Genomic DNA, 72,089 nt, shown 5'->3' with positions numbered 1-72,089 from the left:
TCATCTCGCAAATAGTTCTGTGTCTCACTGGGAGTTAAAAACGTCAGATATCGTTAGTGTTGACAACGAATGAAAATACATTAAAAATCAAAATTATTATCCACCAGCAGATAGGTGTTCTCATGATAGAGCTTGATAATACATAATTAAATCTTTAGTGCCGGGCCAGGATTCGATCCCATTCACGCGTAATATGTGAAGGTGTTGAGGATTCTGCAGTTTTGAACAAACAACAAATTGTAGCCGAGCTGTTTTGCCACGAAGGGATCAAATTCAGCGTTAAGGGCGGTCTGAGTTGCATTCCCAGTTTAGAACCAATTTTATCGACATACAGAAGCTCAAATAAAAGATGGAATAAGTGTCCTGTGACCATACATAGCGTTTGTGTCGTCACTTGAAATAAATAACTGGTATAAGAAAGGTTACTGGTGACAGAGTTTCTACATGTCGCCACTCCAGACTTTATTGTGGTTCAACCTACCGTCTACTTGGTAAAGAAGGAATATCATCTTTAATGTGAATTTTCAGACCACGCAGCCATTATATCTCCTTCACTTGGTGTATCCAGGAAAGAATGGAATCTGTCTCTCCCTATCTAAAATCATTGACGGAAGTGGGAATCGAACCCAGACCATAGGTATAACAACCTACCATCCGTCCAACAGACCACGAAATCCTCTTCTCTGCGAGTCATTTTTCTATCGTAACGCAGTTGCGCCACACTGGATGAGAATTCTGACACACAGGCTCCCTGTAGTAATTTGCAGCATGTTCAGTAAATTCATTTCCTTGGTTGACCGAATCACCATGAACTAGCTGCCTCGGCTACCCAGTGCATACATTCGACTATTTTGTAATCACAGAAATAAAATCACGTAACTGCCACCTACACGCAACTGCCAACAGTGTAGGATGCAAAAGTTTAAATAGGAAGTGTTCCTTTCCACTTGAGCTATTCTATTGCGCTACCTGTTACTAGAAAATGTCGTTCAGTCCAAAAGAAAAGCTGTAACTGTTTGTCTCTCAGAAGTCAAGACCTGGCCATATGCATAATCTCACAGTGCTGTGGAATCCAAAAGTTCTGGAGGAATAGCTGCCGAGCTCTGGAGCTGCTGTAGCTACGTGTCAGCTTGTAGCATAGATAAGATGTCGCGAGTTCGAATACATTCAGTGCTACATTTTTTAAAACGCAATTCTGCTCTCTGCTGAAGGTATCAATCTAATGGAACTTTGAACATAATTCCCTTCACTTCTCAACCCAAAGTTGTCGCATGTGGAAAAAGGGCTAACTACTGTGACATTTTGTTCTATTCAGGTTTAATAGACAGCAGGCAGCAGATGCATCTCGAAGATGTGCAGGGAGAGCGCATCGTGCCATAATATGTCAGAAAAGTATTTTCTACATTAGCCATCGTGTGGTAGTGATATTTTATTCTTCTTCAAACTTTGTTTGACAGTTTTAACTCAGAACAAGTTTTCTACATGCATGTAATCAATAAACTGCATGTGCATTGTCAGACTGTCATAGGTAACAGCAGAGAATTCGCATATATCGTTGATGATTAATTTCTCTCTCATGTTTACTATTGTTTTAACAACACTAAAGGAAACCTTACGAAAATTGTGCACTGTATTATAAGAAATGAAATAAAACTAACCATGATAACCTTACGACGAAAGTATCTGTACACAAGCATGCCTCTATCGACACGAATTAGTAAAATACTACTCAGATTTTGATTGGGTCTGTGTTTAATTGGTATGCTGTGTCATACTCAAGAGGTATGCAAATGTGGCATTTCATAAATATAGTTACGTATTCCTAGAAACCCAAAATTCGCTTGTCAGCAGCGGAAAGAGGCCTTACCTGTTGTGCAGCATTGTAAGTTTTTCAACATTGCACAATGAGCTGAAAGCATTTTCTTGCGATTTCCTTATTGATGTTTGATCTGACTGCTTGTAGCTCTTTCACAGAAGGGATAAAAACGTTACAGTCAGTGAGACTGGAACTGCGAACCGTAACAGACGCTTTTTCACAGGTCAGCACGTTACCACAGAGCCGGCGAGGAGGTATGGGCCTTAGCTTCCTATTACGAGGGCAATAGTAACTAGAACTCGTAAACCGCTATTTGAAGGTCGAGATTAGTTGCGGTTTCCACCTGCAACGACTTTCCTGGGCTGAAAACCGTAAATTTTCAATCTTTTGTTACCCTTCAAGCGATAATAACTCAGATTATTCAATGGAAATGACAGGTAAAATAAGGTGAACTTTGAGGCTTAATTCCGTGCACACCAGGAAGTAACTCGTCGATCACAGAGTTGCCAAACATACGTTGCCTTGTTGCCAAATCTCAGTTACAGTACCAGCAGGAAGAAGACGAACCGATGTGATCCTACAGCGGTCTGGGAAGTGACCATAGCTGGTGTCTCCAAGTCGCGGCTGCTACGGCCTGGAATACGTAATGCGTCTGATTCGCTTTCTGTAACTAGGTTTAGGGACTGGAGCGTAGTTACTAATAATACTCAGAACTGACTGCAAACTGAGCATCATAAATCAGTAACTCTCATTGTTGTTTTTATATTTCTTTCGTAAGTGTACTCAAAACTAAGAAAGTCATTCACAGGCGTTTTCGTGCCTCGCCGATAGTCGAGCACAACATACAAATAAAAATAAAAAAGAATGTGTGTGTGTGTGTGTGTGTGTTTGTGTGAGAGAGAGAGAAAAATAAAAAGCAATGAGAGAGAGTGTAAAAAATTGTTGTAAAGAAATTGAATCATGGTATTTAAAGAAATCTTTCATTAAAATGACACGTTCCACATCATTACGAAATGTCGTATTCATGATCTATGGAACAAGAGTTAATCTAATGTAATCTAATCTAATCTAATCACATCATATTGATGATTAGCCATGAAGAGTCATGAATTACCGAAATTTTGGCCAATACCAGTAACCAAATCTAAACTTGAAAATAAAAGACGACAATTTTTGTAATAAACCGTGACTCCTATCAAGACCCTTTCGTCCCTTTTATCTAACCACGAAAGATGCCTGATATACCTCCATTCTGAAGTAACAAAGTGTGCATGCATTTAAAGATGAAGTGCATGATGTGAAGTTCTGTGACGGAGATACGAACCCAACACGTAATCCGATTGTTAACTAAGAAAAATCAAATGTTACATATCGGTTTTTCTTACGAGCCGCTAGGTGTCTGAATCTAAAATAAGGATACAAACTTTTGTGCCTAAGCGACAATCGAACTGCACACCTACCGTGCATCCACGAATATAGCTTAAGTATCAGTTGCTTACTCATGAACAGTAAGATGTGTGCGTGTTTGACCAGAAATAACGACACCTGTTGCGATTGTTGGAAACACATGAACAGACATTGAAATTGCGCGTTAATTTTCACTAGCAGGTGGGTGTGCACTTGATAAAGCTAGAAATGAAATTATGAATATTTTTGTACTGGATCAGGTTTCAGACCCACATACTTACCTTTGGAGGAGACCTAGAGAAGATTGCAGTCTTGGGAAAAGGAACGAAATGACTGAACTATACTGTTCCGAGAGATTCAGTTCCTCGAAAGAGGAGATACGAATTCGAATCACAGTCCAGCACCAAATTTTTAAACGTCTCTAGTTCAATCAAGTACAAGTAAAATAAGAGCCCTGTCCCTTTAAATGGCTATCGGTTCATCAAATAAAATAAAATTTTCTAATGTAAGTAAGCTTACTGGCGACTGTATTTCTGTTTACCATGACTTCCGCTGTGTCATTTCCCAACGTAAACCGGCTCTGCCCAGTTGGTAATGAAGGAACGTGATGTTTAATGCGGATTCTGGATTATAACGTGTTCTCTTGAGGTTACCAGAGGTAAAATAAATCTGTTTGTGCCTCTTAAAAGTAAATGCCTGGACCCACGCATTGCACCTGTGATAGCTCGTTCCACCATACCATTGTGGCCACATTACCCAGCCCCAAGAGTGTGCTGTAACGGATGATGTGCTTAGATTACAAAATTAGTCACGGTGGAAAAAATGCGAGTCTATTAAATGGTCAAGTAGAAGCAAGCTTCTGACGCAGAGATTATGCTATTCTCATGTCAGCAGGATGTAAAGACTCTTCTAGGCATCATAGGCTGGATGTGAAGCCATTGTGATTTTTCACAAATTCAGCAAATTTCTTAGTTCGAGAAAATCCACTGTGAAGTGTGAAGTTGCCGGATAATTCGATTATTACTGTTATTATTAATATCATTTTATTCATACCGCTGCTGTAACACAAGTGCTTGAACATCATTTAATGCCTTTTGGTCACTATAGATGTAGTTTCCCAAGAACAGGTTCTTTCCCTGTCTACGGAATCCTTTTCATGTTAATATCAAACACCAGCAATTACTCGTAGATTACTTTAAAACTAAAGTAATTGACGAAGACGTTACTTGGTAATATAAACGCACTGCCTTTCTTCATTTACTTTCGCCTAGAAATGGCTATCGAGTACTGACAAACCAAAAGGCAAGAGATCTTACTGCCTTCCGATATACGTTGCTGTTAGTTCTTCCACATGATTTGGTCGACATGACCTGTTTCAAGTTGTGTATGACAGACAGTGTTTTAGAAAATCTATTGTTTCCCTTTGAAATAAACAGAAGTATTTTCATTCTAAGCTGTCCAAGTACAAAATTTTAGCAATATTAGTTCAAATTTAATATTCGCTTCTATAATGTAGGAAAGTATTTCACAGTCGCAAAACTCGCATCCGAAACGTTGACCTTACACTTAGTCGCTGACCATAAATTCTAGCTCAGAGTGACACCAGTTTAAATAACCTAATGTAGCGAAGACTGTTTGCCAGTGCTCCTTCTCACCGGAAAATACGCAATTCACTCATTTGGCTCAATAAGTACACTGTAACAGTAATTTCTGTGTGAAATTTGTCCGTAAACTTTTGCCTTCCAACCGGCAAAATACGGCAGAGTACGGCCGGTAAACAATTCACAAACCACGATTTAGTGCCAATAAGACGATTTCTTTAAACATTGTCGAAGCTGAGGGAATTTAGTTTCTGCTTAAATCGTCTTAAGCAGCAACGTTCACAGATATCTCAAATAGGAAAAAGCTGAATATCCAGGTACGAAGGTTGTAAAACAAACTTCCCACAGTTTGTGTCAGATTGATCTTTTCGTCTGATAACACTGCTTAAGTATTTTGTCTAAGAGGTATCACAAGTAGTGTTCCTGTAGCTGTGGGAATCATTGGTTGAAAACGAGTTTAACACCAATGGGTACAGTGCTGCTAAATTTTCACAATTATTATCAACCTAAGTCTGAGTTCATCCACAAACTGAGGCGTATTTATAATATTGGAGCTAGACTGTGTATCCTTGTCTTTCTTGAGTGGTCATTGGAAGGCGTTTACACACACGTATACAATACTATGAATACTTCGAACGCTATGGTTAACGTTGCTCTCATAAACTACTTTTTTTTTTAATTCTTCTGGGTCTTCAGCGTGCAATATGTGTTCTAGATACAGTCTCAGACCAAAAAATTGACCGCCGAGTCGTTCACGTAAGGTGGACAATACAGTCGTGCTCCTCTCAGAATTCTATGTCTGGCAATATGCTCGATCTAGCAACATGTAGACTGCGGCATTTCCCAGAGGAAGTCTTGACTCCAGTCTTAGTACATTACTCTTGACTACGACCGTAGTCGTGAGGTAAAACGCGGGACCAGCTAATATGATATTGTAGATTCGCTTGAATTACACTCATAGCTTCAGCACCGAGAGGACAGGGGCGATAAAAATGTTGTCGATATGTGCTTTCGGTCGCCAGACGTCATATTAGCTGGTCTCGCGTTTTACCTGAAGACTACGGTCGTGTTCCAGCAGCGGTATGAATAAAATGATAGTAATAATAACAGTAATAATCGAATTATCCGGCAACTTCACACTTCACAGTGGATTTTCTTGAACTAAGAAATGTGCTGAATTTGTGAAAAATCACAATGGCTTCACATCCAGCCTATGATGCCTAGAAGAGTCTTTACATCCTGCTGACATGAGAATAGCATAATCTCTGCGTCAGAAACTTGCTTCTACTTGACCATTTAATAGACTCGCATTTTTTCCACCGTGACTAATTTTGTAATCTAAGCACATCATCCGTTACAGCACACTCTTGGGGCTGGGTAATGTGGCCACAATGGTATGGTGGAACGAGCTATCACAGGTGCAATGCGTGGGTTCAGGCATTTACTTTTAAGAGGCACAAACAGATTTATTTTACCTCTGGTAACCTCAAGAGAACACGTTATAATCCAGAATCCGCATTAAACATCACGTTCCTTCATTACCAACTGGGCAGAGCCGGTTTACGTTGGGAAATGACACAGCGGAAGTCATGGTAAACAGAAATACAGTCGCCAGTAAGCTTACTTACATTAGAAAATTTTATTTTATTTGATGAACCGATAGCCATTTAAAGGGACAGGGCTCTTATTTTACTTGTACTTGATTGAACTAGAGACGTTTAAAAATTTGGTGCTGGACTGTGATTCGAATTCGTATCTCTTCTTTCGAGGATCTGAATCTCTCGGAACAGTATAGTTCAGTCATTTCGTTCCTTTTCCCAAGACTGCAATCTTCTCTAGGTCTCCTCCAAAGGTAAGTATGCGGGTCTGAAACCTGATCCAGTACAAAAATATTCATAATTTCATTTCTAGCTTTATCAAGTGCACACCCACCTGCTAGTGAAAATTAACGCGCAATTTCAATGTCTGTTCATGTGTTTCCAACAATCGCAACAGGTGTCGTTATTTCTGGTTAAACACGCACACATCTTACTGTTCATGAGTAAGCAACTGATACTTAAGCTATATTCGTGGATGCACGGTAGGTGTGCAGTTCGATTGTCGCTTAGGCACAAAAGTTTGTATCCTTATTTTAGATTCAGACACCTAGCGGCTCGTAAGAAAAAGCGATACGTAATATTTGATTTTCCTTAGTTAACAATCGGATTACGTGTTGGGTTCGTATCTCCGTCACAGAACTTCACATCATGCACTTCATCTTTAAATGCATGCACACTTTGTTACTTCAGAATGGAGGTATATCAGGCATCTTTCGTGGTTAGATAACAGGGACGAAAGGGTCTTGATAGGAGTCACGGTTTATTACAAAAATTGTCGTCTTTTATTTTCAAGTTTAGATTTGGTTACTGGTATTGGCCAAAATTTCGGTAATTCATGACTCTTCATGGCTAATCATCAATATGATGTGATTAGATTAGATTAAATTACATTAGATTAACTCTTGTTCCATAGATCATGAATACGACATTTCGTAATGATGTGGAACGTGTCATTTTAATGAAAGATTTCTTTAAATACCATGATTCAATTTCTTTACAACAATTTTTTACACTCTCTCTCATTGCTTTTTATTTATCTCCCTCTCTCTCTCTCCCACTCACTCTCTCTCTCTCTCACTAACACACACACACACACACACACATTCTTTTTTATTTTTATTTGTATGTTGTGCTCGACTATCGGCGAGGCACGAAAACGCCTGTGAATGACTTTCTTAGTTTTGAGTACACTTACGAAAGAAATATAAAAACAACAATGAGAGTTACTGATTTATGATGCTCAGTTTGCAGTCAGTTCTGAGTATTATTAGTAACTACGCTCCAGTCCCTAAACCTAGTTACAGAAAGCGAATCAGACGCATTACGTATTCCAGGCCGTAGCAGCCGCGACTTGGAGACACCAGCTATGGTCACTTCCCAGACCGCTGTAGGATCACATCGGTTCGTCTTCTTCCTGCTGGTACTGTAACTGAGATTTGGCAACAAGGCAACGTATGTTTGGCAACTCTGTGATCGACGAGTTACTTCCTGGTGTGCACGGAATTAAGCCTCAAAGTTCACCTTATTTTACCTGTCATTTCCATTGAATAATCTGAGTTATTATCGCTTGAAGGGTAACAAAAGATTGAAAATTTACGGTTTTCAGCCCAGGAAAGTCGTTGCAGGTGGAAACCGCAACTAATCTCGACCTTCAAATAGCGGTTTACGAGTTCTAGTTACTATTGCCCTCGTAATAGGAAGCTAAGGCCCATACCTCCTCGCCGGCTCTGTGGTAACGTGCTGACCTGTGAAAAAGCGTCTGTTACGGTTCGCAGTTCCAGTCTCACTGACTGTAACGTTTTTATCCCTTCTGTGAAAGAGCTACAAGCAGTCAGATCAAACATCAATAAGGAAATCGCAAGAAAATGCTTTCAGCTCATTGTGCAATGTTGAAAAACTTACAATGCTGCACAACAGGTAAGGCCTCTTTCCGCTGCTGACAAGCGAATTTTGGGTTTCTAGGAATACGTAACTATATTTATGAAATGCCACATTTGCATACCTCTTGAGTATGACACAGCATACCAATTAAACACAGACCCAATCAAAATCTGAGTAGTATTTTACTAATTCGTGTCGATAGAGGCATGCTTGTGTACAGATACTTTCGTCGTAAGGTTATCATGGTTAGTTTTATTTCATTTCTTATAATACAGTGCACAATTTTCGTAAGGTTTCCTTTAGTGTTGTTAAAACAATAGTAAACATGAGAGAGAAATTAATCATCAACGATATATGCGAATTCTCTGCTGTTACCTATGACAGTCTGACAATGCACATGCAGTTTATTGATTACATGCATGTAGAAAACATGTTCTGAGTTAAAGCTGTCAAACAAAGTTTGAAGAAGAATAAAATATCACTACCACACGACGGCTAATGTAGAAAATACTTTTCTGACATATTATGGCACGATGCGCTCTCCCTGCACATCTTCGAGATGCATCTGCTGCCTGCTGTCTATTAAACCTGAATAGAACAAAATGTCACAGTAGTTAGCCCTTTTTCCACATGCGACTACTTTGGGTTGAGAAGTGAAGGGAATTATGTTCAAAGTTCCATTAGATTGATACCTTCAGCAGAGAGCAGAATTGCGTTTTAAAAAATGTAGCACTGAATGTATTCGAACTCGCGACATCTTATCTATGCTACAAGCTGCCACGAAGCTACAGCAGCTCCAGAGCTCGGCAACTATTCCTCCAGAACTTTTGGATTCCACAGCACTGTGAGATTATGCATATGGCCAGGTCTTGACTTCTGAGAGACAAACAGTTAAAGCTTTTCTTTTGGACTGAACGACATTTTCTAGTAACAGGTAGCGCAATAGAATAGCTCAAGTGGAAAGGAACACTTCCTATTTAAACTTTTGCATCCTACACTGTTGGCAGTTGCGTGTAGGTGGCAGTTACATGTTTTTATTTCTGTGATTACAAAATAGTCGAATGTATGCACTGGGTAGCCGAGGCAGCTAGTTCATGGTGATTCGGTCAACCAAGGAAATGAATTTACTGAACATGCTGCAAATTACTACAGGGAGCCTGTGTGTCAGAATTCTCATCCAGTGTGGCGCAACTGCGTTACGATAGAAAAATGACTCGCAGAGAAGAGGATTTCGTGGTCTGTTGGACGGATGGTAGGTTGTTATACCTATGGTCTGGGTTCGATTCCCACTTCCGTCAATGATTTTAGATAGGGAGAGACAGATTCCATTCTCTCCTGGATACACCAAGTGAAGGAGATATAATGGCTGCGTGGTCTGAAAATTCACATTAAAGATGATATTCCTTCTTTACCAAGTAGACGGTAGGTTGAACCACAATAAAGTCTGGAGTGGCGACATGTAGAAACTCTGTCACCAGTAACCTTTCTTATACCAGTTATTTATTTCAAGTGACGACACAAACGCTATGTATGGTCACAGGACACTTATTCCATCTTTTATTTGAGCTTCTGTATGTCGATAAAATTGGTTCTAAACTGGGAATGCAACTCAGACCGCCCTTAACGCTGAATTTGATCCCTTCGTGGCAAAACAGCTCGGCTACAATTTGTTGTTTGTTCAAAACTGCAGAATCCTCAACACCTTCACATATTACGCGTGAATGGGATCGAATCCTGGCCCGGCACTAAAGATTTAATTATGTATTATCAAGCTCTATCATGAGAACACCTATCTGCTGGTGGATAATAATTTTGATTTTTAATGTATTTTCATTCGTTGTCAACACTAACGATATCTGACGTTTTTAACTCCCAGTGAGACACAGAACTATATGCTAGATGACTGTAAGTTCAAGATGCTATTCTGAGCAGCTGGTGGAGAAAAATTCGGTAGCTGACGTCTCTTTGTGTGTAGTCAACAACGATATGTGTGGGGCTCTATTCCCAGTGAGCGCTGAACTCTTCGTCATATTATTTCAGTTCGTCGTGTCATTTAATGTTCATACATATTCTCAACTAGCTGCTCGTGAATAACTTTAATTTTTGATGTCATATTGCGTTAAATAGTTCAAATGGTTCAAATGGCTCTGAGCACTATGGGACTTAACTTCTAAGGTCATCAGTCCCCTAGAACTTAGAACTACTTAAACCTAACTAACCTAAGGACATCACTCACATCCATGCCCGAGGCAGGATTCGAAAATGCGATCGTAGCGGTCTCGCGGTTCCAGACTGAAGCGCCTAGAACCGCACGGCCACACCGGCCGGCCCCCACCATCTGGTATCAATGCATTACCCTATCATCCATTATATATAATCATTTTCATAGTACACTTGATATTATAGATGAGTAGGACACAAGACAGGACATAGATAATGTCCGTTTGACGTCAACAGTGTGTAACATTTTACTTTTTTCGAATAGGACAATGTTCCTCTCCAATAATTTTTAGATTAGTTACAATAAGCTTACGCTGCAAGAGAATTCGCTTGTATTTTTCAATATGTGGTCTGTTGTCGGTTTGAAGGCCTTCCATAACATCGGCAACGTAGTGCAACTCCACCGAGGGCTGTCTGGGGTAGGGTGGAGATAGCAATGTGAAAGTTGCGAGCTGTCGAAGACGATCTTCATATTCCTAATGCGATTAGGGCATCGTATACTCTTGACGACGTTTAGCACCAGTGCAGTCAGTCACCCAATTTCAGACTTCGAGTAATCCTGCTAAATTCCCAAAATATTGTCTTTTTATATTGATGAGTAATATGGATAGTCGTCACGTTCATGTGCCGTCTACAACGCAAATTTAATGTTACTATCCTAGGAACTAACCTGCAATACGTTTTGTATTTCATAATCGGAACTATCTGCATTAACCGTCATCAGAGCAATGTCAGGGAACAGAATGCAGCAGTGCCTTGCTACCTACTTGAGGACCTGCTTGAGTCGTGTTCTAAGGAAAGGGTAGTTGCTGGTTCACATTATATTACACTAGCGAGAAGTACCGACTTTTCCTTTTCTCTGCAAACATCCAGAACTAAATTCAGTAACTAAATGCTAAGAATATATTTGCATTGTGCCAACTCAAAGATCAATAGATTGGATATAGATATAGATACAGATTTTTATATTTAAAGCCATTCTCGTTCTGCGTTGGAATAAACATCATTCATTATTTGCTTGTTCTTGTTACGATTGTTATTGTCATTCTCTCACTCGCAAGAGTTTTCGCATTCCTATTTGGTATCGATGCACATGAAGAGTGGCTATGAAAGAAGGGAATACTGAATGTAACGTCATGCAGAACACACTCATTTACTTCGGCTCCTCGTGATCTACGCTACAGGAGAAGTGAGATACATAAAGTTGACAGTGTGAGGACAGACCTGGTAGCACAACTGTGCAACTACACAGTGTTACCAGATAAAATGGTGCTGCGGAATCGAAAGTGTAGTACGGACTTTGCCACAGTAGCAGACAGCTGGTAATTTAGGACCATGACCGTGGATTACACTTTGGTCAGTGCTGGTTAGACTGCTGCAACTGTAAATGGAAGGCTTTGTTTGATAGTCTTATGCTGATGCTGTCTGAATAAATTATGCCATTGGATACAAAGCGGTTTAGTTTTGAGACCTAACCCACGAGGGGGGAAGGCACAGTGGTCTGCTTCAGGAATTCCAAGCAATAAAACACAAAAACAACCCAGGAAGGGAGACATGCATTTGGAATCTGTTCATCGTTACGGGGTCAAACAAGAGGGTAACATTACTGAAACAATGATCGGGCTACTTAGTATATAATAGAGCATACAGATTTCAAGGAGGAAACGTATGAAGACGCAGACTTCCTCGTTATCAATATGTGCGGCATATCTTTCGTGTTAACGAAAGTAAATTCCCGCTTTACCTCTTCTTACGTGTCAAATGAAATGAATGCCATGAGGAATAGAATATTTGTTGACTGCGTCTCTTCTTGCTTCCATCCTTACCAACATATTTCTTCATTCTCGTGGTAATCATGACATTCTATGTGTATGCTGCAAAAGATTGCAAGTGTACAAATTCGACATCGAGGTGCAAAGCGTTATATTCAATTCGAATAAGCTTCCGGTGTATTTTTACTTCGTTTGTATTTTTAGATGATTATGAACGTTACGGAAAATTATCTCACATGCTTTATGTTGAATGAGAAACATTGAATGATCCGTTTTGCTTTCCCTACGTTGAAATGATATAATGTCGGCGTCAACAGCCTTCTTCCACGCCGGAAGCTGAAACTTGTATCATTCTGGATTAATGATAATTGAATGTCTCATATGTATACATAGCCCACAAGGCGACGTCAGAAACCATCAGGGGAGAACGCCGCATAAAAACCAAACGTGCGCGCGCGTCTCCACTCTGAAGAACCGTATCGGAGAATTACGGCAAGCATTTCGCTGAAGTGCTGCCTCGTCAGAGAGCCTAGAAATGGCAGCGTCGTAGCAAGTATTTGTCAACACTTTGATAGTGCATTTACTTCCGGGTGTAGGTCGGCGTTACCTCGCTAAATTCACTTGACATTCGTTTTCCACATCGAAGACTCGTACGATATAATCCACTGCAAGATGACACAATTAGAAAGTATATTTAATTTCTGGACTCCAAGAACGGCGTTCTTCACATAAGTAACACCTGTTTGTGTGTGCATTCGGGAGGACGACGGTGCAATCCCGCGCCCGGCCATCCTGATTTAGGTTTTCAATGATTTCCCTAAATCGCTTCAGGCAAATGCAGGGATGGTTCCTTAGGAAGGGCACGGCCGATTTCCTTCCCCATCCTTCCCTAATCCCAGCTTGTGCTCCGTCTCTAATGACATCGTTGTCGACGGGACGTTAAAACAGTAATCTCCACCTCCTCTGTTCGTGTGTTTAAGGTTGCGTTTTGAGGCTCAGGCAACATCGCAGTGACTATATTCCGCCTCTGGCCGCCAGTGTGTCGTTAGCTCAGAGGTTCCCTTGTGCGTTGCAGTGCTTGTACTATAAGACATAGCAGTTCGAATCACGGTAGAAGCCGCTGACTACAACCTTTTATTTTCCATTTTAATTAATGGAGTTGCAAACTGCTAGTAAAAATTTCTTATGCGAAATCTGAAGAATGCCTTTAAACATCAATCTTCGTCCGATTTCGACTTAGTAAATTAAGTTAATATCATGGATTTCTGCTTTGCAAATTCCAAGGTGCTTCACTGTAAAATAGACCCTGAAAAGATTCAAACCGACTGTCAACGATATAAATTTGAGCTTTGTTCGTCATATAGGTCTAACATGTCAGAAGGTTGTTTATGAAGTGCACATGTTCATTAATATAGTTCCCTTCTTCTAAATTTTTGCAATAGCATTTGACTGTAGACGTTTTCTAACACCGGCGTTAGCAATTCCTTTCCGTTCTCTGAAACCTTCAAAACGACAAATTTTTCTGGTTTAAATCTGATGACCTTAACTATCACTTCCGATCAACAATAAATACTTCATGAACCCATACATGGAACTCCAAATGTGCAGTGTTCCTGCACTGCTACAGAGCATGCATTGCAAGGTATTCACACAGTTTATCGCATAGACTTATCATAAGGAATGAAACAAGAACTGTAATACACTTTTCACCACAGACGCTCACTCTGGCTTGACGAAAACATCCAAACATTGACCAAAAGTTGCATAAATAATTGAGTTTGAAAGGAAAAGAAACGAGGTATGAAGCATTTATAAATTCATCGAATGTAGTGAGGTGGTTTAATTTCGTCCCAGTCTATAAAATTAATTTCGGGCCATACTCAGCTCTTGCCGATTAATGTAATATAATACCCGCCTACTAATCAGGGCGTCTGTCTCCGTTGCTTTTGAGCGTGAATGGAAATTGTAGAAATTTTCTGTGGAGCAACATTTAATAATAAAGCGTTTTAAATCATCAAAAGCGATGAGCGGTAGCAGGCGCTTTCGATAAAGAACGGGGGAGTGCAGCGCCGCTGCTGTCGCCACGGCCGCTGCCAGTAGCCAGCAAATGGATCCCGGAGCTTTGCCGCATACGGCGTCCAGAGGAGGACAGTCTGCAGGAAATCTGCCGCAAAATCGTTACTGGATAAAATTTTGATATCGGTGTGTCACAAAGCGAAATAGATTGAATCTGCGCTACCATTACATTCACGTCTTCAGCATTCAGACAGAAGAGGCTATAAAAATATTTTTTGCCAGCTGCTCTCGATCCACTGACATTATGAACAGAAACAACGCACGCTACCGCTAGACCACAGGCGTAATCAGCCTAAAGTTTCTCTATCATGGGACAAGTTTTCCTCCAGGAAGTGCCGCAGTCTACAGTGTTGCCAGATTGTGCAGATAACCGGACTTAGAGAATTAGCGAGTTGGCCAGTTTTTTTGTCCCATGTCGCGATCGGCGCGGACTTAGCCTCTGATGCGGTCGGCCGCCGGTCAAGTTTTATGTCAAAGAGGGTACGTCGAATTATGTACGCAAATTTAACGCATGTCAACAGCTACAAAGCAATCTGGTTGCTTGTATTCTAGCTATTGACGTATGCTAATGTCATGCGTACACAAGCTGGCGCGAAGACTCGCATTTTTCGCATATGACATATACAAATTATGTCATTGAGGAATTCAGCCAAAAACTAGAATAGAGGGCCTGACGATGGCGTATCACATCGCCGAAACTGGCAGCGTATAAAATAAACTGTAGATGAACTTACACCTGACGGTGTTTTATTATAATTATTACATGTATATGGCTACTGTCCTGCCACCCAGCATAGCGAAAATGGATGTACCTAACATTCTCGTGAATTGCTTTCAAAACAAACAACCACCATGTGTCTCCGGTCCGTCTAAAATGCAGGTCCTTCCAAAAGCTAAAGAAACTGCTCTGTAGGACAAAAAGCACTAATGGTTCGACTTTGACCTGTTTCATGTCAAAGCCTAACGATGATTCCTTCAGTCCGTGGACCAATCGTACTCATATTGTGTGACATCGCATTTAGCCTTGATAACAGCCGCAGTTCGGCGAGGAAGAGACTCCACAAGTCTTTTCAAATACAGCATATCCATTCGAGGCTAGTCATCAATAATTATACCTCACAGAGATACCGAATTCCTACTTTTCACTCCCCGTTCCCAATTGTACCAGACAATTTCTGCAAGAAGAGCGGTTTAGCGGTCCAATCGAGATGTGATAGAATGCCGGAGTGATCGCCAAATCAGGAACGTACGACTGAAAGTTTAGCGCTGTGTCTTTGCAAGCACATAACGCACGTAGGCGAGGCTACAGCATCCATGCAGACTAGTCCACACCACAAAGGAAGAGAGAGTAATAAAATTAATCGTTTAATTGTGATCACAGAGTCGAACTGCCAATAAAATTCCGAGTGAATTCCTACCATACTCAGGCTGATCAACTAATTAGCTGAAAATCCATCAGTTTTGACTACTCATTTAATATTACTAAATTAATTTTCCCAGGTCCGCAGATATTACCGAGATATTGTCTACATATATGATCATAGATTGACGGGGGTAGCACAATTTTGGCAATCTCGTTTATTTAATACAGAAAAGTCCAAAATCGTCAAGTCTATCTTGTCTTTATGATCGTTATTTCGAATCGTTGTTGAAGCCGCGCGGTGGCTTAAGCAAACAAAGTCTCTCTCTTTCTGGGAATCGTGCCAGGTCGGACCACCAGAATCGAAGGCAGGAACTTCGCTTCGCTAGTCGGCCAGAAGACCACGAACGGTTACATCTCGAACTTCTGTTATGTTGGCTACAAGGATCTTTCCGTATACGGCAGAGGTGCACTGAATGTCGTCGACCGAGTCTTGAAGTACCCAGGAGAGCAGTTCTCCACCCCATTCCGTTGCAGTTTCTAAGGGTGCCTACGTCGCGAGGTTCATCGTACAGCAATCATAGTCATTTTGTGGCAAGTATTGTTTCACATTATCCCGGGAGCCGCAATGCGTGAACTATCCGCGAGCTACTCGTGATGTTTAGAATTTCGAAGCACGCTGCACCTTCGATAGTTGCGTCTGTGCTGTGGTTACGTTTGCATCTCGATAAACCGGTGCTGCAAATCGACATGTAGTGTGGTAAGCTCTATTGTCCGACTCGTGTTACTGTGCTCGCTTTCTTGACAAACAGCTAGCTTCTTCCACAATAAATATTCTTGTTAATTCATTTTACACTCTCGCTAGGGACTGGTCTTTATACTGAGGACGTTACTTTCTGTGTAAAGTTTTGTGCCCTTGACTTGTTCTACCCCAAGTTCACTGTTCGCCCACCAGCATTGCCAGATTATACAGACTCATTAATCTGTAGCTTCCCTGCTGTCCCTTCAATCAGTTCTTTACTAAACGATGAAACACCTGTTTTAAGAAACACCTGCTGTAAGAAACGAGGCCTGGACCAGAAGATCTGCAGGTGAGTAATCTGCTAGAGAATAGTGATTGTTGCTACATCGCCGGAGGCCGTTTCTTCCATCTTTCGGTAATCTATATTAATACAGATTCTTAAGAGGAGATACGACAAAGACCCAGCCACAGCTACAGCTATTCAGTCAACCTGGAAGCGCACGCTACACGAGCTTATGAATAGGCTTGTTGTCATTTTGGAAGATTGAATGTCCATGTTACACACGTTATGAATATGTAGAAGAGATGGTAATATTTGGCCCACGAAAATGTTAAAATAAAATTCCTCTTTAATGTTCACGGTAATGTGGAAGATTAGACGCAAGTGGCTGCAAGAAGAAGGAAACAAACCCCAGAACAATATCCGACCTGAACTGTACCCTCCACGTGCAGCAGATTAGACCTTCTGCACCATTCGAAAGACCGAAAATCGCTACACGTACGACTACAACACATACCTTCAGTCAGTTACTTTCCAGCTTCACCGTTATCTCACTTACTGCAGAGCTCAAGCTTGAAGTGCTGCAGTAAGCAATGAGTTTGTGCAACGTATCCGGCTCCAAATTTTCATGAGATGTGATTTCCTTTGCGATGTGCTCTCGGAAACTGGTTGAGATTGACCTACATTCACTTAGAGTAGAAATTCCAGCGGGGTCTAAACTCGATTGCATAGCCAAAGAATGACAATCAGCTCCGGTCCTTATCAGTTATGATCTTTTTATGGCTATTTTTAGGCCGCTACAGTTGGCATCGAGTGGTACACCACTGTTGTAGACACGTTGGACAGTCGGCGCTAATACACCACAAAATCGAACAACTTCGCTGTGTGGTCATGGGAACTTCCAAACACGACAGCAGTTTTCTTCGGTCTGTCACGTCTCAACTTCGACCCATCTTACTGCGTCGACGCTGTACAACCTACTCGGACAGACACACTCCAAGAGCCCGGCCGTGACCCTCGACTTAAGTTGTCACTGTAAAACCTGATGTAGTCAAGATTTTCTGGAATCAGAACGCTCCACATATGTGTTATTTACCGTATGGGAAAGCAACTTTATACGAATCAGGTACTCACTATTTGCTGCAGGATTTGAATTGTTAGTAGTGTCAGTGTTATGACTTGCCGTTAGGCGCTGTACTGATGCCGAAAACATAGGGCTGAAACACAGGCAATAGTGTGCATTACACTGCAGACAGTTAACATGGGTTTGCACAAGGGAAGCAAAGCTTTACAGGCTGCTCTTCGCGAGTACGACGAGTTAAAATAATACAGAGAGTTCCTCTTTCCACACCGGGGTTGAAGAATATCATACGGGACTTCCAATAAGCTGATGGACTGGAAACTGCTGCTGGGGGAGACTGACGGCCAATTGCGCCAGACACTGCTGAAGAAGTTACTGTTGCCACGACTGAGAGTGCTGGATGCAATGCGCAGTCATCAAGCAGGGCACGAGCTTTGTCACAACGGATGACAATTCCGTGGCCCACATTTCGAAAAGTGAAAACTTATATAACTTACCAGCTTTTGCCACGTGATGTAGACATTCAGGTAGACTGTGCTCTTACGTTCCTTGCAAATGCTGTAGTTGGCGATGGGTGGCATTTGAACATTTTGGGAGTGATGAAGCACACCTTTAGATCACTGGAGAAGTGAATACTCACAACTGTAGCATTTGGGAATCCTCACCGCCAACGAAAGTTCAGGAAGTTCCCCTGCACTATATTGTGTGGCTTCGCTTCACAGTTCGTGATTAGTCCGTTTTTCTTTGAGGAACTAGGTCCCTCAAGGACATGTAGCGCGAACGGAAAACGTTATTGTGATCTGCTTCTTCAACATGTGATCCCTTCTCTGCGGTGTAGAAGTCCTTTGACAGACGACGGAGCTGTACACTGAGAGGTCACTCGATCACTCCGTAACACATTTGGAGAAAACTGAATCATTGACCGATGGTTCCAACACCAAGATCTGGTGATCTTCGTGTTGGATTGAAACCCTGGTGATTTCTGCCTGAAGGACTGGGTATTCCAACGGGACATTAACACACATAGGAGGCTTAAGACGAGCACAGCAAATGAGGTAGCCTACATCTCACCCGCGGTGTTTCGGTCAGCAGTAGAGCAATCTCTAGACGGTGCTATGTCGTCGTCGATAGAGATAGTCGTCACAGTGAGTAACGTTTGTAACCTAGAACGTAATCATGGTACGCAATTAACAAATGTTACACTATTCTGGAAATAAAACTTGTTTTTTTCAACTGTTTTTTCATTATTTCTCTTAAGCGTATACTTGCAAATGTTTCACAGAATTTCACTGTCCTGTGGCCACTCGGTTTTCATGGAGCGGAGGGGAGGGGGAGGGGTGGGGGGACGGTTGCTCTCAAGCAGCGAAACGTTAATTGTAATCACCCTGTACTTCATAACAGTCAATTCACTGATGGCTCTGAGCACTATGGGACTTAACAGCTATGGTCATCAGTCCCCTAAAACTTAGAACTACTTAAACCTAACTAACCTAAGGACAACACACAACATCCAGTCATCACGAGGCAGAGAAAATCCCTGACCCCGCCGGGAATCGAACCCGGGACCCCGTGTTCGGGAAGCGAGAACGCTACCGCGAGACCACGAGCTGCGGACTCAATTCACTGATCAGATGTTTTAAGTGGGAGAGAGAGATTCGCAGAACATGTGAAAGCCTCCATATCGAGGTACAACAGGAAGCATGGGCAACAGGATTTCATGTGTTCTCTTGCTGACAGATAATATCTTAGAGACCTAGAAGATAGGACACAGTGCCAGTCTTATTTAGAAATGTGATGTCTCGCAACCAAATTTTCGGCTACGTGAACCGGAGGTGACCCTGTCGTGTGCTCTGTGGTTTCACATACCATCACGCCACGAGTTGGGCCCCTATCACGGAGACGAATTCAAGGCTTGTTTTCCTCTGAGCGGGTGAAAAAAGGTCCATCGTGATACTGAACACAGATTCGGGACTTTCCCGAATACACAACGTGGTGCTACTCCTGTGTCTAGTGGTGCACTGGTGCGCCATTTTCTGTTGCCGTATCACTGGAAGCTCCTTAACTGTTGCCATGGTGACAAGCTGTGGTGCTGCACACGTTGTCCTACTCTTGGTACAGACACTGACCTTGTTCCAGACAAGCCCATTCCTGACTTACGATACCTGACGTGGCTACCATTCTGCATGACCGAGCGATCAGTGAGCCTGCTCTCTCGAGCGCTAGTTGCGTGGAGCGAACGAGATGCGAAGTGTGGCCCTCCTGAACCCACAGACTCCATATTCGCAAGCTAGTCGTGGGACCCTGAGCGAATCGAGCAGAATTTTGCGGAACAATAAACTAGTATTGACAGGGCACCATTCTACCGCAGTTGACTTCTGACTCTAATGCTGATATGAGATTTTTCCTTATTACACGGGGAAAAGGACGACCTTATCGCAAACAATCAACAGCCAGATGTGATTCCAGGATGATAAAACAGCTGTGTAATCTTTTGATGTACGCAGGACGTAAACGGCATTCCTGATACCTCGTAGTTCCTTTTCTGTTCATGTAGTTCAAATCAGTTTGACGTTTGTTGCATGTCGTCGTCATGGTACTGAAATTTTAATATTCAGTAGCGTACTTTGTATTCCTCTGCATCATCTCTTAACTGTCAACACTAATGACACAGCCACACTATAAGAATTCAATACTGCTCAATGAATTCTGAAAGCTCGTCCTTCACATTAGTGAATCGAGATATCCCAACGGGAATGTGAATCCCGTCTCAATACGAGCTCTGTTTTTATTTTTTTATTTTTATATGACGTGTTTATTATTTCGTCAGTCCCACATCATACTGCAAAATACTGAGTGAATGTGTGTAATATATGTTAGACCTTTCAAGACACTGAAAAAGTTGCAACACCGAAGGTTGAAGTATTTGAATGGTTATTACTTGGAATCTTTTCATTTCGCCACAGTAAATGAAGATTACATTCTTAAACTGAACTAAGTATTTTTAACTGTGTTCGGGACCTTTCAGATATGAGACTATTGTACACTTGTTAAGTAATACCTTGAGCAGAACAGGGAATGTGAAAGTGAAATCCTCTAGGACAGTCAAGTTTCCCTTGTAAACACCGTATACATGTGAAAATCACCTGGAGTTGCTAATTTATGTGCTTGTATTCAGTTCAGTTCCCACCTATATTCGCAGAATTTTTCTCTGTAGACAAAAAATTGAGAATTATTATCCTAGAACGATATGAAAATTATATTTATTATGTATAATGTAAAACGGTGGTAACGGTAACCAACTTGTATGAAGTTCTCACTGTTAATACCGTCGTATCAGGTAAACGGGAATAAACTGAACTGTTTACCAGGTGCCCCTTGCTACTCGTCTGACATGTACGCAAATCGCTGCTATTACACTCCTTACGTACTTTCTGTTGATAACAGAACACACTGCTAAATAAAACCTGTTCTCTTTAATTAACAGCTTTGGGATCTTCATGAACAAGATGCATACGTTCTTACAAACACCGACACTCAGACCATACACCAAAAATACAAAGTACAGAATAAGAAATGCAATAATAATAATTAATCGAGTGACTGGTGAGGGTTGTGGATAGTGTTTGTGTACAATTTGAAGTGGAAACACGGAACATTAGAGTCATTATATAAATATTCTAACACGAAGCTACAATGCCGAACCTGTTAATAATCTTCCAATGTTTACAACCAATTTAAACGTAACTAATTTTATGTACACGTAAGATGTATGAGCAGATAACTGAGAAAGTAAGTGCGATCGCTGTTTCCTCAAAAACAGTTATGTAGTTTACTGATTTCTCGAACTTAAGATCCATGGTCCTTGTAGTAAATGTCAATTTAACGTTCATTCGTTATTTTCTTACTGTAACAAATAGCTCTGACACGCCATTAATTCAAGGAACTGCATCAACGTATAATGTAGTACATCCAATGTAGATGCTTGAATATACTGATTCCAAACAAGTAAATTTGCGACCTTCCTCCTTAAGTTCGATGATAGTTGGCGGTGGATGGTTGATGTAACCTCTGGTCTGCTTCGATGCTTCTGGACTAAGATGGCGGCAACATGGTGTCGGCGCCATCTTCGGTTTTAAGAATTGTAATTCGATAAATCAACTTGTTGGTTAGAAACACTGCAAATCCTCCGGGGAAAACTTTTGAATGGGATTTTGGTAATGTAGTACGCGAAGCACAAACTGTTTATGGCAACAGTGCACTCACACAATAAATATATTTGACGTACGAAGGGCACATTTGTATAGAAGTTCCACACACACACACGTCCACACACACACACACACACACACACACACACACACACACACACACACTAGTCCTTTCTAAATAATGTGTTACTAATGAAAGTCCATAAAACATTCACAGATAACGCTAAACACAACACACTTCGTAAGTCTCTAAGTCTGCATTGTCAGCATGTCGGTAACTAATTAGTTTCAAGGACATAATTTTCAGTGTATATATATTCGCGAACCGCTAAACAAATATTAGTCACCTTCTGCTAGTCAGATGCAAGTAAGAGTCCAATTAGTTACCAAATTATTGACAATGCCCCATGTGTACCATCCTTCACTAAACGATTATTGATTCTTCCTCCCTTCTATTCTCGTCCCCGCTCTCTTTTCCTTTCTGATTTGCTTTCACAATTTCGGTTTACTTCATATGATGACTGTTCAGTCACAAGCTCACCAACGCGGTCCACCAAGAATCCATTACTCACTCTCTGACAACACTTCTCATTAAGTTCTTAAAAAAGCTTTGTTTTAACTTTTCCTGACGGTACTACCCCCGTCGCACAATTCTCCACACATTTCAGTCTGAATGTTGGTTCAAAATAAATCTACTTTCATCATTACATGAACCTACTTTCACGAACGCGTATCTTTCTGTCAACTGTGTTCTTCATTGAATAACAAATCTACAAATTTTGTCCTAAAGGTCATAGTATTTCATTTATCTCAATCATAAAGTTTTCCAAATATTACGTGAAACCACAATAACAGCGCACATTGGCAAATACAGTTTGAAATATTCAAAAATTCGCACTTTATATTTGGCATTAATAAAAATCAGCACTAAAACATAAAATAATACAATGAAAGCGAAAATAGCTAACAGCAACTTACAACACAGCTAACTGGATACAGTTTACTGGTCTTGTATTTTGTGTTAGGCCTACGTCTTTCAACATACAAGGCCAGAAGCACCAAAATATTGCATTGCATGCCTCGATAACACATAATTCTAAAGAATCCATTGCTCTTCAAATCTGTTGTAATGAGATACGTATTTTACCATCAACTGCTCTGAGTTAAAGTTTCAATCACATCTCCTCTATGACCAGTGTTTATATTATGAGAGCCTCTGAAGCCACTAACGAAAGAATTAGAGGTTACAAAAAATTTCTTGCAGACAGCAGACGCCAGTTAAACAAACAGTTCTGATATCAAAACTCTCACAGTTCTTGTATAAAACATATTCTTGTTTAAAAGACAATAATCTGTGCTGACCTCCGTCATACAATACACAAAAAATGCTTAATCTATGTTAAATGTTTTATGTCTTCGTCTTCTAGTGCGGAATACTGAATGTTATTTACATGGCTATTGCATGAGTATTAAACAGAACTGCAAAACTCATATCCATAAATGAAAGATCGTCAGGGCACTATCCAGTGGTGGAATGGATGCGGAGGGGGTCACAGGGGTTCTGAGGACAGAACGTTGATGACTGACGTCATACGAAATACTCGACGGCCAGCTCACGGGAGTCTAATGTAATTACTAGGAAGACACATACGCAAAGGTGAATGGAGGTTTAGGGTTAATAGAGGCCACCGTAATTGTTGCCCACCGAACACATTCAGACACACCATTACTGTTTCTAATACACAAGGATTCGCCACGAATATTTACATCGTTTTTAAATTAAGGTGTTCCGGAGAGTTGGAATGGATTATATTAGCAATGTTATTTATTAAGGGAAGTACTTACTGTATTCGACGTTCTGTGCTTCCATTAAGCGATAATTTTCCGTTTTGCTTTCGGTTATCCGTCAGCTGCCTGCTATAAATTTATCCTATTAATTGAAGGACGCTTCCTCGTTCTCACTCAATATTATGTTCAAACTATTTTCTTCTTACTCTTCTTCTTCTTGGCTTCCTATTCCACATTCGTCATTGGCGTTTTCCTCTTCCACCCTTATCAATTTTCTACATAAATTCGCCTGTTTCTTTACACCTTGTCCAAGTCGTTTAAATTCTTAATTTTATATAAGGATAGTAACTGGCTTATATTTCATCCACAAAAATGAGCAACCTCTGGTCAGCAATTCCATTGATAGACTTTCTAGTTTCTTCTCTCCTAATTTACGACAGTTACACATTTTTTAGTTCTATGTAATAACTTCCTCAATGGTGTATCATGTGTATCTATCTTGCTGTTCCTACTAATGATTTTTCTTCGCAGACCATTCAGCTGTTGCATAGCCTTTGCGTAATTCGACATTCTTAACTCATGTGTACATTAAGTACACATTCAGGGTATTTATTTTCCTTACTGTTGCTGCCTATGTTTTATTCAACATTTAAAACTCATTCGTCATATCCAGCCATCAAACATCTTTTCTTTCAAAAAATAATTTCCAAAACCTATTGCCCAAGTTGGTGTTCAAGTTTCTGTGACGTCTAACTGAAGACCTCGATTGTGCAATATGGTAAGGGACAGTTAATGAGCAGCAGAGTTATTGCAGATAAAACGTGGTACGCGATGTATTTTACTCATATTAGTTGGCAACTCTACAGTAAATCGAGAAATAACGGTTCCAATTTCAGTAACATTGTTAGTAGGTGTGAAAGTAATCAGCCGTAAGTGCCAAAAACATCTCTGCGAATAGCAGTAACGTCTGTAGTGTTCTTTGCAGGAAAATACTTCAGGGATGATTTGTGCAAATCCGAGGATGATGTGGACAACAGCTACTCAGATAGAGATCCTAAATATGTTCCTGAATGGAAATGCGTTTAAAAAGTTGTTGCTACTCAGATAAAAGCGAAATGTGTCCCTTACTACAGATTACGTGAATCTACAGTATGTGTTCAAAATTAACCGGACACCCCCAAAAACAAACGTTTTTCATATTAGGTGCATTGTGCTGCCACCTACTAGCAGGTACTCCATATTAGCAACCTCACTAGTCATTAGACATCGTGGGAGAGCAGAATAGGACGCTCCGCGGAACTCACGGACTTCGAACTTAGTCGGGTGATTGGGTGTCACTTGTGTCATACGTCTGTATGCGAGATTTCCACACTCCTAAGTATCCCTAGGTCCACTGTTTTCGATGTGATAGTGAAGTGGAAACGTGAAAGGACACGTACAGCACAAAAGCGTACGGGCTGGCATCGTCTGTTGACTGACAGAGATCGTCGACAGTTGAAAAGTGTCGTAATATGTAATAAGCAGACATCCACGCAGACCATCACACTCGAATTCCTAACTGCATCAGGGTCCACTGAAAGTACTATGACAGTTATGCGGGAGGTGAGAAAACTTGAATTTCATGGTTGAGCGGCTGATCATAAGCCATACATCACACCGGTAAATGCCAAACGACGCCTCTCTTGGTGTATGGAGCGTAAACATTGGACGACTGAACAGTGGAAAAACGTTGTATGGAGTGACGAATCACAGGACACAATGTGGCGGCCCAAGGTAGGGTGTGGGTATGGCGAATGCCCGGTGAACGTCATCTGCTAGCGTGTGTAGCTGCAACAGTAAAATTCGGAGGCGGTGGTGTTACGGTGCGGTCGTGTTTTCATGGAGGGGCTTGCACCCCTTGTTGATTTGTGTGGCACCTTCTTGCTTCCCAATGTTGAAGAGCAATTCGGGGATGGCGATTGCATTTTTCAACAGGAACGAGCACCTGCTCATAATGCTCGGCCTGTCGCGGAGTGGTTACACGACAATAAAATCACTATAATGGACTGGCCTGCACGGAGTCCTGACCTGAAACCTTTGGGATGTTTTGGAAAGCCGACTTCGTGCTAGACCTCACCGACCGACATCGATACCTCTTCTCAGCGCAGCACTCCGTGAAGAATGGGCTGCCATACCCCAAGAAACCATCCACCACCTGATTGAAGGTATGCCTGCGGGAGTGGAAGCTGTCATCAAGGCTAAGGGTGGGTCAATTTAATGGCATCCGTCCATCCTTGAGGGATGATGGTGTAGCATGTTTGGTTCAGAGTCTGCAGCGTCTGCTGTGGCTAAAAAGTCCCACTCGAGAGTGGCAGTCCCTACTGCAGTTTGGACATGTGAAAGAAGCCGCTCTGTCTCTTCGCTTTGTCCTCTTCCTGATTTGTTCCTGTGTGCGTTCGTCCTCTGAGAGCTTGACGCCGTTGCGCACAGTTACTCGCCACTTGACACGGTCATCTGCAATGCTTTTCCAGCGACTTGGATTGATTCTGGTCTTGGTCAGGTCTCTCTTGCAGACATCCTTGAAACGAAGATGCGGTCGTCCCACTGGCCTAACACCTTCCTGAAGTTCGCCGTACAGCAGCTGTTTCGGTATCCGCTCAGGATCCATGCGCCTGACATGTCCCAACCATCTTAGACGTCGATGACTCAGGAGTGCAAAGATGCTGGTTGTGCTTGCACGATGAAAGACTTCGGTGTTGGGTACTCTCTCTCTCCAAGAGATCTGAAGGATCTTCCGGAGACAGCGGAGATTGAAGCTGTTGAGTCGAGATTCATGCCTAGAAAGAGTTGTCCATGTCTCACAGCTTTAGAGAAGGGTGCTTATAACACAAGCGTTGTAGACTTTTAATTTAGTTTTTGTGGTAAGCAATCCGTTGTTCCATACTCTGTTTTTCAGTCTAGCCATGACAGATGATGCCTTTGCGATTCTGTTAGTAAGTTCAGTGTCCATGGACAAGTTGCTACATATTGTGGATCCCATGTAGGTAAAGTCATCAACTATCTGGAGAGGATTGCCATCAATGCTAATGGATGGAAGGTTGGTAGTGCTCTGCGCCATGATCTTAGTCTTTTGAAGGCTGATGAGTAGACCAAACTTTTCACAGGCATTTGATAATTTGTTGATTATATACTGCAGCTCATCTTCTGTGTTCGCCACTAGAGCTGCATCGTCCGCATATAACAACTCATGTATAACAACTGTATTTACTTTGGTCTTGGCCTTGAGGCGAGCAATGTTGAAAAGATTTCAATCAGACCTCGTATGTAGATACACTCCCTCCTCACAGTCTTCAAAGGCAAATCTGAGCAGAAGGGAAAAGAAAATCCCAAACAATGTAGGAGCTAACACACACCCCTGTTTCACACCGCTATTTAACAGGGAATGCTTCTGATGTTTTACCGTTGAAGCAAATTGTTGCTTGTGTTTTCTCATGGAAAGAGACAATTATCTGAAGTAGTTTAGGTGGGCATCCAATCTTCTGCAAGAGTTTGAAAAGCCCATTTCTGCTCACTAAATCAAACGCTTTAACAAGGTCAATGAAAGCAATATAAAGTGGCCTCTGCTGCTCACGACATTTCTCTTGTAGCTGTCTTAAGGAGAAGATCATATCTACGGTTGATCGGCCGGGCCTGAAGCCACACTGAGATTCTGGGTAGATTCTGGAAGCTAAGATCTGTAATCGCATTAGGATGACTCTTGCATAAGCTTTCCCGGCTACACTTAGTAATGAAATGCCTCGGTAATTGTTACAGTCACTTCTGTTCCCTTTCTGTTTATATGGAGTAACCATCCTCGAATTCCGCATACTCATCGGGACATAACCTTCTTCCCAGCTGGTTGTGATAAGTGAATATAAATGTTTGAGAAGAACAGACTTGTTATACTTAATAACCTCTGCAGGGATCCCATCTTCACCTGGGGCCTTTCCGTTAGCAAGAGAATCTATTTCTCTACTAAGTTCTTCCATAGTAGGCATTGCATCTAGATCTTCCATAACTGGCATTTGTTTGATGACGTCACATGCATCCTTGCTAACTTCATTCTCGACTGCATACAACTCGAGGTAGTGTTCAACACAGCGTTCCATTTGTTTGCCTTCATCAGTAATGACTTCACCCGTCTTGGACTTCAGAGGAGCTGTTTTTCTGACAGTTGGTCCAATTGCTTTCTTAATACCATCGTACATTGCCTCAGCATTCCCAGAGTCGGCCGCTTTCTGTATACCTACACATAAATTGAGCCAGTAGTTATTTGCGCATATCCTGGATGTTTGCTGTGCCCTGTTCTTTGCTTTTCGTAGGCCATCTCGAGTTCTTTCATTTGGGTTTCTTTTGTAAGCAAGCAGGGCTTTCCGTTTAGCCTCAGTGACTGGTTCCATTTCTTCCAAATTTTGCTCGTACCAGTCCTTATTTCTTTTTCCTTTTATTCCATATGCCAATACTGCTGAGTTGTAGATTGCACCCGAGAGTTTTGCCCATTTCTTATCAACATTCCTTTCTGCTTGCACGTTTCCTGGGAAAGCACTTTCAAAATTACTGGCAAAATCCTGCTTTCTTTGTGTGTCATGAACATGATCTGTGTTGATTCGGGGATGACCTCTCGGTTTAGCATGGTGACATTTCTTAGGGGTGAGCCTCAATGTGCACGCCACTAGGGCGTGGTCTGTGTTGCAATCAGCACTATGATAACTTCGTGTCAGTAGCACATTTTTGAGACCAGTACGCCTAGCTATGACTAAGTCAAGTTGATGCCAGTGATGAGAGCGCGGGTGTCTCCAAGACACCTTGTGCTGATCATTAAGCTGGAAATATGTGTTTGTGATACAGAGTCCATAAAAGCAGCAAACGTGAAGCAGTCTCTGGCCATTTTCATTCATTTTTCCCACCCCATGATGTCCCAGGCAATTCGGCCATATGTCGTTATCTGATCCAACTCTAGCATTAAAGTCCCCTAGAATATACAGTATCTCGGTGCTAGGTACCTTGGCTATTCTGTCACTGAGTAAGTCATAAAACAGATCCTTCTCTTCCATGCTGGATGATAAGGTAGGAGCGTACACATTTAGGATGTTGACAGTGCCACTTGAGGAGCATATTTTCAAATCAATAATTCGCTCTGTTCCACCGGATGGTGGCAAAGTACAGTCCAGGAGGGCGTTTTTAACAGCAAATCCTACGCCATGAAGTCTTGGCTCGTCTTGAGACTTCCCCTGCCAGAAGAATGTGTAATTATCCTCCCTGATAGAGACCGCATCTGGAAGCCGCGTCTCCTGCAGTCCCGCAATGTCTACATTCAAACGATGGAGCTCTCTGTCAATTACGGCAGTCTTACGGATGAAATCAACTTCTTTGGCATCGTCAATGTACCTTGGACACATTGTCCTAACATTCCAGATGGCAATACGAAATAGTGATTTCTTTATTATTTCATTTTTGTTGTTGGTAGGTGTACTATACCAACCCACTTGTCGAAGATTACTTCTAAGCTTCACACACCCCGTGAAGCAGGCGGATAGTGGCGGGACAGCACCTTATTGGCTGGGGGCTGCCCAGCTTGAGGCGGGCGGTAGCTGTCCAATGAGATGCGATGATCTCTCGGCGGGTTAATACCGCATTGAATTCCAGCATTACCGATGGAGGGCGCCACTAGCTTGTGAGTCATTTTCGGCCAGGTGTCCGGATACTCTTGATCACATAGCTTAAGTGTCAGCGTGGTGCCAAAAATGCTAAGGGCCTCCCTTAACATTCTTTGCTTGCTGTAGTAAGGCGACAATAAATTTTATATTGTGCTCAATCTTAGATTAATTATTGAGGTTTTTTTATTTTATTATTGCAATAATTGGTGTTGAAAATAAACTAGATCGATTTGGAACTTTTTGAATTTGTGTTTTTGAGAAGTTTCACATTAGGGTAGGTGGGAGGGAGGGTGAATCCCTGCTATTTTCAGTATTTCTCTTATTGTAGTCAGTGAGGGGTAGATTTTCCGACGTTTTAAAATTGAAGACATAGCTTGCTTTCTTACCTATAATTCATTCAAATTTCAGCTCTGTCTGATTATAAATTACAAACAAATTTACTATTTAGTTACAACAATAATTGCGGAGTTTTACCTCGCAAAAGGGGATAAGGCCGCGCAGTGCGGGTCTTTGCCCCATTTGAGATCATCATGGATAAAAATAGATGACTGTATAATAAAAACACTTGAAATTACCAATATTTTTATATTGTAGACAACTTATCCAGCACAAAATTGAAACGAAATGTCTCATACAGTAAACTTATTAATATAATATTTAAAGAGCCAGGAACAAAAATAATACTTTCTTTTCCAGGGAAAGAGGATTAGTACGATAACCTGAAAGAGTTCAACTACTGAGGCTAAGCTATCTAGAAATCCAGTAAATAGTGTACTTTGTCAGGTCCTCTGATTCTTCAAGAGGACGCTGACTCTTATTGCTCTTTGGCTACTTCTTAGCCAAACAGCAAGTCCATATCCATATCTGAACCATTGACATGATTTGAGAAGTCTATATCTGACTCTGAAGGAGAATTAGCTGGCTGTTTGATCTATTTTCATCCTTTTTTGGCACTCACGTAATGAAATATAGCTTACGTCATGTTGCTTCTACAGCACGCCCTTTTCGTTCTTTTCCTTCTCGACATAACTCTTCTTTTCCCGTGCGTTCTTCTTCCAACATTTCATTAGTGAATGTCGTCTTTATAAGCACAGATGAACGTCTTGCCAGAAAGTTTCCCCTAAAAGTTTATTTTAGAGAGAGGGATTAGGCGAGACAATCTCACGCAGTGTATGTAGAATGTCATTTTCTGCGGAGATTATCTCTGAAGAATTGTCGTCACTTTGTTAGGGCTGCGAGGCTTAACCCAAAACGCCTGCGTGGATTTTCCCCACTTCGCCATTTGCTGACAAACGCGCCAGTGATGATTTTCGAACCAGCTGGAACATTTATTTCTACGTGAAAGTGAAGCATTAATGCAGCAGTGTCAACGGCTAATTCATTGATTCTTTTCAAACTAAACATTATACAATGTTGAAGTAAAACATCAGAAAAGTTACATGTAATTAATAAATAAGAGACTTATCTTATTTTCTCAATTGTGGAGCGACTTACCTCCACAAACTTTCATGAACAGTAAGTTACAAAAAGACAAACCTGTCACCTAGCGATCAACTCCTGAACCGGTGACACTCAATTAAAAAAATCTGTGCGGGTTTTTATCCCACTTTGGCTTCACCTACCCTAATTTTTCCGTATCGTAACGAGTTATTCATTCGCCCTGGAGGTACAAAGCGATAAGTCAGTGTTAACACTTGTTAAGTAAACTCTTCCTGCTAGTAAACAATGTTTAAGTACCCATTTATGTGTCTTAAGAATAAAATTCACGATTTATAAAATAGGTCGTTACTCTAGAGATATCTGAGAACTAATGAGTTACCTGAATAAAAACACAATGGATTTACTTAGAATATAGGATTTATGAGATTTTATTGAAGCTTTACTGTGCATTTTCTCAAAAGAACCAATTCGTTCCTTAATGTTGTTTACTGCCAAAGTCTTGAATTAGCTTTGTTAGAATTACCATTTACTGTCTTAATAGATAAAAAAAAGGTCGTGGAAGTAAGAGCTATATGGTTGGATGCATGCTGCGTGCCATTTCCTTGTCAATTTTTCTGAGGGTGTAAGAGATTTGAAGCTTAAGCTGATTTGGGAAGAATAGCTACTTTATTTAAACTGTTTCATTGTATCCAGTGTGGTTGGTTGTTATGGGGAAGGAGACCAGACAGCGAGGTCATCGGTCACATCGGATTGGGGAAGGACGGGGAAGGAAGTCGGCCGTGCCCTTTGAAAGGAACTATCCCGGCATTTGCCTGGAGCGATTTAGGGAAATCACGGAAAACCTAAATCAGGATGGCCGGACGCGGGATTGAACCGTCGTCCTCCCGAATGTAACCAGTGTGACAGGGTGACGTAGCCCAATAGCATTGGTGACTGGCTTTTGGTATAAAGCCTCGGAATGGTAAGAAGACCAGGTCAGTTTAATGTCCGCGGTACAGGAAAGCGTATGTGGAAGGAACGTTGTGGAAAAATTGTTGACTCGATTTGAAGTCATAGTGAGACGGATCTACACTACTGGCCATTTAAGTTGCTACACCAAAAAGAAATGCAGATGATAAACGGGTATTCATTGGACAAATATATTATACTAGAACTGACATGTGATTACATTTTCACGCAATTTGGGTGGATAGATCCTGAGAAATCAGTACCCAGAACAACCACCTCTGGCCGTAATAACGGCCTTGATACGCCTGGACATTGAGTCAAACAGAGCTTGGATGGCGTGTACAGGTACAGCTGCCCATGCAGCTTCAACACGATACCACAGTTCATCAAGAGCAGTGACTGGCGTATTGTGACGAGCCAGTTGCTCAGCCACCATTGACCAAACGTTTTCAATTGGTGAGAGATCTGGAGAATGTGCTGGCCAGGGCAGCAGTCAAACATTTTCTGTATCCAGAAAGGCCCGTACAGGACCTGCAACATGCGGTCGTGTATTATCCTGCTGAAATGTAGGGTTTCGCAGGGATTGAATGAAGGGTAGAACCACGGGTCATAACACATCTGAAATATAACATCCACTGTTCAAAGTGCCGTAATGCGAAGAAGAAGTGATCGAGACGTGTAACGAATGGCACCCCATACCATCACGCCGGGTGATGACGATACTCGCTTCCAATGTGCGTTCACCGCGATGTCGCCAAACACGGATGCGACCATCATGATGCTGTAAACAGAACCTGGATTCATCCGAAAAAATGACGTTTTGCTATTCGTGCACCCAGGTTCGTCGTTGAGTACACCATCGCAGGCGCTCCTGTCTGTTCAAATGGTTCAAATGGCTCTGAGCACTATGGGACTCAACTGCTGTGGTCATAAGTCCCCTAGAACTTAGAACTACTTAAACCTAACTAACCTAAGGACAGCACACAACACCCAGCCATCACGAGGCAGAGAAAATCTCTGACCCCGCCGGGAATCGAACCCGGGAACCCGGGCGTGGGAAGCGAGAACGCTACCGCACGACCACGAGATGCGGGCGCTCCTGTCTGTGATGCAGCGTTAAGGGTAACCGCATCCATGGTCTCCGAGCTGATAGTCCATGCTGCTGGAAACGTCGTCGAACTGTTCGTGCAGATGGTTGTTGTCTTGAAAACGTCCTAAACCCACCGATTCCATATTCTGCTAACAGTCATTGGATCTCGACCAACGCGAGCAGCAATGTCGCGACACGATAAGCCGCTATCGCGATAGGCTACAATCCGACCTTTATCAAAGTCGGAAACGTGATGGTACGTATTTCTCCTTCTTACACGATGCATCACAACAACATTTCACCAGTCCACGCTGGTCAACTGCTGTTTGTGTATGAGAAATCGGTAGGAAACTTTCCTCATGTCAGAAAGTTGTAGGTGTCGCCACCGGCGCCAACCTTGTGTGAATGCTCTGAAAAGCTAATCATTTGCACATCACAGCATCTTCTTCCCGTCTGTTAAATTTCACGTCTGTAGCACATCACCTTCGTGGTGTAGTAATTTTAATGGCCAGTAGTGTTGTTGGTGCATTGGAGTGTAACCCACATTATCGGATGTTGATGCTTCGTTCTGGAATAAAATAGGTTATCGGAACAAAGGGCTCTAGCAACTGTCGTCACCGGTCGAGTAAATTTTACTGCAATAGAACTGTGGGAGCACATCGGCTATCATTACGCGTGAATGTCTAGGTAAGTTAAAGCGGTAGTCCAGGCATGGAGCAGCAGGTACCATTCAGAGAAGAGCGTCACCGTTTGTTGAGATGAAAAGTTTTGATTGAGCTTCTATTCACCGAAATGTTTGACGTCAAAGCGTTTTGTTTAGTTTATTGGGAGAAGAAAAATTTTGGTTAAAGGCAACTAGAGAATGCCCTGGTATGACTGTACTTAGAACCACCAAAACTACAGAACTGCTCTTGGTCTTGAAAACTGTGGTTATGACAAGCATACTTTTCTTGCACGTTAAAGTGTGACAGGTATGACGCTCATTCATTCAAAAAAATTCAGTTTGTCTCTCATTATTCAGCTTAGTCACCTCGAACTGTTGTACTCGACGAGGGAAAAAAAGAGTCTTTCCCTACGAATTACTTTCTGTTTACTACGTTCTTTGTCTGTTATGTGTGCTGTTACGTAGAATGTCCTCCAAAAGCACAATATGTGTAAAGAAGGATCCGTGAAGATAGTAACAGGCTGTTACTGGCGATAATGTACGAGATGCCAAAGACGTCTACGACAGCAGGAAACGAGAAAATGACTGCTTTGTTTCAGAACCACGTTCCAGCACAGTCTCCTGTTGGCGAGCATCATTGTACAGTGTTATAAAAGCCTTTCTCGAGCGTGACATTCAGCGGCGTTCACTGTATAGATTGCTGATTGCCTGTAATGCACGCTGCGTCAAGCGAGATCGGCTCTATCGGACGGCGGACAATGAACGCGCTTATGCGCAAACTAACCTTGAACTTGACCCTCTCACAGGGCGCTGGTTCATATACCGGCTCGTTTCCTCTTTAGCACTTTCTTGTTGACTTATCGCACAAGCAAGCGCTCACAGAGATAGAGCAGGGCACCCTTATTCATGAAGCTTCGCTCGCCTCGACGGGAACACTTGCTTGAAGGCAGACAAAATACGTACACACACGCCCGCACCGTGTACAAATACACACACACACACACACACACACACACACACACACACACAAACACACACACATACAAGCACGCACGCGCGCGTGAGGCGAGTCGAGGTGGGAACGACAGAGAGAGCAGTCTCAGGTCGAAAAAGGCGTCGAAGCTATGCTTGTTAGTGGAAGATGTATGGTAGACTGTAGTCACCAGAACTTATTTACTTGACAGAGCACCTGTGAGGTCAGATGTAAATAGCTGCGCAGATATGTAACAGGCGCAATAAAAAAGGATTTAAATCAATAATGGCTCTAAATTTTACTGAAGAGTGCTTATTGCCTGACAGTTTTCAAGGCCTGGGTAACACCTCACTGTTGTCTAACCTCTGACAACAGTTTCTGTGCTAAAATGATATCCTGTAAATCTGTATCTAAGAACAATTTCGTTAATGATTAGCCGCTGCAGGGGTGATTGAATCGCAGGTAGCCGCTTGTAATTCACAGAGTGTCAGTTCACAGATGGGAAACTCCAGCTTCTGGTTGCTCAGCTTTAGTCGAGTCTCGATATTTATATTGAACGTGGTAAACTGACTCTAATGTATTGGTAAAGTAGTCTGTAGTTCTCTGCAAACACAATCATTCGATTACTCATAGACAAGGAAATCTCTCAAGACTGTCACTTCTCAACTGATCCAGTAATAACCAGCGTTTCCTACGTGAAGTTGTCAGCAATTATTGCTTGCATGATATGCCACAGGAGAAATGGTTCAAATGGCTCTGAGCACTATGGGACTTAACATCTATGGTCATCAGTCCCCTAGAACTTAGAACTACTTAAACCTAACTAACCTAAGGACATCACACAACACCCAGCCATCACGAGGCAGAGAAAATCCCTGACCCCGCCGGGAATCGAACCCGGGAACCCGGGCGTGGGAAGCGAGAACGCTACCGCACGACCACGAGATGCGGGCGCCACAGGAGAGCAGAGTAGAAACACACGTCGTTACTACAGTCTTATGCGTTCCTCATCTGCCGGGTATGAATATCAGAGAGTGGTATATTGGGCTCAGATACACTGCCATTTTCTTGCATTTTAAATTCTGAAACAAGATGAATCGCAGATAGCTACGAATAAAATGGTGTTCTCCTTATCCACTTTCAACACCACAGTCTGTCAGTATGGCATGTCGATTGACAAATGTCAGAAAGTTTTTCGAAATAAATTTGCTGAAAGCGAATGTCTTGGCATCAGCTGTATTAGGTGTAGATGTACTGCCTGTTAGTAGCACATGGAGATTTATACCGGACCGGCACTCGAACTCAGATTACCAACTTATCGCTCACAGTCACCTTAAACACTTAGGCGTTCTTTTTTCTTTCGTCACGACTAGGTTAAAAAGAAGACAGACAAATCCGAAGTCCGACATTGATTTGATCCCACGACCTTACTGTTGATAGGCACGTGCTTTATCGCTTTTTTAGATCGATCCTGAAACTTATCGGTTCCTAGTCAAACGCTCTACCACTTTCTTTCTTTTTCTTATCAAAGCGTCAGCCGGCGACGCTAACCACTACGTCACACCTTTTCTTAATTAACTTCGGTAATCCAACAAAATCCCACGCAAACACACGCGTCATTTCACCACACCATCCCTTAAATGCCATATATACGAAACAATATAACGAATGTTGAGAATATATGAACATTCAAAAAAGAGCGGGTTTCGATACGGCGATCCACCAACCACTGAGCCTCAAAGCTAACCTGTATTTTTTTTTATTTTGTCCGTTGTATATAACATAACGCAAACGGCGAAACAGCTTTCCAAAGACGGAAACGTGAAATGGTAAGGGTCAAATACACCGATAGGACTACACCCGCTGACAACTTTAACCAACACCCTGTCTCATAAATGTGAAATTTAGCGTGTTTGTAAAATTGTCGCGATATCGGGGCAATTGCGAGGGGCGTCCCAGTACACAAAAAGCATGTAGAGCTGAAACGTAAAAAGATCATCCCCCAAACAGCAACAAATTAAAAATTAAAAACATCATGGAATTAGTCTTCGACTTCGGATAAAGGGAGGAATCCGGCGTTAGGATAATGTCGGTGCCGTAAGCAGTGAGGGAAGTCCTGGTGAGGAAAGCAAGGTGATTCTGCACCCAGAGCCAGCTCGCCAGGTGACCACTGCACGCAAATCTATCCAGAAGCTTGTCCAAGGACCCACATCGACCACACGTACCCTTGTCACTAAGTCCAATTCGATGTGGACGTTCATTAGTAGGTAATAAGTTATTAATTACTCTGTACGAAGAGGAAGCTACTTCCATAGTGTGAATCGGCAGACTGACGTTGGTCCGTACAACCTTCCAAGGAAGACTCTGTGGTAACAGTTCAGCGGGATTGGAGCAGCCCACCCCGTCCCTCCGAGCAAGCAGGAATTGTGTTGTACAACTTGCCGCCTCAAGATGTCCTCCCAGATAGCTCACCGAAATATAAAATTCTCGAACGTGCCGCGGTTTGAAATGAACGCGACCTCTGTCAACAGGCGAAGCAAGACTCACTGGCTGTACGAGAATGAAGAGTGGTGACGTTATACTATGCAATTCACGTATAGCAGTTAGCATCTTGCGTCAGATATACAACGCAGATACCTTGCGTGTGATATCTGAGACAGACAAGCGTATGCGGCTTCGTCAGAATCTCGTAACGTAGTTTCAATATATGGTCTTCCCATATAAATTGGCCAGACAGTTCCCGCAATTTTTTCCCTAACATTTTGGGAATGGGGAAGATCTGTGCGATATACCCTACACGAAATATATTTATCAAATATATTTGTACTTTCTGCAGAACGGTAAGCGTGCATCATTTATGTTTTGGTACGGCATCCTGAATTTTATCGGTAACAGATTTCCAATTTAAGCCAGCATCAACAGTGGGAAACGACCAACGGCAACTCCCTAAGGTGTATGCCGATCCACAAAACGTGCTCAAGAAAGATCAACGTTTTCGAAGCCGCGTATGTTGAGGAATTTGCGTTTATCTTCGTTTAAGTTGGACATAAAGTAAGACAAAAATCACTTGCTCTTTTCGACGTAGAGGCCGGACTGCCCTGAGGCACTCCAAAACAGAGAATAAGCAGCGGTGTCAGCCGTCCATCGACCTCCACTGACGCTGCAGGAGAGGTGAAGACACTGATCTCCAACAGGCGATCGAGATGCGGGTAAGTAAAATATTCAAATGCCTTAGAAAAATCAAAAACGGCAAAAGCACAATGAACAGATGCAATAACTGCCACCGAAACCACATTCCTGTTGAAACGGTTTGGTGCTGGCTCCATCTCGAGTACGACAGCTTGATTTGATTTTACGTACGCTTTCATTCGCCTAAGGCTGGCAGGGGCCGCTCTGGTGGCGCCGAAGTGAGTTTTGGAGAGTTTCTTTTATAGCGGCGAGCTAAAACGTTCGCGACGGAGTTGGCCCCATTCCTGTGACCTGCTGTCGGCATCAGTCAGTGTTTATCTGTGGAGTTATGCGCTGAGTCTGTAAGGAGTGTAGACGGAGCCGTGGTAACACCGATGTCCAAGTCCGCCAGGTGAAAGGGGCAAACCTCATTCTCATTCAGTTATGGTCAGCCTGCGTATGCTCCTGCCCGGCATCACTTGTGATTCACATGATGCGGTTGTGTCTTGGGAGAGCTGAGTCATTTGTGGAACGACGAATACAGTAGATTATTTTGAGACAAGATGTGACCTGGTATACTCTGTAGTATGGTGGTCGCAAATGAGGGGGTTGTTTGCGGAAGTTGTTGAACCAAACTGCTGGACTCGTCGTTTGGCAGGGTACTGTTTGCAAAATGTGAGCATCGCGTATGTTCGATTTATGAGCTATACCCTTGAGAACGAGCTGTTTGCCTGCGCCACTTTGTCCCCGTGTTATTGTCATAAGAATTCACTTTGAATACCACTTGCATATTTTATCGTCGTTTTAATTATCAGTTTGTGATGGTCATTTTCTCTCTGTTTGACTTCTAAGCTGTTGAACACTAATCTTACCACGAACTGTAAGTTGTGCAACTCAAATTTCTTGTTCACCTCACCGTGAACCGTTGTGCACTGTCACAAGTACTAAGCTGTACGCTACAAATAATTTGTCTGTTGTGTTGCACCAACAGAGTTAATGAATTTGTTGTAAAGCTTAGCTTAGGTAAATTCAAGAACTTTTCCAGTAAGTCACTGTCATTTAAATGTTCTTAAAGAGTTCAATTCCTACAGTTAGGATCATAAGTTTTAAATTTAACTTATTGTTTAGTTTTTTTTAAAACGGGTCCTTGTTTTAAAGTTTTTTTGCTATCTAGAGTTAAAGGTTTCAGTTGTTAACAGGAGTACTTGAAATTTCACTATCTAGGTTACTTGTGACCGATTCTGGTTGACCTTAAGATTTTATGTTTTGCATGCAGTCAGTGTTTATCTGTGGAGTTATGCGCTGAGTCTGTAAGGAGTGTACGTTGTCTCTGTTTTATTTGTGCCTTAAATGTACAAGCGGAAAACCTGAGAATCCGCACGCTATGGGGCGAAATTACGTGACTGAATAACTAAATTTGAAGTTTTCTTCTTGTTTTGAATTGATGAATGTGGTAATGAAATGTTGCCATCTTTATTCAGGGATCAACTTGTGCAGGGTGTATTAAATATTCTCAGCGATCAATAAAGAGACATCTTCATTTGTTAAATATTTTTTGTGGCCTAGATGCTTACTGCTCAACCTAAATTCTCGCTCCATACCGCGTATAATCTACCACTGGAGTCAAAGTTGTACGGCCAAGGAGACAACATCGATATTTACCAATCACATAATCAGGTAATAAAGACAATATGCTCGTGTAACAGTGTAACAGTTTTGTAATCGAAACTGAGTAGCGTGAGGGGATGAAAATCAGCCACTGTTAAACGGCCATGAAGCTTCTGAGCGAGAATAGTTTCCCCCATCTTAAAGCTCAAAGGCGCAGCTCAACCCCAAAAAATCTAGTTTAAAGCGGAAGTAACAACAGAACCCAAGAGTTGCCAAAAATGTAGATAAATTTTTTTCCGAAGGCCGTCCGGACCGGGGGATTTGTGAGAGGGGGAATTAGCAATTAGCACTTCATCCTCTTGAAAATCAGATAAATATTCAACATCCTTGTCAGGCGTAATCATCAAAGAGGGTTACAAAACTAGCATCAGAAGAGGGGTCCACAGTGTCATCCGCTGCATACAACTATACGTAGTATTGTGTTAGCTTTGAGTCACCTCATCTTGAATAGTTAATTGACGGCCGTCATGTGCGGTGAGGGAGGTAATAAGAGAGCGACGAGGTAGCAGATGATACAAGCATGTCTCCTCCTTGCCAACGAGAGAATCTGGCTTAGATTACACCCTCTACCTTCCACCTGTTGCTTCTTACTAATCACCAACTTAGCCTTCGTCCGTCGAACGTAAGTGTTCCTCAGAGGAGCATCAGCAGCTACGAAGAATGATATATTAAAATTCATACGTGTTCCGAAAGTCTCTAACTCTTTCAGCAGAATAACATATTAGCATTTTTCGGATTCGCTGCCTTGAATACTGAGGTCATCGTCCCAAAAAGGATCGGTGCGGAGCGGAGGCAAAATTCTCATTCAGTACCAGTCACGGCATGAACAGACTCATCAGCTTGATGGGCAACTTCGAGCATCCAACGAGCACGACTTTCTGGAGTTACCTTAAAAAAAACGGTCTGAAACCCGGGTAGAGTAGAGGTGGTAAACAATGTCTCTTGCAATAACAGAATGTCTTCACATAAATAAATTGACAGAGAGCAGCAATACGTCAGGTTCAATGCGAAAGACATTCAAAGTAACAAGGGTGTATGACTGAGTCATCTGCCAAAGTAGGACAAAAGTAAAGCCCGTCTGTGCTACATTCCGACCGGTAATCCATTGTCCCATGCCCTGCAGAACGCTTACTGTGTGATTTCTTCCACGAGACAGCGCGATCCGACTGTACATGCTGTGTACACCGCTTTGAGGCAAAATCGCCACAGCAGCCGGAAAAGAAGGGGGCTCAAGCACAAGGTCTTAATCTGCCTGCGCTGGTGACTAGGAAAAAGGACAGAGGAACAGGTGCAGCAGGCGACAAGACTGGAAAAACCTGGGGTGACTCCTGCACTAGAGGGTTAATTGGTGGAAGCTCCGGAGGTTGCGTAAGCGAAGGGCTGTCGGTGGCGGTCGATAAGAAGAGAGGGATGCGTCGCTGTTCATCAGACTGCGATATCTTGGAAGGGGGGGGGGCAGAAGGAAGGGGGATGGACGGTGGTTAGGAGACAAATCAAACACGCCCGCTCCCTGACGCAACTCCATGACATCCACGCCAGAGGCCGAACGAACCTTCGAATACGCCGCCCCACAGCCTCAGTAGGAGGACAGGAGGCCACTACGCAGTTTGTATCACCAAAAGAGACACTTAACACAGGAGGGGTTAACACAGGATAGTCCACATTGGAAACATCTGCATCCCGGGTACAACGACGCTTATGTTGCAGTACCTAAGCTCTGGCACGTCTTCGGTTTTAACGGCGGAAAATATTCACGGATAAACTCAAACCGGGCTGCGGATTGCCACTAAAATCCACACCAGGTGGAACGAGATCTGCAACCATGAAAATTTATGTTTCTGTTGAAGAGAATAAAAACCTGCTTCGGACAACTGAGACATTGCTACCAACTCCCATTATATAAGAAGCAAGCTCCAACCTGGCCACTATCAATAACATGGATCCGAAGATGTAACTATAGCATTGAATGCGGAATTCACAAGGTTCCAAGCGAGTTACCTTAATATCAACATATTCTTAAGATATTGATCACTACTTCCGGCGGCAAGTTGAAAACCTGTACAGTGGTATATTCAACATCAGCGTTGGCTGGGAGTACAACACTAACTGACCCATCTCTATGATCGAAAGAAACCTGACTGCATGTTTAAGTAACAACCTATCACTTGTAAGAGGTTCACGAATTTCGCAAAAGAAACAAAGCCCACTGTCAAAATACGCGGTGTGAACCTGACCTGAAGTAGCATATATTTCCACTAACCAGTCAAGAATTACGACGGAACATTGCTGCACATGAGAATAGACTTGTGAAAAGCAAAACTAATAGCATCTTTATGTTGGATCGATTTGGACGACATGTTGTCAACGAAGCGGTCGGAACCACTACCACGAACATCCTTACATTAACACAAAGGCCGATAGAAGAACGGTCACCACTCACAACAGTCTCAACACGCAACGCAGACTACAAACTGCTAACATTCGAAACGGAGCGGAAGAGTAAATATGTCCGGTCTGTGCGGCGCTCCAAGAAGAAATGGTCTACCCACGAACGCCTCCCGGCCTGATCCAAACTTCCCTATGTTACGCTGTCTGCATCCCTATACTATAGTCTCCTACATTCATCACTTAATGGTCGCAGCATTACTCTGTACTCCAGCACCAGTGAGAAAGAAATTTTGAGGCATCGAGACCCACGATATTATCGACGTTATACGTTGCTGCAGTCTTACGTCGGAAGACTGGTTTGATGCAGCCCTCCGCCCTACTCAATCCTGTGCAAGCTTCTTCATCTCCGAATACATCATTTTCTTACTCCAATACTAAGCTGTGATGCCTCGATATCTCCGAATTTGTCCTATCAACCGATCTCTTCTTTTAGCCAAGCTATGCCATAAATTTCCTTTCTCCCTAGCTTTATTCAGTACCCCCTCATTGGTTACATGATATACCCACGTAATCTACAGCATTCTTTTGCAGCGTCACATTCCAAAAGCTTCTATTCTCTTCTTGTCTCACCTGTTTATCATCTGTGCCATTTCCCATAAAAGGCTATACTCTAGAGGAATACTCGTATCTTTAGAAAATGCTTCCTAACACTTTAATCTAGTCGACGATAACAAATTTCTCTTCTTCCTAAACGATCTTCTTGCCACTGCCAATCAATATTTTATATCCTCTCTGCTTTATCCATCATCATTTATTTTAATGCCAAAACAGAAAATTTCCTCTACTACTTTCAGTGTCTCGTTTCCTGATCCAATTCCGTCAACAGCGCCTGATATAATCTGAGTACATTTCATTATCTTTGTTTGGCTTTTGCTGATGATCATCTCATATTCTCCGTTAAAGACACTGTCCATTCCGTTCAGCTGCTTTTCCAAGTCGTTTGCTATCTCTGACAGAATTAGTGTGTTATCAGCAAATATAAAAGTCTTTATTTTTTCTAGCTGAAGTTCAATTCCATCTCAAAATTTTCCTTTCATGTCTACTGCCTGCAGAATACACAAAATGAGTAACATCAGGGATAGGTTACAATCCGTTTCAATCCCCTCTGAACCATTGCTTCCCTTTCGTGCCCCTCGGCTCTTGTAACTGCTGTCTGGTTTATCACAAATTGTAAATACCCTGTGTTTTAACCTTGCTACCTTTGGAATTTAAAGAGTGTATTTAAGTCAACACTGTCAGAAGATTGCTCCAAATATACAAAAGCTTTACAGCTTTATCTAGGTTTACCTTTCCTTAGCCTATCTTCTAAGACAAATTTTCAGGGTCAGTACTGCTTCGCATGCTCTAGCATTTCTCCAGAATCAAAACTGATCTTCCTCAAGATCTTCTTCAACAAGGTTTTCCATTTTCTTAGATAATTCGTCTGTGTTTTACAACCATGACTTACTAAACTAATAGTTCTATAACATTCACACTTGTCACGTCCTGCTTTGTTTGGAATTACTACATTCTTCTTCACCTGTCTCACACATCTCACACACCAGGTGGAATAGCTTTGTCATGGGTGACTCTTCCAAGGATGCCAGTAATTTTGATGGAACGTCGTCTGTCGTCTACTTCAGAGGTCTTGCTTCGACTTAGATCTCTCAGTGATTTGTGAAATTCTTCTCATTGTATCGTATCTCCTGTCTCATCTTGCTCTTCCCTTTCTACAATAATGCCTTCATTTCTTTTGTACAATTCCTCTATATACTCGTACTACTACCATCTTTCAGCTTTCCCTTCCGTGCTCAGTACTGGTTTTAAATTTGAGCTCTTGATATCCATACAGCTGCTTTTCTTTTAGCGAAAGATCTCTTTAATTTTCCTATATATATGTTTATACCAGTGGAAAAATGCTTCTTGTTGTTGTGGTCTTCAGTCCTGAGACTGGTTTGATGCAGCTCTCCATGCTACTCTATCCTGTGCAAGCTTCTTCATCTCCCAGTACCTACTGCAACCTACATCCTTCTGAATCTGCTTAGTGTATTGATCTCTTGGTCTCCCTCTACGATTTTTACCCTCCACGCTGCCCTCCAATGCTAAATTTGTGATCCCTTGATGCCTCAAAACATGTCCTACCAACGGATCCCTTCTTCTAGTCAAGTTGTGCCACAAACTTCTCTTCTCCCCAATCCTATTCAATACCTCCTCATTAGTTCCGTGATCTACCCACCTTATCTTCAGCATTCTTCTGTAGCACCACATTTCGAAAGCTTCTATTCTCTTCTTGTCCAAACTGGTTATCGTCCATGTTTCACTTCCATACATGGCTACACTCCATACAAATACTTTCAGAAACGACTTCCTGACACTTAAATCTATACTCGATGTTAACAAATTTCTCTTCTTCAGAAACGATTTCCTTGCCATTGCCAGTCTACATTTTATATCCTCTCTACTTCGACCATCATCAGATATTTTACTCCCTAAATAGCAAAACTCCTTTACTACTTTAAGAGTCTCATTTCCTAATCTAATCCCCTCAGCATCACCCGATTTGACTACATTCCATTATCCTCGTTTTGCTTTTGTTGATGTTCATCTTATATCCTTCTTTCAAGACACTGTCCATTCCGTTCAACTGCTCTTCCAAGTCCTTTGCTGTCTCTGACAGAATTTCAATGTCATCGGCGAACCTCAAAGTTTTTACTTCTTCTCCATGAATTTTAATACCTACTCCGAATTTTTCTTTTGTTTCCTTTACTGCTTGCTCAATATACAGATTGAATAATATCGGGGAGAGGCTACAAGCCTTTCTCACTCCTTTCCCAACCACTGCTTCCCTTTCATGCCCCTCGACTCTTAAGGAAAACAAGGCGAATATGCTCCTGTTTGAAAAGACCGACTGAAAAGTGGAGTTCCAGCTGGTGCATTCTACCTGTCTGAGGAATATTAAAATTTTCCCAAAGCTTTCGACATGGGAACGTGTCGTATGTCCGACATTTGTATCTGCACAGTGAGTATACTAATGTGTGCAAACTTAGCTTACCACTTAGCGGGCAAATGGACAAAACCTCTGAACTGTCTTCTCACGCCCAAGGTGTCAAACAGACATTCTAAATAAATATGTCCCTGGCCCTGTAAGGCAGCTAATATATGATGTGGATTGTAACAAAAATAATTAGAAATGCTGCTGTCAAGTACCTAGAATGCATGAATTAAAAAAAGTGAAGGTTTGGGATCTATTGTAGAAAGACAAAACAGCTATTCCCTGTTTTATTCAACATATAATTTATCAACTGTTCCTTTCAGGGCTCAAGTGATACACGACAAACATGTTCAATTACTTTTGATAGTCAATAACAATATATTTATATCTTGGACATATTGAAATGACGATTGTTAAAATCGTTATCTCTGTACATGAAAATTTTTATCACAGGAAAGAATGAATATTAAAAATCCTCATCAGCTAATTTAAATTTACGTTGTCGTAGCTGGTTAATGCACTGAGTTGGTGGAGAATAAATTTACTTTTTGAACCAATGAAAAACTCTCATGTATTCAATGTGAGGTTAGATTAATGGCCTAGCTTTTGATATTCAATGGTCAAAGTGTATGCCATTTGGATGACCGAAATCTAGACTCATTATTTACTATGGCCTCATGCGCAATGGTACTTTACCAAGTGGCATCTGCAATGACATTGTCTCCGTGCTGGATCTGAAACGCTAATTCCCTACTCTGTCCTTGACTGAATTCATTCAGTCGCAACTTTCCTGCATTCTGTAGAACGTTAATCTTTCTCTAGTCTAAATAATGGCCACTGCACACTCGCTATGGGTTTGCAGTGATGTGCACAATTTCCTTTCCCACAAAAATTCCCGCAGGAATATTTAACTACTGCTTTGCTATCTGTCGCCACGATACATGAAGCGTATCGTCCTCACTTCACAGAAAACAAACTCTTGACGCCTTCGCGTATTTCCACACACTTGTGCAGCCCACCATGAGACGAGAGAGAGAGAGAGAGAGAGAGAGCCTTAATTTTAGGTCTCAAAATGCTTTTATGTAATGGGGTTCTCCCCACAGGGTCGTATGTGCATCGCCAAATATGGCTTCAGCCAATCACCGTCTCGCTAGAGGTGAATAAACATTTATATTTTACCTTCTGGGTCGCGGCCTAGCCCTGTTAATGAGGTGCAGCCACTTACCCTCTGTCCCAAACTTACTTACACTAAAAGAAATTATGTATTGTTCTGGCCTTATCCCTTTCTGAAGCTCGCCGCTCTCTTGCTAATGGGAGTTTTACGATATTATTAGCCACCTGCTCTGTACATCTCGGAAACGCGTTTCGCTTTAACTTGTTTGTTTCATGCCACTGTCCATATATTGGTAGATTTTTTTTCGTTAGTTTTTGGGTAATGAGATTAACTAAAATTGCCTTTTGTTGATATAATGTAATTATTATTGTCTGAGGATCTATACTGTATCATACTGTCGTTATGGATAAAGTTATGTAAGGTCCGTTAAATACGGATGCTTTACAAACGTTTTCGCGCTCTTTTTAACAGCAACTCACCTCTCTCTCCAGAAGCTCCCCCAACTGTAATTCGTTCACACCCAATAACCCATCTCTGTGAGTCGCTCACACTCATCCACTCCCAATTAGCCATTCCCAGTCATTCATTCAGCCCAGCTAATTCTCACTACGCCAGTCTCCTTCATTCTGTCCTGCTACTTGGGTCACCTGTCACTGACACTGTCTGCCTATTGCTCTCTCATACTGCTACTATCTCATTCATTCCTTCATACTACTGTCTCTTCTCATAGTAATTGTCTCTCTCTTCCTCGTGGTCAATATCACAGACTCTGTCTCTCATTATCACTGCCTGTCACCAACTTCCACTTTATTCTTCTCTTTATTCCTCTCTCATAGGCACTGTCTCCATTCTGCTGTGTCACTTCCTTGCTCTCACACTTCCATTGTCTCCTTCGCTCTTTCTTGCCCACATCCACTGTCTATCATTTTCAATAATTTATTAACTTCCCGTGTTTTCCCACAGCCACTCTCTCCTTCTCTATCAGCTTATAATGGGCAAGAGTATGTTTGCAAGCCAAAAAATTTGGGAATACATTTAAAGGTGCTGAGGAAAGTAGAACGAGCTAGTAGGTACCCCACCCTTCAGTCAGACTTTTAAACAGAAGCATATTCTCCTTTTTTGTGCTCTGTTAGGACCATTTTCCCGCTGTTTCCCATCTCTTCCCTCCTACAACAGGGCATGTCAATCATAGAGTGTGACAAATTATTGAACTATATTTTTAGAAACGTAAATTAGTTACAAACTTCTGTGTGCACACTTTATTCAACACGTAAATGTCACTACAGATATTCGGATTTAGGCTGTGACATATTCGATATGCCTGTCACCGTTATCGATGATGTGGTGCAGACGAATAGCGAAATTCTGCATGACCCGCTGAAGTGTCGGAACATTGACACTGTCGATGACCTCCAGAATGCTTGTTTTCTGCTCGACATTGATTTTGGGGTTATTGCTGTACACCTTGTCTTTAATATAGACCCACAAAATGGAGTCACATGTGTTCAGATCTGGAGGAAATGGCGGCCAGTCGAGGCACATGCCAGTGGCCTCTGAGTCAGAGAAATACTCTCCTGCCTCGATGGGGTCGAGCTCCGTCTTGCATTAATCACATCTTGTCGGAATCAGGGTCACTTTAGATAATGGGGACGAAATCATCTTGAAGAATCTTCACGTAACATTCGGTAATCACCATGCCACCAAGGATTTTTTTGTTTTGTTTTGGGTCATCAGTCTTCTGATTGGTTCGACGAAGCCAGTCACGAATCCCTCTCCTGTGCCAGCCTCTTCATCTGAAATTAGCACTTGCAACACACTTCCTCAATTTTTTGCTGGATGTATTCCAATCTCTGTCTTCATCTGCAGTTTTTGCCCTCTACAGCTCCCTCTAGTACCATGGAAGTCATTTGATGATGTCTTAACACATGTCCTATCATCCTGTTCGTTCTCCTTGTCAGTGTTACCCACATATTCCTTTCCTCTCCGATTCTGTCAGAACTTCTTCCTTCCGTATCTTATCAGTCCACCAAGTCTTCAACAGTTTTCTGTAGCCCCACATCTCAAATGCTTCGATTCTCTTCTGTTCCGGTTTTCCCACAGTCCATGTTTCACTACCATACACTACTGCACTCCAAACGTACATTCTCAGAAATTTCTTCCTCAAATTATGGCCTGTGTTTGATACTAGCAGACTTCTCTTGGCCAGTGCTAGTCTGCTTTCTATGTCCTCCTTGCTCCGTCCGCAATTAATTATTTTGCTGCTTCGATATCAGAACTCCTTAACTTCATCTAGCTCATGATCATCAATCCTGAAGTTAAGTTTCTCGCTGTTTTCATTACTTTCGCGTTTCTTCGATTTACTCTCAATCCATATTCCGTACTCATTCGACTGTGTATTCCATTCAGCAGATCCTGTAATTCTTCTTCACTTTCATTGAAAATAACAATGTCATTAGCAAATCGTATCACTGAGATCCTTTAACCTTGAATTTTAATCCCACTCCTGAGCCTTTCTTTTATTTCCATCATTGCTTCCTCGATGTACATATTGAACAGCAGGGGTGAAAGACTGCATCCTTGTCTTACACCCATTTTGACCTGAGCACTTCCTTCTTAGTCGCCCAATCTTATTATTCCCTCTTGGCTCTTGTACATATTGTATATGACCCGTCTCTCCCTATAGCTTACTCCTACTTTTCTCAGAATATCGAAGATCTTGTACCATTTTACATTGTCGAACGCTTTTTCCGGGTCGACAAATCCTACAAACGCTTCTTTATTTTTCTTTAATCTTGCTTCTATTATCGACCGCAACGTCACAGTTGTCTCCGTGGTGCCTTTACCTCTCCTGAAGCTAAACTGGTCGTCATCTAACACATCCTCAATTTTCTTTTCCATTCTTCTGTATATTATTCTTGTCAGCGACTTGGATGCATGAGCGTTTAAGCTGATTGTGAGATAATTCTCACACTTGTCAGCTCTTACAGTCTTCGGAATTGTGTGGATGATGTTTTACCGAAAGACTCATACATTTGACACACCAACGTGAATAGTCGATTTATTGCCACTTCCCCCAATGATTTTAGAAATTCTGATGGAATGTTATCTATACCTTCTGCGTTGTTTGCTCTTATGTCCTCCGAAGCTGTATTAAATTCTGATTCTAGTTCTGGATCTCCTATCTCTTGTAAATCGACTCCTGTTTCTTCTTCTGTCACATCAGACAAACCTTCCCCCTCATAGAGGTTCAAAATGGCTCTGAGCACTATGCGAGTTAACTTCTGTGGTCATCAGTCGCCTAGAACGTAGAACTAATTAAACCTTACTAACCTAAGGACATCACACACATCCATGCCCGAGGCAGGATTCGAACCTGCGACCGGAGCGGTCGCTCGGCTCCAGACTGTAGCGCCTATAACCGCACGGCCACTCCGGCCGGCCCCTCATAGAGGCTTTAAGTGTATTCTTTACACCTATCCACTCTCTGTTCTGCATTTAACAGTGGAATTCCGTTTGCACTCTTAATGTTACCACCTTTGGTTTTAATGTCACCTAAGGTTGTTTTGACTTTCCTGTATGCTGAGTAAGTCATTCCGAGAATTATTTCTTTTTCGATTTTTTTCACATTTTCCTTCCAGCCACTTTGTCTTAATTCCCCTAACTTCCTATTTATTTCATTCCTCAGCGACTTGAATTTCTGTATTCCTGAATTTCTCTGAACATTTTTGTACTTCCTTCTTTCATAGGTCAACTGAAGCATTTCTAGTGTTATCCATGGTTTTTGGCAATTACATTCTTTGTACCTATGTTTTCCTTTCCAACTTATGTGACTACCCTTTTTAGAGATGTTCATTCCTCTTCGACTACACCTTCTACTGAGCTATTCCTTATTGCTGTACCTTAAAGAACTTCAAGCGTATCCCACTTTTTTGCTTATTGATTCTGCCTGAATAATCTCTTAAACTTCATCCTTCTCTTCGTCACTACTATATTTTGATCTGAGTCTATATCTGCTCCTGGGTATGTCTTACAATTAAGTATCTGATTTCTCATTCTCTGTTTGAGCATGGTGTAATCTAGCTGAAATATTCCCGTATTACCTAGCCTTTTCTGTTATATCTCCTCCTCTTATGGTTCTTGAACAGAGTAATCGCTATTACTAGCTGAAATTCATAACAGAACTCAATTAATGTTTCTCCTCTCTCATTCCTTGTCGCAAGCCCATATTCTCCTGTAACAATCTCTTCTGCTCCTTCTCTTACAACCGTATTCCAGTCCCCCATGACTATAAGATTTTCCTCTCCGTTAATGTACTGTATTACCCTTTCAATATCGTCATGTACTTTCTCTATCTCTTCATTTCAGCTTGCGACGTCTGCTTGTATACCTCAACTATCGTTTCCGGTGTTGGTTTTCTGTCTACTCTCATAAGAACAACCCTATCTCTGAACTGCTTACAGTAACACACTCTCTGCCCTACCTTCCTATTCATAACGAATCCTAATCCCATTATACCATTTTCTGCTGCTGTTGATATTACCCTACACTCATCTGATCTGAAATCCTTCTCTTCTTTCCATTTTACTTCACTGACCATTACTATATCTATACTGAGCCTTTTCAGATATTCTAGCTTCCTTATCACGTTCAAGCTTTGACACTCCATGCCCCGATACGTAGAATGTTATCCTTTCGGTGGTTATTCAGTCATTTTCTCAGTCCCCTACCTAATACCCGAATGGGGAACTATTCCGGAATTTTTGTCGATGGAGAGATTATCATGTCAATTTTTTCAATTAAAGGCCACATGTCCTGTCGATACATGTTATGTGTCTTTAATTTAGCGGTTTCCATTGCTTTCTTCATCCTCTTGCCGTTGATAATTGCTGATTCTTCCGCTTTTAGGGGAAGTTTCCCACCCCAAGGACAAGAGAGTGCTCTGAACCTCTGTCCGCTTCCCCGCCCCCTTTGACAAGACCGTTGGCAGAATGAGGGTGACTTCTTATGCCGGAAGCCTTCGGCCGCCAATGCTAACTACTAATGATAATTTAAGCCGTGGTGGGCTTCAAACTGGGGACCGAGGACTTTTTGATGACTGAATAAAGGCGCTACTCCTATACTAGAAAATTCACACTGATTATTTCGTGACTGGATATTGCACACCACACAGTTACCCGCTGAGGGTGAAGAGTTTCTCGATCGCGAAATGCGGATTCTCAGTCCCCCAAATGCCCCAATTTTCCTTACTGACGAACCCCTTCAAGTGAAAGTGGTATTCGTCGCTAAATCAAAGGCAGACTGCGCGTACTAATTCCCATCATGCGCCGTGGACAACCGCACAGTTTTAACGTCCTAACGCAAACCGTTCAGAAGCTATAATAATTTTGTTTCATATAGTTCAATAATTGTAATCCTTTATGAAAGGAACTTTCGGGCTCAGTAAAATTTTAATTGTTTAATTACACTCCTGGAAATGGAAAAAAGAACACATTGACACCGGTGTGTCAGACCCACCATACTTGCTCCGGACACTGCGAGAGGGCTGTACAAGCAATGATCACACGCACGGCACAGCGGACACACCAGGAACCGCGGTGTTGGCCGTCGAATGGCGCTAGCTGCGCAGCATTTGTGCACCGCCGCCGTCAGTGTCAGCCAGTTTGCCGTGGCATACGGAGCTCCATCGCAGTCTTTAACACTGGTAGCATGCTGCGACAGCGTGGACGTGAACCGTATGTGCAGTTGACGGACTTTGAGCGAGGGCGTATAGTGGGCATGCGGGAGGCCGGGTGGACGTACCGCCGAATTGCTCAACACGTGGGGCGTGAGGTCTCCACAGTACATCGATGTTGTCGCCAGTGGTCGGCGGAAGGTGCACGTGCCCGTCGACCTGGGACCGGACCGGAGCGACGCACGGATGCACGCCAAGACCGTAGGATCCTACGCAGTGCCGTAGGGGACCGTACCGCCACTTCCCAGCAAATTAGGGACACTGTTGCTCCTGGGGTATCGGCGAGGACCATTCGCAACCGTCTCCATGAAGCTGGGCTACGGTCCCGCACACCGTTAGGCCGTCTTCCGCTCACGCCCCAACATCGTGCAGCCCGCCTCCAGTGGTGTCGCGACAGGCGTGAATGGAGGGACGAATGGAGACGTGTCGTCTTCAGCGATGAGAGTCGCTTCTGCCTTGGTGCCAATGATGGTCGTATGCGTGTTTGGCGCCGTGCAGGTGAGCGCCACAATCAGGACTGCATACGACCGAGGCACACAGGGCCAACACCCGGCATCATGGTGTGGGGAGCGATCTCCTACACTGGCCGTACACCACTGGTGATCGTCGAGGGGACACTGAATAGTTCACGGTACGTCCAAACCGTCATCGAACCCATCGTTCTACCATTCCTAGACCGGCAAGGGAACTTGCTGTTCCAACAGGACAATGCACGTCCGCATGTATCCCGTGCCACCCAACGTGCTCTAGAAGGTGTAAGTCAACTACCCTGGCCAGCAAGATTTCCGGATCTGTCCCCCATTGAGCATGCTTGGGACTGGATGAAGCGTCGTCTCACGCGGTCTGCACGTCCAGCACGAACGCTGGTCCAACTGAGGCGCCAGGTGGAAATGGCATGGCAAGCCGTTCCACAGGACTACATCCAGCATCTCTACGATCGTCTCCATGGGAGAATAGCAGCCTGCATTGCTGCGAAAGGTGGATATACACTGTACTAGTGCCGACATTGTGCATGCTCTGTTGCCTGTGTCTATGTGCCTGTGGTTCTGTCAGTGTGATCATGTGATGTATCTGACCCCAGGAATGTGTCAATAAAGTTTCCCCTTCCTGGGACAATGAATTCACGGTGTTCTTATTTCAATTTCCAGGAGTGTATGTGAAACTGAAGTAAAGGAAGAAGAATTTTACACCTCACAACGGAATCTATGTGCATAAACGGTTTGCATGTGGCATCACTACTATAACATGGGGTTTGCAGAACTATTTTGATGGTAACGGTGACACAGTACAGCTACGTTACTTTATAAGTCACGTTTTTGCCTTTCATCAGATTTTACTCTCGTATTTTAATTGTAGCGTAACCTTGAACCTGCATCTCGGAAACAGATAAAGAAATCAAGAAAATTTTCAAGGTTGTTCAAGATCGGGATATTAGGTGTATAATGTGAAATCAACCGCTCGCCGTTATCTGTGCATAGCCGTCTTGGAATCCGCGTCTCGGTTCTGGTACTCAAAAACCATGTTCTTGACGTGTTCCTCGATAACGGATCATCTGAAAAAGGGAAGATGGCATTTCTTGATAAACACCTAGAGGATATAACGTTAAAATCTGAGCAATTTTCTGCGGTTAGTTGGTCAGGTACTCACAGCTGACGGAGGAAAATGGTGAGAAATGGTTTTTCGGGTTTTCTCAGGAACCGCCCATGAGTCTCCATGAGCTCCGTAAGGCGCACCGTAGACCAAATCAAATGCAGAAGAACCAGACCATTTTCTTTGCTTGCGTAAGTTGGATGAAGTGTGTAATATTCAAACTTCGATCCTGCACTGTCGGAATCTTACAGCAAGACGATCGCCATGCTGGGTTTGCAAATGGTCCCCATTCCAATGGCTATCCAAAATACTTGAGCCTACCTTTGTATCAGGCTATCAAAAAATAATCCGAGGTATGTGCCCTAGAAAAATTCTGCTTTTATGCACGGCATTTTGGAAATATTGGTGCCGTTTTTAATATATACTTGGAGGTGTTTGTTGCGGCCTGTCAGTTAGGTAATGGACTGACAACGCATTTCTATGTTGCCTTCCAATGCAACAGAGTGAGAGCGCGTGTCACTGTTAATGGTGGTTCATCTGTCGTACAAGGAAAAGAAAACGACCGCAAGTAAGACTGGGGTTTTAATTTACCGTCAACAACGAAATCTTCGCTCACGGACCTAGGATAGGACAAGGATTGGGAAGAAAATTTGTTCTTTTAGAACGAACAACAATTGGCCTAGGTTGATTTAGAGCGACAAAAACATCCTAAATGTGGATAGTAGGAACTGGATTGATTTCTTGCTCACTCCACATGGGGTCAAATCAAGAGTCGAATGGCTAAGGTTCGGCTGCCACTCTGGCACTATTCTGAAGGAGGAGACTGTGGTCTCATTTCCCTCTCTAATTATGACAGAAACCATAAAAAATGCACATGTAATTTAAACATTGGTTTCATTGAACGTGTATACTCAATAAATACATATAGCTGACACTTCGCGTAGGAAAGATGGCAGTGTGTGTAAAGAGAAATAAACGTTGTCTGTTAGGTTGAAAAATTATTATTTTGTAGAGGGGCCTTCTGGGTTTTCTAGACAACTGTATCTGTTGGCTACAAGCTGTATAGAGAATGAAGGACACTCAGAGAATCGGAACAGGTAAGGAATTTAGCACTTGAATACATCTCATCCGTTCCATTGCCCGCAAGGTGGCGTAACATTCCGCATCGAAGACAGGAAAGTCTCGAGGCTGTTGGTTTCTTGAGGACAAGGTCACAGAAAACAGAGCAACCGAAGGGTTCCTCCTGTTTCGACTCATCCGTAAAGACAGCTGTAGAGTCGTTGTGCTAAGTTACAATGACATAAAATAATGTATTACCTAATATGCAAGAGTGCAGCCTGTCATGTATAGCACTAAATCTAAATTTACTCTTTGTCTCTGCAGCAACCAGGGTGGCAAGCGGTCACAACAACAGATTTCGGGTTGTAGTCGCTCCACAGCAAGAAACTGCAGCACACTCTGCAGGTGGATTGCGAAAGGATTTGTTGCTCGTGGACGATTGGAGAAAAGGCTATCCAGAGACGGACGAGCAACAATGTGGTATGCAGGTGAATTCGGAACTGCGATGAACTTACATGCTTGACGCACCATGGGAAGATGCCGCCGGATAGTGAGTTGTGGTTCCATAGCCTCAGCACAGAGACGGGGTGTGAGGTTGGTCCTATAAGCACCTGCAGCCAGCCTACTCCCCACATGGAGTATAGAGTCAGTTTAGAAAAGGAAGCCTCACAGAGCCATACACACTGTACGCCACAGTTTAGCCGCGAACGCACGAAAGCCCAATAAAACTGCCGGCCGGTGTGGCCGAGCAGTTTCAGGCGCTTCAGTCTGGAACAGCGCTGCTGCAACGGTCGCAGGTTCGAATCCTGCCTCGGGCGTGGATGTGTGTGATGTCCTTAGTTAGATTTAAGTAGTTCTAAGTCTAGGGGACTGATGACCTCAGATGTTAAGTCTCATAGTACTTAGAGCCATTTGAATCATTTTAAAAAACTAGACCAGACGCGCCCTGTCCGTTCGCCAAAGCCCGTTAGCCACTACGACGAGAACGATTAAAATGAACAAACACTCATTTATCTGCAGGATACTGAAAACCTGTCTTTGCAGCCCATTCAGGTAACCTCTGCAACTGCCGAGTTGTTGTTGCAACACTGGAGAAGGAAGAGAAAACTGCAAAATCATAGACAAATAGGGAGCATTGTGCAGGACTCTTTACCATATTTAGGATGCTGTTTCTGTCTATGGCAAAGAGGGTAACACTTGAAACGCTGCCATGAGGAACACCATTCTCCTACTCAAAACAATCCGACAGCACGTCACCAGCTGGGAGCTTACAGAACCACTTAGACGAGAAAGTCTGTATAAAGATGGGGAGTTGGGCACGAAAGTCCCATTGATGGAGTTGTTCCACAATACAACGTCTCCAAATAGTGTATTACACCTTACTGATACTAAATAAAGTATCGATATAGTGATGTTTACTAGGTAAGCATTCTGAATAGCCGCCTCTAGCAGGGTCAGGTTGTCGACAGGGGACTGAAACCTCTGGAAGGACGGAAGGGTTGCCCGGTCTCTAACAGCGAGAACAGACGACGGTGAACGTTTCGCTCCTGGGTCTTTTCTGCAGCTCGTTAAGGCGACACTCCGGTATCTACTGAGACATGTGCGATTTTCTCCTGGTTTGAGGAGAGGTATCAATATTGTCCCTGTTCACGAGTTGGAAAACTGACCTGTCTGCTGTTGGCAAATGAGAAAGCATGCAGTACTGGATTTGGTCGTGACTTGATAGAGTATCATGAACCTCAGACAGTGGCGGATCCAGCTTTCAACTGGAGGAAACTCATGTGTAATACCCAGAATTATGGGATCTGAGGTCCAGCTTGCCCCTCTTTACAATCACATGATAGCTGTGGAATGCCGCATCCTGGCTGGTATTGGCAGTAGTCGATGAAAAGTGCAGTGCCAGCGTCTGAGCGACGCCTCTGGGCGTTGGTTAGAGATACCCCTTTTTCAGCACTGCTTCAATTAGGAAACGACTGTGTCCACTGGAAATCCTCCTGTTGGCTTCCATACGTTTTAAGGACAAGTGGAACGGTTGATGGAGTCCAGGAATGCTTGGCATGAACTTTTCTTACTCACCTTTACTAAGCATCGAGCCTTTCGCGACTCGAAGAGCTGTGAGGTAGTCTGCTGTTCACGGTATTTAAACCGTCAAAGAGCTGCACGTCTGTCCCGGATTTCTGAGCGGCAATCGTCAGTCGACAAAGGTACAGACTGCCTCCTAAGATGAACTGAGGACTTTGGGATGGATAAGTCGGCAGCTTATGTAATGTGGTCCACCCTTTCCTGAATGCTGCTGTGTTGTTGAAACACAGCCCAATTGCTGAACAGTTAGCTATGCTGACCATATACTTCGGTGGTCTCTGTTCAAGTCATGTTGTATCCAACAGATGGAGCTACAGTGAGTAGTGGTCACAGAAATGGAAGTCATGAGTTGCTACGCACTGAGCACAGTCTGCAAGGGCTGAAGAGAGGCCGATGACTGAGGATGAGCCAGCAGCATCTGAGAAATGAGTAGGTTTGCTTGTGTTGAAGATGCACAGCTCCTGAGACATAGTGAGGCTCTCCAAGACTCGACCCCAAGGGCAGGTGTAGTTCAAGTCCCATAATATTTTACGGGCACTGAAATCATCCAGTAGGAGAAATGTGCGCCCAAGCTATTCAACGAGGCCTGTGAGAGCCTCCTAGTCTATCGCATCTTGCAGTAGGTACTACTTGTAGATCAGTAAGCAAGTATACAGGAGTGACGTAAGTTACTGACAAACACAGTAATCCCTCCTTTGGTTCTTTCTCCAGCCACGTCACCCTTTCGATGGAGGACGTAGCCCCATAACACAAGCATAGGGGGTGAGCCTCTACCAGGAGTGCTTGTACCGGTTGTTTCGGTTTCCCCACTAGAGTTCTGAACCTTTTCAGTTACTCTGAAGTACGGGGCCACTTGCCAGAGTGGTCGCACTTTCACCCAGTCTTTCCACCGTGGTGGGGATGGGGAGTGCACAGTGCTCCCATTAACTCATTACACAGAAAAATGGAAGACTTTGTGTGGACTGCGCTATTGCACACACTGAAGATTGCTACTAGCAGAATTAAATGTTAACTGTGACCTTACCCAGCAGCCTTTCCACTTCTGTAGCCGTAGCGCAACTTGGTTTAATTCTGGATTTTTTTTTTACATGTGATGCCACTGTAAATGCTTATGTGCTAGCCAACAGGCATTCCAGTATTCTTTTTACTTAATGCACAAAACTTCGTTTCATATTACTAGTAATGGAACAAAACTATTCCTTTCCTTGTCATTAGTGAAAATAAAATAAAAGGGATAGCACCCCTGCTGTATTTACCCATTTTCATTGCGTAAACTCCCCCTCTGGGCCTCCTGACAATATCCATTGGAGGGAGTGTTGCAGTTTTGGGGACCTTTCTTGAGGTTATATCGTTCCAGCATACAGCACCAGCCGCCATGCTTTTACAGGATGGCTACGTTCCACCACTGTACACAGAGGAATATCTCGCACCGCTACAGCTGGGCGGCCTCCACCACCTCACATAGTGCTCAACCCGCTGAAACTGTACGCCGGTCCTCTTCGCCACCGACCAGCTCACCCACTCAAAAGTGTGGCACGGAAGATATGGTGAGCCCATATCACACACAATTTTCATTTTGACGATTGCATAAAAAAAGAGAGAGAATTTATTGTATAATTCATACTGAATCACAGTTTAGAACATAAAGTTCTGAAATACACCCATATCCTTTCAAAACAACAGCCGCTCCCTTGGTTAATAAGTCTAAAGGAGTCTTATCTTTCCACCATTAAGTAATTGTCAAACTTCTTAAGTAATATTCGACCCCTGCAGAAGGGGGAAAGAATGTGTTGGTACCACCTGTAGTGGTAGATTTTTGAAAAATATTTATTAAGCCTTCATAATTTTTGTTACCAGCGTGGATGCTGAGCAGACGAACCACAGTCTCTCACACCTTCAGCGTGAGATTTTAACCTGTTAATGTTCTCACAGTGAGGATCACTGAACAAGGAATTCCTTCGTTGGACTTGCCGGCTGGTGTGACCGAGTGCTTCTAGGCACTTCAGTCTGGAACCGCGCGACCGCTACGGTCGCAGGTTCGAATCCTGCCTGGGGCATGGGTGTGTGTGATGCCCTTAGGTTAGTTAGGTTTAAGTAGTTCTAAGTTCTAAGGGGCTGATGACCGCAGATGTTGAGTCCCATGGTGCTCAGAGCCATTTGAGCCATTCGTTGGACTTCCTTGGTCAATGGAGAAACGTGAGGTGTCACATGGCGCCTCAACGCAGGCACACAGTGTACGTTGATGGAGCACTCTCTTCTCTTACTTTCTAGCGGTAGCATGCTCCTCTTCCGCTCTCCCATGCTATGAGTTACGTTTTGGTTGCCGTCGCCACCTCTCTATTTCCTGTAGTGCAACTATATACACCATTTTCTGAAACAAACTGCAGTAAGGGAAAGTTCTGGCAGTCAATATTTTAGTCATTTAATTGACGACTCCAGTCCAGATGCCAACTTCCTTACTCCTCATGCCGCTTTGCACATTGCTTCACAAAGATTAACATGAGCGACGAGCACTTCAGACCACCTCAGAAACTGCTACTGGAAAGCAGGTATCTCATTTCATCTTAGCCTTTGCTGGGTAAGTGTACTTGGAAATCAGGGTCTCCATTTGATCTCAGCTTTTTCTGCTTAATTGTCACACTACTGTCATGATTAAAGTCGGAATATGGCCTTCTCTAATGAGAGGTTTCTTCCTCTTTTACTTTTGTTATAACCTCTGCAGGACCAGATATGGACAGCATTTTCTTTTTCTCCTCCCAGAGTTCTTGTCCACCCCTCCTCTTCTGAGATCTTTCGTATCTCCTTCTCTTGTCTGCACCACTGGTGACTATCACTTTCCTGTATCCTTCTCTACCACTGATCTCTGCCACATCAGCTGCTGTATACAAATTTAGTTTTCCAACTCTTTGTCCTCGATTGCCAATCCCAACCTGTTGTTCCTGAAATCAGCAGTCAACTTGGTTCCTGTCTTTCTATGTCATGCTGTCCATATTTATTCACATTAGGAGACACAGAAATGTCTCCCATTTCAGTCTTATTTTTTCTGGTATTGTCTTCATTGCTCCAATCCACTTCTTCTCTAGATCTTTACAACCATCGTTCGCAACGCCTTAAGAACTCAGTATTTTCCCTCAGATTCCCCTTAATTATTTCTCTAGTTGTACTACTACATCATAACTTCCAAATGTTGTTGTCTCAGCCAGAAACAGAACAACCTTCCTCATTCCCTTGTAGTATCTGGTCATTTTTATTATATACATATTTGGTTACAAAGATGGTTTGCTTAATCGTCTTCATTCTCCATTATTCCCCTGTAGCTCCATTTTCTCCTTTTTATACTTTCGCACAAGCATTTAAATTCATCCACATTTTGCATGACGCTCTCCAGTCCCTAGTGGTATTCAATGCCTTTGTCTTCTTGCAGGTGGGAGCAGTCGAAACAAAACGGTACAGTGAATTGAATGAATGTTGGCCTGCACAATTTCATTTTGACTCTTCTTGCAGCACACTACTATACTGTCACCCAGAGGTATCAGTGTTTACCAGAACTGAAGATATTTACGTTCAAACAAACACATAAACAATAATGCAATTTTATTTTCTATATCTTAACTGAAACTTCTAGCAATTTGCATGCTCAACTTTGTCAGTTGGTTGCTCCAAACGGTTTGGCTCCTCTAAAGGTGTGCCACATTACTGTGGCATAGGGATTTGAATATAGAGTGTGTGAATCTGTGTATGTCTGGGATCTCCTCCCAAAATGCCTGAATAGATGTCAACCAAATACTTTGGGTTTATAATATCCAAGCTCCAATAGTAGTGGAAAAATAGGCAGCAAGTGGCAAGAAATGAATTTCTGAACCTGATATGTAGGCAGCCCTGCATTACTGGGATGTTATTTGCAGCAGTATTAGTCTGCTTCATCGACTTTTTTTTCCATGGAGGCCTTTATGACAGGGGCATACAAACGATTTTCAAGGCCCTGATGGGTAGTCTGCCCTTCACTGTAGGTGTGTTGTGCGAGTAGTACTGGCCTACTTTATTGAACTGCATTGCAGCGCTAGAAATCGTGACTGGGGATAGAGGAGGGGATGGATAGAGTGAGGTGGAGAAGGAAATGGACAGAGAGAGGGGAGTAGGGGGAGATACATAAAGTGTAGGTCGTTGTGGGCCTGAGGAAAAGGAAGAGGGGAAGATGAAGTGATGGAAATGATGGAAAGAGGGAGGGGGTGAAGGATATAGTCATAGGGGTAGAGGAAATGGACAAAGAGAGGGGGAGTTGGTGATAAAGGGATTAGAAAGTGTAGGGAGGATGACAGAGGGAGGAATATGTTGACTGAGAGAGGGGGAAGAGAACGTGTGTTCAATACATGTATCGAATGTACACACAAGAGGAGCCACAGGGAAAATGATAGTATTCTTTGAAAATAAGATTTCACAGATGAATTGTTATAATATTAGAAAATTATAGTTTTTCCAATGGAATAATTAATATTTTAACACTATCTATCATACTCTTCTCTCATTGCTCATCTTTACTTAAAATATTTAAATTGGTCCCTTTCTTCGTGAACCCCCTGGTGTTTACCAGTCAGTATCTATGTCCTTTTGTAGCATTCCATAATCATTTGTAAAATTCTACATGCAGCACAGAAAGTGATCAGGACTTTGAGTACAGCTTCACTCTGCCTGGTACTTACTTCCATTGCTGTGAGTTGTGTGCATATGCGTGCGTATGTGTGTGTGTGTGTGTGTGTGTGTGTGTGTGTGTGTGTGTGTACATGAGAGAGAGAGCCAGGTGCGACAAGTAGCAGGCGGGCTCGTGGAGGCGTGCGGGCCTCCCCTAGCCGGCTGCCTGGGGCCACTCACGTGCCAGACGTCGGCGCTACCTGTGTTTATCTCGGCGCGACTGCGTTCCGCAGTGGCTCCACGACGTCAAATCTCTTCATATTACGTTACAGCGGCTACCCCGTTGCAGCCGCTGTTATCCGCACCTCGCGGCCAACGTTTCCGTTGATTTATTTCCGACTACAGCTTCTGCCGCTGCCGCTGCCGCTGGGCAGACGTTAATTTTCAACTTGAGCCGCAGTATCGCGTTTCACGTTAAGAGGCAGCGTGATTTAAGCACAGTCGAAAGCTGAAGTAATGGGAAAGCTATAGTAAACAGTAGCATTACTAATGCTACAGCCAGCTACACCTGTGTCACTGGTTACATAAACTGCAGTTCATTTCACTGCTATTTGCAACGACTAAGCAACGAGTAGTAAAACTCTTGCTGATTCACTGTCTGCTAAATTATAGGGAGAAATCAGGAAGGGAAATACACGTTCGCGTACTATCGACGATCCTTTCATTTACTTGTTGTAAGCAGGCGAGCCGAGGATCAAACAACAGTACTGAGAGCCTCGAAAGCTCTTGAATGACTGATTTTAAAATCTGAGCCAACTAGGTCCTACCCCCAATGGAATTCCTTTTCGGGCGCATATCTAAAACTTCGAGGTACGAGCTTGCATCTTCCGTACCTATTTTTCACATGAATATTCCTCTAAATCTACACCAGTACTATGCAAATCACGCTTTAGTGCATATCAGAGGCTTCTTTGGACCACCTTCGGAATATACCTCTACCCTTTCTGTCTCTTCAGCGCGTGGAAAAAATGAAAACTTACACGTTTTGCTACGAGCTCTGATTTGTCTTACTTCATTACGAAGTTCATTTCTCCCCATGTATGTTGTCGACAGTAGAATATTTTCACATTCAGAGCATACAGTTAGTGACTGAAATTTCTTGAAAAGATCTCGCCGCAACTAAAAGTGCCTTTAATTGCAAATTTGATTAGCAGGTCAGTGTCACCCTCTCCCCTTCTCCGCGTTATTACAAAACCAGCTGCCCTGCCTTGGACTTTTCCTATGTCTCCCGTCAATCGTATCTGGTAATGATCCCATACCGCACAAAAATGCTCTAGCAGAGGACTGACAAAAGTAGCGTAGGCAATCCCTTTAGTAAAATTGTTGCATCTAATGAGTGTGCTGCCAATAAAGAGCAGTCTCTGGCTTGCATTTCCAACAATTTCAATACGATCGTTTGAATTAGAATTGTTTGTAATTCTAATTTATAGGCATTTAGTAGAATTGAAAGTCTTAAAATTTGTGTGGTTTTTATATAAGCAAAATTTAAGGGATTTGTTTTCGTACTCATGTGGATGACCTCGCGCTTTTCATTATTTAGGGTCAGCTACCACTTTTTACACCACACGCATATCTTGTCTAAAGCACTGGCAGGCTTTAAATTTGTGTGCTTTTTCATGTAAACAAAATTTAAAGGATCCCTTTTCGTACTCATGTGGATGACCTTGCACTTTTCATTATTTACGGTCAATTGTCGCTTTTCACACCACACACATATCGTGTCTAAATCAGTTGGCAATTGGTTTTGGTCACTTGATGACTTTTCTAGACGGTAAATGACAGCATCGTCGACAAACAACCTAACAGAACTGCTCAGATTGCCTTCTAAATCATTTATATATATTAGGAACAGCAGAGGAACACTTCATTACGATATGCAAGGTATCACATCTGTTATAATCGATGATTTTCCGTCAGTTACTTCGTACTGCTACGTTTCTGAAAAGAAATCACGAAACCAATGGCACAATTGAAGCCGCACTCCCTAGGCATGCACTTTCATTAGAAGTTTCTTGCTCGGAATATTTCATAAGCTTTCTGGAAATCTATAAATATCGAAAGAATTTGAACTCGCCTGCCGTTATCACTCATGACTTCGTGTGAACGAAGAGCTGGTTGTGTCTCACAAGAACGATGTTTTCTGAATCCGAACTGTGTGTCAATGGACGGTTACCTTAGGGGTAATCCATAATGTTCGAACACAGTATATGTTCCAAAATGCTACTACCAATCGACTCAGTGATTCAGAAAATTACTACCATTTCCGTTCTTGAGTATTCTATACTGTTCTGTGGTAAATGACCGTGCTTGAATTGCGTGAAACACAGTTAGTGATATTGGACACTGCATTATTATGGGAACTTTGCCTTGTACGGTATTTAAATGATTGCCAATCCATAAGGACATATGCTATTTGGAACTAGTAAGTTACAGGTGTTTTTTTTTTTTCCTTATACACTCCTGGAAATTGAAATAAGAATACCGTGAATTCATTGTCCCAGGAAGGGGAAACTTTATTGACACATTCCTGGGGTCAGATACATCACATGATCACACTGACAGAACCACAGGCACATAGACACAGGCAACAGAGCATGCACAATGTCGGCACTAGTACAGTGTATATCCACCTTTCGCAGCAATGCAGGCTGCTATTCTCCCATGGAGACGATCGTAGAGATGCTGGATGTAGTCCTGTGGAACGGCTTGCCATGCCATTTCCACCTGGCGCCTCAGTTGGACCAGCGTTCGTGCTGGACGTGCAGACCGCGTGAGACGACGCTTCATCCAGTCCCAAACATGCTCAATGGGGGACAGATCCGGAGATCAAGCTGGCCAGGGTAGTTGACTTACACCTTCTAGAGCACGTTGGGTGGCACGGGATACATGCGGACGTGCATTGTCCTGTTGGAACAGCAAGTTCCCTTGCCGGTCTAGGAATGGTAGAACGATGGGTTCGATGACGGTTTGGATGTACCGTGCACTATTCAGTGTCCCCTCGACGATCACCAGTGGTGTACGGCCAGTGTAGGAGATCGCTCCCCACACCATGATGCCGGGTGTTGGCCCTGTGTGCCTCGGTCGTATGCAGTCCTGATTGTGGCGCTCACCTGCACGGCGCCAAACACGCATACGACCATCATTGGCACCAAGGCAGAAGCGACTCTCATCGCTGAAGACGACACGTCTCCATTCGTCCCTCCATTCACGCCTGTCGCGACACCACTGGAGGCGGGCTGCACGATGTTGGGACGTGAGCGGAAGACGGCGGGACCGTAGCCCAGCTTCATGGAGACGGTTGCGAATGGTCCTCGCCGATACCCCAGGAGCAACAGTGTCCCTAATTTGCTGGGAAGTGGCGGTGCGGTCCCCTACGGCACTGCGTAGGATCCTACGGTCTTGGCGTGCATCCGTGCGTCGCTGCGGTCCGGTCCCAGGTCGACGGGCACGTGCACCTTCCGCCGACCACTGGCGACAACATCGATGTTCTGTGGAGACCTCACGCCCCACGTGTTGAGCAATTCGGCGGTACGTCCACCCGGCCTCCCGCATGCCCACTATACGCCCTCGCTCAAAGTCCGTCAACTGCACATACGGTTCACGTCCACGCTGTCGCGGCATGCTACCAGTGTTAAAGACTGCGATGGAGCTCCGTATGCCACGGCAAACTGGCTGACACTGACGGCGGCGGTGCACAAATGCTGCGCAGCTAGCGCCATTCGACGGCCAACACCGCGGTTCCTGGTGTGTCCGCTGTGCCGTGCGTGTGATCATTGCTTGTACAGCCCTCTCGCAGTGTCCGGAGCAAGTATGGTGGGTCTGACACACCGGTGTCAATGTGTTCTTTTTTCCATTTCCAGGAGTGTATATTAAGAATGGTAGTCTGAAACGCAATAAGCAAAGCGCTCATCACCTTGAAATATCCCTACTTCATCTTTAGAGTAATATAAATAGAAAAAGCACTCCGTCTTCAGGCCACAGGTGGCCCATCGGGACCATCCGACTGCCGTGTCATCCTCAACTGAGGATGCGGATAGGAGGGCCGTGTGGTCAGCACACCGCTCTCCCGGTCGTTACGATGGTTTTCTGTGACCGGGGCCGCCACTATTCGGTCGAGTAGTTCCTCAATTGACATGACGAGGCTGAGTGCACCCCGAAAAATGGCAACAGTGCATGGCGGCTGGGATGGTCACCCATCCAAATGCCAGCCGCGCCCGACAGCGCTTATCTTTGGTGATCTGACGGTAACCGGTGTATTCACTACGGCAAAGCCGTTGCCAATATAAACAGACCCAATAATAAAATCAGATTTTCACATGAATTCTCATGAATTAAATCAGCAGTATAAGGAAAATCATGCATTATTTGTATGGGACGTCTTGGATTTGTTATCTCATATTAACACAGTCTTATATGCGCATTTGAACTAAAATTACTAATACCCATAAGAGCCATCATTACTGACATTGTCGATCAACAATTCATTACCAGTACAACAATGCTGTGATAAGGACAAGTAAAAGAAAAAACAACAACATAATAATAAACATCGTATCACATCAGAACTGTGTATCAAATATTTAGCAAGTTCTGTTTACAAGAGCTGTTAAAAGCTCCTAGTTGAAATTTAGAACGTAAAACGATTGAATGATGTAATATCAGTAATTTTATGGAGCAGGTTCAAAATCATTATACAACTGTAGTAAGTCGAACTGCAACGTCGCTAAATTCTGTTCTGAGCATACAACAAGGAGCCAAGATATCTTGTTCACCGCCCGCCGAGAGATTGTGTACCACTTGGAGGTATTTTTTATGTGGTAAGGAAAGTATAAAATCTAGTGTGCGACGAGTGAAAAATAATTCTAGTGACGATACCAGGGGTGAGGATATTCAGTACCATAAGTGACTTTACGAAAGATCATATTGTTATGGCCCAGTGCCTAGGAAGGAGCATCTCTGAAACGATGGAGCTGGTGGACTTTTTACTTGCTATTGTCTAGAGAGTTTTCGGAAAGTTGTTAAGGACGGTGAAATCAGGAGTAGCCAACATGGTGTTAGACGTCCATGCATCATCACAGCAGGTAGAGATTGGAGACTCGCCCGCTCAGAAAAAAGATGACAGTCGGCGATATGTGGGAGATCTGATTACAGAATACACTGTGGGTGTACGCTCAAGTGTTTAGGAACACACCGCTCAGCACGTATTGTTGAACATGGAATTCGTATGTTGTCCCATCATCAAGTGGGCACTCGATTATCGATCATTAGAAACCAAAAATGGCTCTGAGCACTATGGGACTTAACATCTGAGGTCATCAGTCCCCTAGAACTTAGAACTACTTAAACCTAACTAATCGAAGTACATCAGACACATCCATGACCGAGGCAGGGTTCGAACTTGCGGCCGTAGCGGTCGCGCGGTTCCAGACTGAAGCGCCTAGAACCGCTCGGTCACAGCGGGCGGCATCATTAGAAATCTGTCACCTGTGCAGATAAATCACGTTTCTTGTTACAGCATGTCGATGGTGGTGCAGTCATCAGGGCGAACTGCTGCTCGATACACGCGCGGCACCACGGGCGCAAGCGAATGGGCAACTATTATGCTACGGGACACATTACTGCGGACCACCCGTATCCCTCATACTTAACATATCTGTCCCCGACGTCGGTGGCATCCTCCACCACAATAACTGTCCGTGTCTCAAAGCTAAAATCTTTTGACAGAGCTTTGTGGACCACGGGAGAGACCTTCAACACATCTGGGATGGTATCGGGAGTCGGCTTCGCGCCCACAAGTCACCGACGCTTATTGGAATAGCATGACCTATGAGCAGACGTCTAGCGCCGCTCTATCAAGCAGGTGGTCTTAATGGTTTGGATCATCAGTGTATATTAACACATTTAATACCCTGTCTGGTCCCTGTGTAATGGAAGAATAAACATTGCCCTGATGTGACTAAAGCAAGCTTCAGGTGGTAGGTTGCTGGTGCTGGTAATGTCGTCGACATGTTATTCCATACAACGCTCACACGTGATAGTAAGTGGCTGAAGACTACCAATGGACTACTCTTTTTGTTCGAACTGTGGGTGCTGCTAATTCTTCAGAAAACTTGCCTTCAAGATTACATATCGCTGTGGCATCTGTCCGCTCAGTGAGACTGTTCGCAGTGGACTCTTACCAATCCTTCGTGTTTAGTTCATTCAACACGCCCTGCAATCTTCACTAATTAAGAAGCTTCCTCTGCGAAGAATTTTTAACATCAGGTGTTAATGCTGTACCTAACCTCCCATGCCCCAAAGGAACTAGTAATCACACAAAAGACCTCTACATCTATACATTACTCTTGGAGTAACAGTCTTAACAACACTGGTAAGTGTATATACAAACGAAAACACAAATAACAGTTTATAGTTTTAATGATAATAAAATCCATTTTTCATATTGATCAAAAAACAAAAGAAAACCTACGCCTCACGAGGGTGTGCAGCAATGTGCTATATGCGTTACGAGGACCTTCAATGTGCCACATCTGTCTCGAATCTTTCACTCAATACATGCTACCACGTGAGAGGAAAGTAGCGCAAGTCACTCCATTCCATCGTCATTATCATGTGTCTGTGATTAGATTTTCGGTTTGCTCCAGTATCATGTCATTCTATAGCTTATGTGGTTTGCCTGCCCCATGCCGTTGCATTGTTCTTATTTCGTGCAACCTGACGCCCACCCGACGAACGTAAAGTAGCCAAAATAACTTATTTGCTTGGTTTTGATTTAGCATGAGTTTCTCATTTACTTCTTGTCTTTACGATTATATAGATGGGATCTAAGAGACTACATGTTTCGACAGTTATTACAAGATTTATTTATGCTCCTGTGTGTGATTCTCGTTTGGTTTGCGAATACTCCATGTTTCAGAACTACAACACTACTAGCATTGCCGCAGTTTAAAGAAACTGATATTGTGTAACTTCTGATGTTTTGCCTTTCACCGTTTGCGTTATTTACCTAAGATGAACGCTGAATCATGCTTACTGTGTCAATGATGTCTCAATGTCTCAATGTTTATTACACATCCCAATACTTTGAAGCTTGGTCATCTGCTTTATTATCTTTGAGAATTTCGACAACGTCTCTTCCTCTTTCATTGTTTATTCCACATCCCAATACTTTGAAGCTTCGTCATCTGCTTTATTATCTTTGAGAACCTTTTATCTTACTGGATGTTTCCAATTCAAAACTATTTTACTGCGTTTGTTCACTGATAAGTTCAGTTTATAATTGATACAAGCTTTGTACATTTTATGGGCAGACAGCTTTTCTGTCACCTATAAGGTTACCTCATCATCAGATAATAACTTATTGTTCTCTGAGACTAATATTTTAAAAGTTAGACCTAATTTATTTTTTATTTTTGTATGTTCTGACAACTTAATATGATTATTTATTGGAAAGTGTGTCAGAGACGCTGATTTTGAAAGAATTTGATTTCTTATAATCCAGATCTACTTCTTTTACTGCGTTGCTACAGTTTTGCAGTGCGGTTTGCATCAGCCATATGAAAATTATTCGCTATCTCATTACCTTCAACAGTAAATTTACATCAATTCCATCAAAATATTGTTCGCTGACGATGAATAAGATATGTCTCTCCAAATGTGTGAATACAGAGGCATCTGAGAGCGAACACAGAAGTTTCTTTAGAGAGAACATTACTTTCATTTCGATTCATATTGTGTAGTTAAACAGCAGAAAATACCGTCCAGGCAGTGAAGATGTAGCTGCAGCCTATAGGAATAAAGTAACTGATTCAAAGTAAAAGACCGGTACAGGAGACTAAGATCTATTATCACAAAAACCCGATAAATATTTCAGGTTATATCTTTCTTACACATCAGAATTACACTGGATTAATAAAAAAACATTTTTATAAAAAGAACTGTTGTTTTATTTCTAATCACGATTGGCCCAAGCTCTGTAACAAATTTGGAAAATTTGTGATAAGTTAAATCGTCTAGGACTCGAGTCCCTACTTCTAAAGGCACTGTGCTATCATTTCTACGCTGTATTCTTCCTGCCATATGTATCCTAAAGTAACTGATGGCTTACTCCCCAGGAGAGATCTATCGCATTGTTCCATCTTGTCACAATATTTCATACCAGGACAAACTCCACTAAAGGGTAAAGTTACATAATCTTAGTAAGACAGTAAAAATTTTACACTCCTAAATCACAGAAAACAGACATTGTACACGAAACTACAAGAAACCTGATTTAAAAGTATTCTTCTTACTTCGACGTCTGACGAAAATATTGTCTTCATTGGGTAAAACATACCTCTGTCTATGGGCTGCACTTGTGTATGTGAGGAGAGAACTGAATATTTAAAAAAACAGAGTAATGACTTTCACATGTAATCTGAATGAAAGAAGGAAGAACAGCAAAAGAAGCTATAACAGATAAACCAGATAGTAGAATGGACATTGGAAGATCAAGGAAACTTTGGCAACAATTTACTCTGTGACCAAAACAAGGAAACACCATTCTGCTTAAGAGAAGACAAAGAAACCTATCGGTCCATTTAGGAGCATAGCATAGAAACAATAAATACAAAATTGTAACGGAGACAGATTTTATAATTGTGTAATGTTTTTTCACTTTAAACATTCGTGAAAAAACTATGACAAATGGACTCTGCGCAGCGGTATAACTCCTCGTTGATTTGGTTATAACTGCGTTGGTTACACAACCTGTGCTGACGATAACGTCAACAGAAAAGGAACTCTTATTAAAATTACAACTATTGTGGCTTTGCATCGCGGCAATCGTTTGCTAGACAGGTTCTTCGCGTTGCTTTCCTTGCTGTGCAGTTCGACCTCAGATTTAATATTTCATCCTTCTTCCAGCTTTTCTCATATGTAAATCACTTACATGAAGCCAATTAACTCCACGCTGGAAACTCCGAGTAGCCTAGCAAGGTGTTCTGATTTACTACGAGATGAACTCCAGTAAAAATATCTTTATACCATGTAAATGCAGATTCTTTGAGCTTCCCACGGTCCTTCGAGTGTCGCCAGCGTCTATACAAATCATGTTTGATGACCACATAGGTAATGAAAGCGATTTTAAATTTTATTCAGAATATTTTTGCATACTTTATTTCAATAAAACTGAAATAATTTTTTCCCCTACTTCAATAATACAATTTTAAAAAGTAAAGTTATATACTAGTAAGTGTCTGCAAGTTCTTATATTACCATCGTTACTTTTCCATTACTGAATCGTTAACGAAAGTTTGCTTAGCTCTGTTTTTCATTTAATTTATTTCATCGCCATACTCGCCAATTTAGGCAGTAATAGCATCTCCGTTTTACGTAAATGTAGTTGTCTGTCGGAATGGGGAATGGGCTTAGAGCATTACAAGAACGTTTTTCAGTCTGCCGGAGCAGGAATTAAATTGCGCACGAGTAATTAATGTAATGGTAAAAGAAGAAATATGAACAGATTGCTACGTATGATTCAGGGGACCTGTCAAAGTAACGATGTAAATGTCATACGGCATTGTTGTCTCCGAAATATCACATAATGTGTTCTGCCCCCTGTCAGGAAGGGTATTCTTCTTCCGTGCACACTGACCCCTTTGCTTGTGATTATGTGGGAGTTGTGTAGTATGTGTATCTGTGGAGTATAACTGAGTATAATGTTTGGTTGTATAGTGTGAGAAGGAAGATGGTGAAACCCGGTGCGGGCACATAGCCTGCTCCTCTCCTATAGTACCACGCGGGCCACGGAGTTTAACGTCCAAGTCCGACGGATCAATCACCATCAGCGGTGTGACATGCCCTCACTTCATGAGACGCTGCCAAGAGGATGATATTTATGCCATGGGTTTGGCATAATGACTGGTGATCAGAAAGTTTACGTCACCTTGCCGACTAAATACGGGGAAATAAAATTTCGTCCACCATTGGGTGTCGAACCGACTTACCTTCGAGTTGTGTGCCTCCACAAAGGCGGGCGTTGGTGACCTTTTTTATTTTTTAAAGTGACAGAAGATATCTTTAGAACAACGGGCGATCTAGCCCCAGATCTGTAAGTTTGGAGTTCAGAACTCATTGACGGAGCCACCTTTTTAAAGCTTTTTCGTTACTAATTTTTTTCCGTTTACCTTGTTCGTTAAGGCATAACAGTTCTCATGGACGAAGGAAGAAATTAACCGACGTAACTATTTCGTTTGATGATATCACTTCATTTATTTTACTTTTTTATTAAATTTCTTCTCATTTATACATTAAATACACTCCTGGAAATTGAAATAAGAACACCGTGAATTCATTGTCCCAGGAAGGGGAAACTTTATTGACACATTCCTGGGGTCAGATACATCACATGATCACACTGACAGAACCACAGGCACATAGACACAGGCAACAGAGCATGCACAATGTCGGCACTAGTACGGTGTATATCCACCTTTCGCAGCAATGCAGGCTGCTATTCTCCCATGGAGACGATCGTAGAGATGCTGGATGTAGTCCTGTGGAACGGCTTGCCATGCCATTTCCACCTGGCGCCTCAGTTGGACCAGCGTTCGTGCTGGACGTGCAGACCGCGTGAGACGTCGCTTCATCCAGTCCCAAACATGCTCAATGGGGGACAGATCCGGAGATCTTGCTGGCCAGCGTAGTTGACTTACACCTTCTAGAGCACGTTGGGTGGCACGGGATACATGCGGACGTGCATTGTCCTGTTGGAACAGCAAGTTCCCTTGCCGGTCTAGGAATGGTAGAACGATGGGTTCGATGACGGTTTGGATGTACCGTGCACTATTCAGTGTCCCCTCGACGATCACCAGTGGTGTACGGCCAGTGTAGGAGATCGCTCCCCACACCATGATATCGGGTGTTGGCCCTGTGTGCCTCGGTCGTATGCAGTCCTGATTGTGGCGCTC

This window comes from Schistocerca nitens, chromosome 4 (assembly GCF_023898315.1).
Source record: "Schistocerca nitens isolate TAMUIC-IGC-003100 chromosome 4, iqSchNite1.1, whole genome shotgun sequence".
Lineage (NCBI taxonomy): Eukaryota > Metazoa > Arthropoda > Insecta > Orthoptera > Acrididae > Schistocerca > Schistocerca nitens.
The sequence above is the reverse complement of the archived record's forward strand: the minus strand, read 5'-3'. Positions refer to the sequence as shown.